The sequence below is a fragment of the Lagenorhynchus albirostris genome, chromosome 3, assembly GCF_949774975.1.
Source record: "Lagenorhynchus albirostris chromosome 3, mLagAlb1.1, whole genome shotgun sequence".
NCBI classification, from domain to species: Eukaryota; Metazoa; Chordata; class Mammalia; order Artiodactyla; family Delphinidae; genus Lagenorhynchus; species Lagenorhynchus albirostris.
Window position 1 is genome coordinate 132284399 of NC_083097.1, and position 72089 is coordinate 132356487.

General features: G+C 39.0%; 2 protein-coding genes across 2 annotated transcripts in view; both read right to left on the reverse strand.

The window, feature by feature from the left end:
* Positions 1–17331: 17331 nt before the first annotated feature.
* Positions 17332–41372, reverse strand: HAVCR1 (hepatitis A virus cellular receptor 1). Its single transcript, XM_060146502.1, has 8 exons — positions 41327–41372; positions 39149–39481; positions 35618–35986; positions 32594–32692; positions 29066–29121; positions 25935–26049; positions 25041–25077; positions 17332–17434 (listed from the first exon to the last, which is right to left on the reverse strand). Exons 1-8 carry the CDS (start codon positions 41370–41372, stop codon positions 17332–17334), a joined length of 1158 nt encoding a protein of 385 aa, XP_060002485.1.
* Positions 41373–61883: 20511 nt separating this feature from the next.
* The window catches only part of HAVCR2 (hepatitis A virus cellular receptor 2), a 24902-nt gene continuing 14696 nt past the window's right edge, over positions 61884–72089 (reverse strand). The window contains exons 4-7 of the mRNA XM_060146381.1: positions 71545–71585; positions 69732–69858; positions 65661–65697; positions 61884–64004 (exon numbers count right to left, since the gene is read on the reverse strand). Of these exons, the coding sequence (XP_060002364.1) occupies positions 63845–64004; positions 65661–65697; positions 69732–69858; positions 71545–71585 (365 nt within the window). The 3' untranslated portion in view covers positions 61884–63844. The remainder of the gene's footprint in view (positions 64005–65660; positions 65698–69731; positions 69859–71544; positions 71586–72089) is intronic.

The window sequence follows — 72089 nt, forward strand, 5'->3', positions numbered from 1 at the left end:
ACCAGTGGCATTTTGTACAGAACTAGAACAAAAAGTCTTAAAATTTGTATGGAGACACAAGAGACCCTGAATAGCCAAAGCAGTCTTGAGGGAAAAAAATGGAGCTGGAGGAATCAGACTTCCTGACTTCAGACTATACTACAAAGCTACAGTAATCAAGACAGTATGGTACTGGCACAAAAACAGAAATATAGATCAATGGAACAGGATAGAAAGCACAGAGATAAACCCATGCACCTATGGTCAACTAATCTATGACAAAGGAGGCAAGGATATACAGTGGAGAAAAGACAGTCTCTTCAATAAGTGGTGTTGGGAAAACTGGACAGCTACATGTAAAAGAATGAAATTAGAACACTCCCTAACACCATACACAAAAATAAACTCAAAATGGATTCGAGACCTAAATATAAGACTGGACACTATAAGACTCTTAGAGGAAAACATAGGAAGAACACCCTTTGACATAAATCACAGCAAGATCTTTTTTGATCCACCTCCTAGAGTAATGGAAATAAAAACAAAAATAAACAAATGGGACCTAATGAAACTGAAAACTTTTGCAAAGCAAAGGAAACTACAATCAAGACAAAAAGACAACCCTCAGAATGGTAGAAAATATTTGCAAACGAATCAATGGACAAAGGATTAATCTCCAAAATATATAAACAGCTCATGCAGCTCAATATTAAAAAAACAAACAATCCAATCCAAAAATGGGCAGAAGACCTAAATAGACATTTCTCCAAAGAAGACATACAGGTGGCCAAGAAGCACATGAAAAGCTGCTCAATATCACTAATTATTAGAGAAATACAAATCAAAACTACAATGAGGTATCACCTCACACCAGTTAGAATGGGCATCATCAGAAAATGTACAAACAACAAATGCTGGAGAGGGTGTTGAGAAAGGGGAACCTTCTTGCACTGTTGGTGGGAATGTAAATTGATACAGCCACTATGGAGAACAGTATGGAGGTTCCTTAAAAAATGAAAAATAGAACTACCATATGATTCAGCAATCCCACTACTGGGCATATACCCAGAGAAAACCATAATTCAAAAAGACACATGCACCCCAATGTTCATTGCAGCACTATTTACAATATCCAGGTCATGGAAGCAACCTAAATGCCCATCGACAGACCAACGGATAAAGAAGTTGTGGTACATATATACAATGGAATATTACTCAGCCGTAAAGAGGAACGAAATTGGGTCATTTTTTGAGATGTGGATGGATCTAGATACTGTCATACAGAGTGAAGTAAGTCAGAAAGAGAAAAACAAATATCGTATATTAATGCATATATGTGGAACCTAGAGAAATGGTAGAGATGAACCGGTTTGCAGGGCAGAAATAGAGACACAGATGTAAAGAACAAACATATGGACACCAATGGGGGGAAGTGGTAGGGGGGTTGGTGGTGGAATGAATTGGGAGATTGGGATTGACATGTATACACTAATATGTATAAAATAGATAACTAATAAGAACCTGCTGTATAAAAAATAAATAAAATAAAATTTGAAAACAAAGGGAGACAGGCTTTAACGTATCAATAATTACATTAAGTGAAAATGGTCTAAATACATATTTTTAAGAAGAAAGATGGGAAAAGTGGATTAAAAAGCATTACCAATTTATACGTTGTCTATGCTTCAAATATACAAATATAAGCAGGTTGAAAATAAAAGGATAGAAAAATACACTGTTATGGGCTGAATTATATTGCCCCAAGTTAATGCTGATGTTCTAATCTGCAGTATCTCATAATGTAACAGTACTTGGAGACAGGGCCTTTAAAAAGAAAACTAAGTTAAGAGGATCATTAGGATTGGCCCTAATCCAATATGGCTGGTGTCCCTAAAGAAGAGTGAATTAGAACACAAAAATACACAGATGGATGACCAAGTGAAGACACAGTGAGACTTTGCAGCCATCTATAATCAAAAGAGAGAGGCCTCATAAATAAACAAACATGCTACTACCAGGTCCCAGACTTCTAGCTTCCAGGATTGTTAGAAAATAAAGTTCTATTTTTTTAGCCCCCCAGTCTATATTTTGTTATAGCAGCCCTAGCCAATGAATATAGATACCAAGAAAATACCAATCTAAACATTAATCAAAGAAAGCATGAGTTGTTTTAATACCATCACATAAAGTAGATTTCAGACCAAAGAATATTACCAGACACAGAAAAGGACATTATAGGGCTTCCCTGGTTGAGAATCCGCCTGAGAGTCCGCCTGCTGATGCAGGGGACACAGGTTCATGCCCCGGTCCGGGAAGATCCCGCATGCCGCAGAGCGGCTGGGCCTGTGAGCCATGGCCGCTGAGCCTGCGCGTCTGGAGCCTGTGCTCCGCAACAGAAGAGGCCACAACAGTGAGAGGCCCGCATATTGAAAAAAAAAAAAAAAACCCAAAGAAAAGGACATTATATAAAGATAAAAGGGCCAGCCCAGAAAGACATAGTAATCCTAAATGCATATGCATCAAACAGCAGAGCTGCAAAATATGTGAAGCAAAAACTGACTGAACATAAAGTAGAATATTTCACAATTATAGTTGGAGACTTCAACACCACCTCTCAATAATCGAAAGAATAACTAGACAGAAAATCATCAAGGATACAGAAGAATTCAACAACACTATCAGCCAACAGGATATAATCAACATTTATAAAACCCATAAATAGCAGAATACACATTCTCATCAAGTTACCACAAAACACATTTCAAGACAGACTATATCCTAAGCCATAAAACAAACTTCAACACATTTAAAATAATGGAAATCATATAGAGTATGTTCTCTACTCACAGTGGAATCAAACCAGAAATCAATAATAAAAAGATAACGGGAAAATTTTCAACCACTTAGAAAATAAACAACAGACTTCTAAATAAACCATGGATCAAAGAAGAAGTATCAAAGAAATTAAAAAATATATTGAGCTGAATAAAAATTATGTCAGAATTTGTGGGACACAGCTAAAGCAACATGAAGAGGGAAATTTATAGAAATTTTACACATACATTAGAAAACAGGAAAAAACTCAAATTAGTAATCTAAGCTCTAAACTCAAGAAGGTAGAAAAAGGTGAGAAAAGGAAACCCAAAGGAAGCAAAAGAAACCCAAGCCAAAAGAAGGAAGACAATAATAAAGACAGGAATTGAAATCAATGAAATTTAAAACAGAAAAACAATCGAGGAGATCAAGGAAACAAAGAGCTGGTGTTTTGAAAGGTCAACAAAATTGAAAAACCTCTAGCAAGAACAACAACAAAAAATAACAGAAAAGAAACAAATTGCCAATAACATAAATGAAACAAGGGCTATCACTATAGGCCCTGTAGCCACGAAAATGATAATAAGAACAAACTAAGAATAACTTTACAGAGATAAACAAATAAACTTGACATTAGATGAAATGGACAAATTCCTCAAAAAACACAAACTATCACAACTCACACAATTTGGAATAGATAATTTGAATAACTCTACAACTATTATGGAAATTGAATTCATAATTTAAAAATGCCTCCAAGGGACTTCCCTGGTGGCTCAGTGGTTAAGAATCTGCCTGCCAATGCAGAGGACATGGGTTCGATCCCTGGTCTGGGAAGATCCCACATGCTGCAGAGCAACTAAGCCCGAGCGCCACAACTACTGAGACCACGTTCAACAACTACTGAAGCCCATGCCCCTACAGCCCATGCTCCGCGACAAGAGAAGCCACCACAATGAGAAGCCTGCATACCACTACGAAGAGCAGCCCCTGCTTGCCACAACTAGAGAGGGCCTGCGTGCAGCAACGAAGACCCAACACAGCCAAAAATAAATAAATAATTAATTAAATATTTATTTATTAAAAAAATGCGGGCTTCCCTGGTGGCGCAGTGGTTGAGAATCTGCCTGCTAATGCAGGGGACACGGGTTCGAGCCCTGGTGTGGGAAGATCCCACATGCCGTGGAGCAGCTAGGCCCATGAGCCACAACTACTGAGCCTGCGTGTCTGGAGCCTGTGCTCCACAACAAGAGATGCCGCGATAGTGAGAGGCCCCCGCACTGCAATGAAGAGTGGCCCCCGCTTGCCACAACTAGAGAAAGCCCTCACACAGAAACGAAGACACAACACAGCCAAAAGTAAAATAAAATAAATAAATAAATAAAAGAAATGCATTCCATTAAAAACAAATACCTACAAAAGATTTCCAGGCACAGATGATTTCACTGGAGAATTCTACCAAACACTTAGAAGAGAATTAACATCAATTCTACACGATCTCTTCCAAAAAATGAAAGAGGAGGGAACATTCCCAATTCATTTCGTGAAATTGGTATTACCCTGATACCAAAACCAGGTAATGACTACAAAAAGGAAACCACGCTCAAGAGTACAGATACACAAATCCTTCATAAAATATTAGAAAATACAATTCAGCAACATATAAAAGGAATTACACATTATTACCAAATGGGGTTAATTTCAAGGGTGCAAGGTTGATTCAACATTAAAAAATCAATGAATGTAATCTACCATATCAATAGGCTAAAGAAGAAAACTCATAAAAGCACATCAATTGATCCAGAAAAAGTACTGGATAAAATTCAACACCCATGTGCGAATAAAGCTCTCAGACATGTAGGAAGAGAGGAGAAATTTCTCAACTAATAAAAAGCATGTACAAAAGAAAAAAAATCCCTACAAATAGATCATACTAAAGGGAAAAGGCTGAATTTTCCCCACTAAGATTGGGAAGGAGGGAAGAATGCCTACTCTCTCCATACTTATGCTACATAGACCTAAAGTTCTATCCAGGTCAATAAGGCAAGACAAGGAAACAAATGATATACAGATCAGAAAGGAAGAATTAAAACTGTCCCTGAGAACCCTCTTGCACTGTTGGTAGGAATGTAAATTGATACAGCCACTATGGAGAACAGTAGGGAGGTTCCCTAAAAAACTAAAAATAGAACTACCATACAACCCAGCAATCCCACTACTGGGCATATACCCTGAGAAAATCATAATTCAAAAAGAGTCATGTACCACAATGTTCATTGCAGCTCTATTTACAATAGCCAGGACATAGAAACAACCTAAGTGTCCATCAACAGATGAATGGATAAAGAAGATGTGGCACATATATACAATGGAATATTACTCAGCCATAAAAAGAAATGAAATTGAGTTATGTGTAGTGAGGTGGATGGACAAAGAGTCTGTCATACCGAGTGAAGTAAGTCAGAAAGAGAAAAAGAAATACTGTATGCTAACACATATATATGGAATCTAAAAAAAAAAAAAAAAGGTCATGAAGAACCTAGGCTCAGGACGGGAATAAAGACGCAGATGTAGAGAATGGACTTGGGGACACGGGGAGGGGGAAGGGTAAACTGGGACGAAGTGAGAGAGTGGCATGGACATATATACACTACCAAATGTAAAACAGATAGCTAGTGGGAAGCAGCCGCATAGCACAGGGAAATCAGCTTGGTGCTTTGTGACCATTTAGAGGGGTGGGGTAGAGAGGGTGGGAGTTAGATGCAAGAGTGAGGGGACATGGGGATATATGTATACATATAGCTGATTCATTTTGTTATACTGTAGAAACTAACACAACAGTGTAAAACAATTATACTCCAATAAAGATGTTAAAAAAACAAACAAAAAAACCTGTCCCTATTTGTAGATAACATGATTGATCATCTATGTAGAAAATCCCAAGGAATCTTAAAAAAAAAAAACCTCCTAGAACTCCTAGAACTCATAAGTGAGTTCAGCAAAGATGCAAAATACAAGATAAATATACAAAAATTGTTTTTATTTCTATACACTATTTTATTTCTATTTACTAGCAAGGAACACAGGGACACCAAAATTTAAAATATACCATTTAAAATTGCTCAAAAAAGAGAAATAGGTGCAAATCTAACTAATATATATGTGTGTATATGTATGTGTATATATATATATGACTTGTATGCTGAAAACTACAAAATGCAGAGGAAAGTGATCAAAGAAGATTTTAATATATTGAGAGATACACTGTGTTAATGAGTTGGACAACATAGTAAAGATGTCAATTCTCCTTCCCCAAATTGCTATATAGGTTTAATACTATTCTTATCAAAATCTCAGTAATATGTTTGTAAAAATGAAGATTATTCTAAAATTTACATGGAAAGGAACTAGAATAGTTGAAAAGATTTTGGAAAAGTAGAATAAAGTGGGAGGAATTAGTCTACCCAATCTCAAGATTAATTACATACCTACAAGATTAATTACATAGCAAGATTGTGCAGTATGGACAGAGGGATACAAACACAGACCATTAGGACCAAATAGAGAACTCAGATATCTGATTAGGGGTTAATATCCAAAATATATAAAGAACATATAATAACTCAATAGCAGAAAAAACAAATTTTTAAATGGGCAGAGGATCTGAATAGACATTTTTTCAAAGACATCCAAATGGCCAACAACTACAGCAAAAGAAAATTAACATTACTAATCATCAGGATAATGCAAATCAAAACCACAATGTGATATCACCTCACACCTGTGAGAATGGCTGTTACCAAAAAGATAAGAAATAACAAGTGTTGGAGAGGAGGGGGAGAAAAGGAAAACCTCGAGCACTGTTGGTGGGAATATAAATTGGTATGGTCACTATGGAAAAATGTATGGAGGTTCCTCAAAAAAATTAAAAATAATAAAACTAACATATGATCTAGCAATTCTACTCTGGAAATTTATTTGAAGAAAAATGAAAACACCAATTTGAAAAGATATATGCACCCCCATGTTCACTGCAGCATTATTTTCAATAGCCAAATATGGAAAAACCTGAGTCCATCAATGGAGGAATGTATAAGAAAATGTGATATATATCTATATATAACTGTGATATATACTATACACACACACACACACACACACACACACACACACACACACACTGGAATACTATTCAGCCACAAAAAAGAATGAAATCTTGCCATTTGCAACAATATGGATGGACTTTGAAGGCATTATGCTAAGTGAAATATGTCAGAGAATGACAACGTATGATCTCACTTCTGTGTGGAATTAAACAACAACAAAAACAACAAGCCAAGCTCACAGATACAGAGAACAGATTGGTGGTTGCCAGATGTGGAGGATGGGGGACAGGAGAAATGGGTGAAAGTACAAAAGCTACAAACTTCCAGTTATAAAATAATTAAGTCATGGGGATGTAATGTACAGCATAGTGACTATAGTTAATAACACTGTACAGTTTATTTGAAAATTGCTAACAGAGTAGATCCTAAAAGTCCTCATCACAAGAAGAAAATTATTTTCTAACTGTATATGCTGATGGATGTTAACTGGACTTATTGTGCTGATCATTTTGCAATATATACAAATATTGAGTCATTATGTTGCACTCCTGAAATTAATATAATGTTATATGTCAAGTATACCTCAATAAAAAAAAATAAAGGACCTAGAAATAGACCCACACAAATATGCTCAGTAGAGTTTTTAACAATGGTGCAAGTGCAATTCAGTGGAGGAAAGATAGGCTTTTCAACAAATGGTGCTGGAGCAACTGGATATCCATAGGAAAAAAGATGAACTTCGCCCTAACGTCACACCTTATACAGAAATTAATCCTGGGGATGCAGCTGGAGGAATGGAAAGAAGGTGATGGATTACAGAGACAATGAGGGGATATAATCCACAGGCTGGACTAATTTTTTATAGGGGATGGATTAAGAGCTTTAGGCAGGAGTGAAGCAAGAGGGAAGAATCCAGGATGAACTTGGTTGTTGGACTAGAAGCTATTTGGGAGAGTGGGGCTAAAAGATGATATGTCCAGATGTGGACATAGAAAGCTCCAGCTGCCTATAAGATATCCTGGTGGAAAAGCCCAGTCAACAGTTCACAACTGGGCCTAAAGCTCAGGAAAGACATATGACTGTACTAGAGATCTGGGGGTCGCCAGTAAATAGGGAGAGGATAACAAGAAAAAGGCAAGCAGTGGATTGAGTCCTGGGAACATTAACACTTAGGGAGATAGAGAAAGAGGATCCAGCCACAGGTAGTAAGAACAAATGCAGAAGGATAGGAAGAAAATCAGGATAAATGGTACCACTTCCTGAGAGCAAAAGGGAAGAGAGGGTTGTAAGAAGCATGGCTTGGTCAGTGGGGTCAAATGCTACAAAGAAGTCAAATATGATAAGAATTGAGAAATAGCCACTGCACTAACATTGAACTTTTGCTTGATGGCTTCAATGGAGGAGTAGAGCCAGAAGCCAGTTGCATTAATTTAAGGAGTAAATGGGAGGCAGGGAAGTGGACATTTGGGACAGAAAAGTTTGGCTCAGATATAAAGGAAAGAGGAAGGGGAGTAGCTAGAGATTGTGAAGGCATTAAAGGGTCAAGGGAAAGTTGTTAGGGGGCATTGTTTGTTGTGCTCACAGGCAGAGGGGACGATTCCAATAGAAAGCAGAAGGCTGGAGATATAGATGAGACTGGAATGCACATATATCAAGATATCTTATAAAATTCTCATAGTCATGGCTTTTGTTCAAAGCCTGAACTAGGTACTTTTCCACTAAGATCAGAAACAAGGTAAGGATACCCCTCTTCTTTTCAACATCATACTGGACATTCAAGCTAATGCAAAAGGACAAGAAAAGGAAATAAAAGGTATACAAATTCAGAAGAAAAGCAAAACCCTTTGTTCACATGACATGATAGCCCATACAGAAAATTCCACAGAAGTGACCAAAAAAAATCATGAAACTAATAAGCGATTAAATCAAGATTGCAGGATACAAGGTTAATATCCAAAGTCTATTGTTTTCCCAAATAACAGCAATGAAAAATTAGAACTTGAAATTAAAAACATAATACCATTTATATTAGCGCATGTGAAAAAATACTTAGGCTTAAACCTAACAAAATATGTTAAGATCAAGATGAGGAAGTCTACAATATTCTGATGAAAGAAATCAAAATTGGGCTTCCCTGGTGGCGCAGTGGTTGGGAGTCCGCCTGCCGATGCAGGGGACATGGGTTCGTGCCCCGGTCCGAGAGGATCCCGCATGCCGTGGAGCGGCTGGGAGCATGGGCCATGGCCGCTGAACCTGCGCGTCCGGAGCCTGTGCTCCGCAATGGGAGACGCCACGGCAGTGAGAGGCCCGCGTGCCGCAAAAAAAAAAAAAAAAAAGAAATCAAAATTAAATAAATGGAGAGCTAGTCCATGTTCATGGATCAGGAAGCTCAATATTATTAAAATGTCAGTTCCTCCCAACTTCATCTGTAGACTCAATGCAATTTCAATAAAAATCCCAGAAAGTTATTTTATGAATAATAACAAACTGATTCCAAAGTATATATGGAAATGCAAAAGACTCAGAATAAGTCAACACACTATTGAAGAACCAAGTCAGAAGATTGATACTACCCAACTTCAAGATTTATTATAAAGCTACAGCAATCAAGACAGTATGCTACTGGCCAGAGAATAGAAAAATAAATCAATGGGCCAGAATAGAGAGCCAAGAACGAGAACCACACAAATAAAGTAAAATTATCTTTGACAAAGGAGCAAAGATAATTCAATGGAGAAATGATTGTTTTTTCGATAAATGGTGCTGGACTAACTGGATATCTACCTCAAAAAAATGAATCTAGATGCAGACCTTATAACCTTCACAAAAATTAACTCAAAATGGGTCATACTCCCAAATGTAAAACACCAAACTATAAAACTCCTAGATTATAACATAGGAGAAAATCTAGATGACCTTGGATAGGGCAATGGCCTTTTAGGTACAACACCAAAGACATGACCCATGAAAGAAAAAAATGAGAAGTTGCACTTCATTAAAATTAAAAACTCCTACTCTGTGAAAGACACTGTCAAGAGGATGAGAAGACAAGCCACAGATTGGGAGAAAATACTTGCAAAAAAACATATCTGATACAGGACTGTTATGTAAAATACACCAAGAACCGTTAATACTCAGCAATAAGAAAATGAACAACCTGATTTTAAAAATGGTCAAAAGACCTAAATAGACACCTCACCAAAGAAGATATACAGATGGTAAATAAACATATGAAAACATGCTCAACATCATATGTTATTGGGGAATGCTAATTAAAATGAGACACCACAACATACCTATTAGAATGGTTATAATCCAACACCAATTGCTGGTAAGGATGTGAAACAACAGGAACTCTCATTCATTGCTGACGGGAATAAAAAATGGTATAGCTATTTTGGAAGACAGTTTAGTAATTTCTTACAAAACTAAACAAACTCTCACCATACAATCCATCAATCATGCTCATGAATGTTTACAGCAGTTTTATTCACAGTTGCCAAAACTTGGAAGCCACCAAAATATCTTTCAATAGGTCAATGAACAAACAAACTGAGGTACATTGAAACTATAAAATATTATTCCACAGTAAAAAGAAATGAGCTATGAAGCCACAAAAAGAAACAGAGGAACCTTGAATGCATATTGGTAAGTGAAAGAAGTCGGCCTGAAAAGCCTATGTGTTGTATAATTCCAGCCACACGAAATCTCAGAAAAGGTAAAACTATGGAGTCAGAGGTCAGTGGTTGTCGCAGGTTTGGGGGGAGGAAGGAATGAATAGGTGGAGCATAGAGCAGTAAATAGGGCAATAAAACTATTCTGCATGATACTGTAATGGTGGACACGTGTAATGATACATTTGTCAAAACCTGTAGCATGCACCTCACAAAGTGTGAACCCCCATTTAAACTATGGACTCCAGTTGATAATGATGTGGCAATGCTGGTTCATCAATTGTACCAAATGTACCACGCTTGCGAGAGATGTGGATGGTGGGGGAGGCTGTGTATTGTGGGGAGAGGAAGGCGGCCATACGGGAACTCTCTGTACTTTCCACTCAATTTTGCTGTGACCCTGACACTGCTCTGAAAAATAAAGTCTATTGAGAAATATGCGAAACGTTCATCATCCAAGTATCTTGTTTAGGCTCCAGCAGGTGCAGGAACCGCCAGACAGAGCATACCCCATGTCAGCAGTTGAGAGCACAAAACAGAGAAGGTTACCTTAGAGCACTTCCTCAGAGGCCAAAGGGGACTTTCTTCTTTGCTTATTTTTACAACTGGTGGAAGAAAACATTTAGTTCCTTGGAGGCCCAGGGACAGTCAAACGAGGCAGCTGTGGGCCAACTTTCCGAGAAGCCTTACAAAAGCATGGCAGCATCCAGACTTCCTGTTCCCAGGGCTGCCATCAACATCATGCCATTGCCAAGGAAGCCAGATGGAGGGCAGATCAGCTGGCATCCGGCGTCGGGCCATTTCCCTACTTGGTCGTTCACCTGCCCCAGCCCACTGTTGATGTGTTCCTGTTTTGGTTGTATCTTTTAAGCTTTTCCAGAGCGCTTGTCACACACAACAAGAAAACATGCTGTCACATTCCCTCTCCAACTCTCTCTAGGTCAGTGGTGCTCAACCTAGGCTACACATTGAAATCATCTGGGGAGGCTGAAAAGGCTGACACTACCTGGGCCCCACCTGCTGAGATCCTAATTTGATTGGTGTGGAAGTGGGTTCCCACGTGATTCTAATTTGCAGTCAAGGTTGTAAATTACTAGTCTCAGCAGGTCCGTGGGGTTTACACAGACTCCTACACTCCACCCAGCCATAGGAAGGGGTTTTTTCTGGTTTCAGAGACATTCTTCCATGCCCCATCCCATCCCCAGCACACACAACAAGGCTCTAGGAAACATTCTTTCAGTTGATGTATTCACTAATCGTCATGGATATGTATTGAGCACCTACTACGTGTAAGCTAGATGCTGGGAAACTACATACACTTCCCTCAAAGAGCTCAGTATAAAAACATCATCAACCTAAAGACCTCTTATACAAAAGATTAAGTTCTAGGGTCACTATTTAAGGTGACAGTTTGTAGAGATTCAATTTGACAAGTCTCCGCCCTGGCTCAGGGCTCTGTCAGCCAGAAGGAGGAGGAGGCCTCTTTGTAATTCACCCAAGGTACCACACATGCTAGCTGGGGTGCTGGCCTCATGCAGAAGGACCTGAGTCAGGCACTAGCACCATGCCTGGTGCATGGGAGGTACTCTGTATTATTCATTGAGCGACTACAATGGGCTGCACAGAAGCGTTCTTAAGAGGGATTCTGTCTACAGGGATGAGGTTGAGAAAGTATGAAGAGGTAACAGTTGAGCTGAACCTTGAGGAACGGCATGCCTGGTGGGGAGACAGGAGACAAGCATCCCCCAAGATGGGTTGAACTACGGAGTGGAGAGTGGGTATCTGAGGCATTTATATCTGCCGGAGCACCGCACGGAGGGGCTGTATGAAGCAAGCAGACAAGGGAGAAGTTGTGAAGGGCTTATGATGGAGTAGGGACTTGTACCCACTGGGGAGCAGTGGGAGGATTTTCATCTCACATGTAGCACAATCAGACCTTGGTTTCTTCGATTACACTGGTAGCCATGTGGAAAAGAACGTAACCAAAGACTCAAACTCAGTTGCAAAGGCCCTTAGGAGCCTTGAGAATTCCCAAGGGAAATTTAAAGTTAGATCCCCAGGAATTCTCAGGATTCGACTCTTCCTCCCTCAGCCTCCATACACCCTGCTCACACTCTACACCAAGGCTACTAAAGGCTCCATCTGGGTTTTTGTTGGCTATTAGTACCTTTGCAGTGGGTGCAGCAATGGCTTTGTCTATACTTCTTCAGATGATCTGAGGTGATCAAGAGTCAAAGAAGAAACAGTCTTGAGAGAATTTGTATCCTGAGACTTCCCCCATCAAAGCTGTCCACAACCAACTGACAGAAGACCTTGACCAAAGGGAGAACAAATGATAAATTTTGACGAGTATTCCATTCCTCCTAGAGAGCGCTATGAATCTTGAAGAAACACTTCTGCAAAACCAGAGAGAAAATATGCTACCCTACATTTCTTAGGGTGTTCCTATATTTTAGGGACTCAAGAGCGAGCAATTTCTTTTACCCTCAAAAGCCCATCAGATACCCACACAGTCTAAATATAAAGTTGTCATGTTCATTTCATGAAATGTACTGCTCACATAAGTAGAAATGGAGGATTATTGCATGCTCTTCTTTCTACATATTCTTTCATGAATTCTGAATGTTTTTGTTGAAATGTAAATTTTTAGTAGCTTATCTTCTGTAATTTAAACCAACAAAAAATAAACTCCTAGGGCCCACCTCTCTTACTGAATCAGAATCTCTAGGAGCAGAGCCCAGGAATCTGTATTCTAAGGAGCTCCCAGTTGATCTAACTCATTGCCTCCCTGACTTCAGGCATCTACATAACCTTTGCCATAGTCACAGTGCCCTTTTGCTATTGTTCACTCAAGTTGTTTTAGGTCAACTTTAAAATTGTATTCATCCTAAATAATATCCATTAAATCACGGTTTTGATGCATCGTGTTCTAAAAATGTACATTAAAACACCTAACTATTTAAAAAACCCATTGTGGACTAGCTGAAGGCAGCCCCTGCTCCGCCCCACTAATTCAAACTAATTAGAAAGAGTGGGTTCAGCTGCGTCCGGGCCCATGTGATTCAAACTTTGGAGTCTCTTCTTCCAGGACCCCTCTTCCTAGGCATGGGTGCCCTCACACAGCCCTGTGGAAAGCCCCTCACTGCCAGGACGCACCCCTGTCCTTCCCCCAGGTACCCTCTCCTGTCGCTCCAACCAAACTGGCTTTTTATATCTGAACTTCGGACGGTATCACTACAGCACGTTAATAAATGTTAAAATAAAATTTGCAGGTTCAACCCCTAGTAGCAAAAGTGCTTTGTTTTCCAAGAATGGGATTCTTCTCAAACGGATATGTTCATACAGCCCTTTGCATCAGCACCTAAAAACGGCACCCGTTTCTCCAGCTTCATTTCTTTTCAATCTTCCTCACTCACTCTGCCTCAGCCACACTGGCTTTTTTTAGTCCTTGGAACACACCATACTTTCTCCCTCTTAACATACAAGCTTATTCCTACCTCAGGGCCTCTGCATTTGCTGGATTTCTTCACGTCACTGCCACCTACACATTCTTTCGGTTTCAACTCAAACGTCACTGCTTTCCCAGAGGCAGCTCCTGACCAACTCAGCAAAAGTTACACCAATTCCCCACAAGCGCTCCCCTCCAGGCATCCTCTATCACAGCAGTTTTCAACCAAGGGTATTATTGCCTCTCAGGAGACGTTGGTAATGTCTACAGACATTTGCAGTTGTCACCACCTGGGGGGCACAAGTGTTCTCTAGTGAGTAGAGGCCAGGGAGGCTGATACACAATCATATAATGCACAGTACAGCTCCCTACCACAAAGGGTTATCTGGCCCCAGATGCCATGTTTGAGAAGTTCAGCTCTACCGGTGTATATCTTTTTTTCCTTATCATTACCAGCACCTGAATTGATGGTGTGGGGTTTTCTTTCCTACTGAATTGGAGCTCCTTGGGAACTGGAGTTCAGCGCTGTTCTCTGTTCCACCCACAGCACCTAGAGGAATGTCAGGCACACCTGACTCTCAAATCTTGCCCCATTTGCCCTTGTCCTGAGAGTCCACAGCAAGTTGAAGATGGCTGGCCTTGACTAAATGATGAGAATAAGAAAACAAGTCAATTTCCAAAATGAAAACAAAAATGTGTTTTATTAATGAGTGTAGGTACAAATCAAGCTCATGATGAGGAGTCCCTCACACCTGCATGTACTCACAAAATTATCTTCACAGCCATCAATGAAAGATTGGTTCCTCTACTTTTAAAGATGTGCAGAATTTCCTAAGTTCGAATATATAGCTTTAATTATACCAGTGTCCTAAAGCCCCAAGATCGATTGTAGAAAATGGAATCTCGATGGTCTCAAAAGATCAAAAACAAAAGTAAATTCATTATATAAAATTGGTACTTTTACAGAAAAGAATTTAGTATTAACTAAGTACCTCCCCTTCCTTCCCTCTAACCCATGCTCCCTCTCAGTTATTGACAAATTTTTGTACAGTTTAAAATGATAGCCAAATTACCCAATATCAACTTTTCAAAAACAGAAACATTATTCAGAAAAATAATAAAAGGTACCATATAGCAAGAGACTTATGAATGCAACACCGTTGAAATTATTTACTGAGCACTGATGCTAGATCTATCACTACCAACTCCACACACACACAAAAGAAACCTTTGCATTTCTGTAGTGTTTTTCACTTTTATTTTTCTCACAAAGAATATGTCATTGGAATTACCACTATACACCAATGTATGTTTGGAAATAATTCTAAGAGGTGTAAAAAAAATTTAGCACAACATTGTAAATCATCTCTACTTCATTAAAAAATATATTAAAAACTTAGGCATAAAGAATGATTTATCCTAATGTCATTAATGTTACTGGTAAGAGTTAGGATTAGAACTCAGGTCCTATCTCTAATTCTGTGTACCATCCGCTTTCTCCCAGTTTCCCCATCTTGTTTCACAGAATGCTACTGGGTATGCCAGTAGTCATGGTGCTCAGGGATTTTAAACAAATTTTGGAAATGCTGGATTGAATAAAGTCGATCAAATTCCCACAACCTGTAATGTGTCATCACAAAACTCCAGGAAGGATATGGAGAATAGAGCACGCATCAAAAAATTCAAAGCCCCACAAGCCACAAAGCAGGTAACAAACGTGAGCCTGCAGGCAAGGCAAGGCAAGGGCTGGGGCGGGGCTGAGGGATGTGGCGCCATCTAGTGGGGCCCTGGCTGCATAGGGATGCAGCCCGATGTTGTTAGCTCTTTCCAGAGAAGTTATCCATCTTGACATTAATTTGAAATCACTGTGGTTATGCATGTTGTCTTGAATTTAAAAAAAAAAAAATCCCTGTAGTTGGAATATAATTTTTTAAACTAGATCAGCCTGGTCCCACTTGTGAAAACTAGTATACAATGTTTAGCAATCTTCTTTGCCCCATAACCTTTATTCAGAGGTCCTGTTAATTTCCCAGAACTCCGCAGAAGTGTCAAAAACACTGCCTTCAAAAACGAGCATCCAGCCCTCATGGACCACTTTGGTGAGAGTAGCTCTGAACACCTCCCAAATAACTCAAGCATGAGTTGTTTCAGGGTTTGCTCAAATTGAAATTAATTTCCAGTCTTGTTAACTGTTCATGTAGAAATGCTCCTAGTGATTAAAAATATCCTTACCGTTAGCCTTTCTCTAACTCTTCTGGAAAAACCAAAAATTTAATTGAGCTGTGAAAAAGATATAACACAGGAATTGATTCAATATGAAAAAGACCCTTTATCCTTCCAAAACAATTTTAAAAATCATAGTGGTTCGAGGACAATTTAGCATTTCGGTTGAAACTGGTAACACTCTCAAACAACACTATTATGTTTGCAAACTAGCTTTTCTAAGTCAGAAAGCCTCTTTTACTACTCCCTCCCCCTCTTTTTTCCTTTTATTTCCACCCTGCCTCATTCTAAAAATTACATCAGAGAGTCTGCCAGTTGTCTGCATAAGTGCCTAGAACTGTGGCACCAATGTAGCAGAAACAGCATAAATCATGTGGCAATTGATTTTCTTCCCCTGGTGTCTCCATGGTCCACTCACTATGCTAGCTTCTTCTAACTGCTAAAATACCCATCCTGGTCCCAGGGAAAGCAATTCTATTTCCAGAGCCCTGAGAAACCAGATCTACCTATAATGGCAAAATCACACTCACATTTTCCCATTGTGTAAATAAAAACCTGTACACTCCCATGATTTGAAACCCTTGGGGGCCCTAAGGAATATAACATTTGAAGTTACTTGATTAAAAAAAAAGACAATCATGAAATGCTTCCAAGTTAGGTCCTTTAAGTCCCAAATTGGATTTGCTGATTTTAAGTGGTATTCAGCTCTTCTTGACAGCTTTGGTAACTGAGGTAGTAGTGTTTATTCTGTCTCCCCAAGGAGAATTCTTGATAGAAAACAGGATTCATAGGGTCTAAAGAGAATGTACAATTCTAAGGAATAAATTTCATGTTTTGGAGAGAGCTCTGCAATGACCAGAAAGATTGAACCAGTTTTAGTATAAAAAATTAGGACAATGTTACAGAGGTTGACGGTACACAGATGAGCTACACTCACTCTACCCAATATCACCGACTGGTTGGAATGCCATGGGAAACTGACGGAAAAATTGTCCTGCTTCATGAAGGGACTCTGGCACAGTGATGTCTGGTCACTGTCTTCCACAGTCAAGGGCATAATGCCTTAGAAGGCCACCGGATCCATGACTTAATGAAGGTCATCAATAATGTAGATATTGTCTTCTGCTCGGACAGGCTTCAGAGCTGCATTTTTCAAAGCTCCAATGTGAGAGTCCCTCAACGGAATCACGCTACAGAAAGAATAACATGAGTAAGAGAAAAGCAGACCACTTCTCAAGTATGAGCAGTGCATTTGTTTATGTTCAAGTAAGAATGGGTATTTGCATTTCCCAGAACCCCATTCACACAGCCTATGAAATAAATAGAAGCTTTCAGAGTTGTGAATATGAAATTTCAGGAAAGTCTGTTTAATAAGCAGGTAGAAAACCTCAGCAGTAGTTTCAGAAACCTCAGACTGGTCTCCTTCTAGAGTCTCATGTAATAGAATACAAAAATTGAAAATCTAGGGACTTCCCTGATGGTCCAGTGGTAAAGAATCTGCCTTCCAATGCAGGGGACGCAGGTTCAATCCCTGGTCGGGGAACTAGGATTGCACCTGCCATGGGGCAACTAAGCCCGTGTGCCAGAACTACTGAGCTTGCAGGCCTCAGTGAGAGAGCCCTCACGCTGCAAACTACAAAGCCCACACACTCTGGAGCCCACGTGCCACAACTAGAGAGAGAAAACCCGTACACCACAACTAGAAAGAAGCCCATGCACTGCAACAAAAGATCCCACATGCCTCAAAGAAGATCCCATGTGCCACAACTAAGACCCGATGCAGCCAAATAAATAAATAAATATTTTTAAAAAAAACAAAGAAAGAAAATCTAAGAAGACAAACATCAGACATCAAATTGAAGTACTAAACCAGTATACATATTCTCAAAGACGGCTAGGACATGGTTTGGCTAGTGTTTTTCCAACTGTGGACTGTGACCCTTTAGAGAGGGTTATTAAATCTATTTAGTGCTCTATATCCTGTTTTTAAGATAAATATATATAAGTATACAAAATATCAGAGCATACTGGTATAGTAAAATAGTATTGTTTCATCAAAGTGTATACTAGATCATGGAGTCAAAAATCTTACCATGCCTTAATGGTCAAAATTAGAAAGCCATGGGTTAAATGACTTTTATAACACATATGCTCACACATCAATATGAATAGGTCATTTGTGGAGTTTTGATATTGCTACTCTTTTATAATTTGTAGTGTATACAGTTACTACTTTTTATTAGTTAAGCCTGCCCAGAAATGATATGAAATGTACTACATCTTCATTCAGCTCTGATCTTTAAATGGATTAGTCACACATGTGTGGAAACCGTTTAGGTGTCAGCAGCTCAAAATGAATCAATGTGATATAGGTGCACCAAAAATAACTTCATGGGGAAATGCTCAGTTTTGGTTTTGTTTTGCTTTGCTTTGCTGTATTATACAGTATTTCCTACAATGAATATTTTCTTTTCTAATTAGATGACAAAAAGTGAAACTTTAAAAAAACGTTAACAGCAAAAGGACAAAAATAAACTAAAAGGATGCTATCTTTCATGCTTTTCTGCCTGTAGGGAGTATTTTTTTTCTTCCATTCCTGGAAGCAGATAGTCAAAAATTTCTATAAGTATAGGTTTTGGACTCTAAGAGACATAAGACTGAGTCTTTTACCTGCTGTGGCGTGTGACCTTGGATGTTGCTTAACATCTCTAAACATGTTTTCCAATCTGTAGACTAAGAATAATAATAGTGCCTATGAAGGGTTTACAGGTTCACTGCTGTGAAGGGCATGACTGCAATAATAAAAGCCAATGTTTATGGAACACTTGCAATATGTTTGGCATAGTTAAAGGCATGTTCTGTGGATTGGCTCATATGACTAACTCAGACATAGGAAAGACTATGTAATAACATCCAATGAAAGAGAACTAGGAATAACATCTGGCAGCTTAAGAGGGATGGATTTGGAATCGAAGAAAGACCTGTTTAAAGCCCAAGCTGGACAATCACAGAAAGACAGACAAAATGAAAAGGCAGAGGACCATGTCCCAGATGAAAGAACAAGATAAAACCTCAGAACAAGATAAAACTAAATGAAGTGGAGATAGGCAACCTTCCAGAAAAAGAATTCAGAATGATAGTGAAGGTGATCCATGACCTCAGAAAAAGAATGGAGGCAAAGGTCAAGAAGATGCAACAAATGTTTACCAAAGGCCTAGAAGAATTAAAGAACAAACAAACAGAGATGAATAATACAATAATTGTAATGAAAAATACACTAGAAGGAATCAATAGCAGAATAACTGATGCAGAAGAACGGATAAGTGACCTGGAAGACAGAATGGTGGAAATCACTGCTGTGGAACAGAATAAAGAAAAAAGAATGAAAATAAATGAAGACAGCCTAAGAGATTCTCTGGGACAATATTAAATGCAACAGCATTCGGATTATAGGGGTCCCAGAAGGAGAAGAGAGAGAGAAAGGACCAGAGAAAATATTTCAAGAGATTATAGTTGAAAATATCCCTAACATGGGAAAGGAAATAGCCACCCAAGTCCAGGAAGTGCAGCGAGTCCCATACAGGATAAACACAAGGAGAAACACACCAAGATACATAGTAATGAAATTGGCAAAAAGTAAAGACAAAGAAAAATTATTGAAAGCCACAAGGGAAAAACGACAAATAACATACAAGGGAACTCCCATAAGGTTAACAGCTGATTTCTCAGCAGAAACTCTACAAGCCAGAAGGGAGTGGCATGATATACTTAAAGCGATGAAAGGGAAAAACCTACAACCAAGATTACTTTACCCAGCAAGGATCTCATTCAGATTTGATGGAGAAATCAAAACCTTTACAGACAAGCAAAAGCTAAGAGAATTCAGCAACACCAAACCAGCTCTACAACAAACGCTAAAGGTACTTCTCTAATTGGGGAATACAAGAGAATGAAAGGACCTACAAAAACAAACTCAAAACAATTAAAAAAATGGTCATAAGAACATACATATTGATAATCATCTTAAATGTGAATGGATTAAATGCTCCAACCAAAAGACACAGGTTCACTGAATGGATACAAAAACAAGACCCATATATATGCTGTCTACAAGAGATCTACTTCAGACCTAGGGACACAGACAGACTGAAAGTGAGGGGATGGAAAAAGATATTCCATGCAAATGGAAATCAGAAGAAAGCTGAAAAAAAAAAAAAAAGGAAAGCTGGAGTAGCAATACTCATATCAGATAAAATAGACTTTAAAATAAAGAATGTTACAAGAGACAAGGAAGGACACTACCTAATGATCAAGGGATCAATCCAAGAAGAAGATACAGCAATTATAAATATCTATGTACCCAACATAGGAGCACCTCAATATGTAAGGCAAATGCTGACAGCTATAAAAGAGGAAATTGACAGTAACACAATAATAGTGGGGGACTTTAACACCTCACTTACACCAATGGACAGAACATCCAGACAGAAAATTAATAAGGAAACACAAGCTTTAAATGACACAATAGACCAGATAGATTTAATTGATGTTTATAGGACATTCCATCCAAAAACACCATATTACACTTTCTCCTCAAGTGCACATGGAACATTCTCCAGGATAGATCACATCTTGGGTCACAAATCAAGCCTGGGTAAATTTAAAGAAATTGAAATTGTATCAAGCATCTTTTCCAACCACAACACTATGATATTAGAAATAAATTACAGGAAAAAAATGTAAAAAACACAAACACATGGAAGCTAAACAATATGCTACTAAATAACCAAGAGATCACTGAAGAAATCAAAGCAGAAATCAAAAAATACCTAGAGACAAATGACAACAAAAACACGATGATCCAAAATCTATGGGATGCAGCAAAAGCAGTTCTAAGAGGGAAGTTTATAGCAATACAACCCTACCTCAAGAAAAATCTCAAATAAACAATTTAAACTTACACCTAAAGGAACTTGAAAAAGAAGAACAAACAAAACCCAAAGTTAGTAGAAGGAAAGAAATCATAAACACTAGAGCAGAAAAAAATGAAATAGAAACAAAGGAAAAAATAGCAAAGATCAATAAAACTAAAAGCTGGTTCTCTGAGAAGATAAATAAACCTTTAGGCAAACTCATCAAGAAAAAGACTGAAAGGACTGAAATCAATAAAATTAGAAAAGAAAAAGGAGAAGTTACAACAGACACCGCAGAAATACAAATTAGCATAAGAAACTACTACAACAAACTCTATGCCAATAAAATGGATAACCTGGAAGAAATGGACAAATCTTTAGAAAGGTATAACCTTCCAAGACTTAACCTGGAAGAAATAGAAAATATGAACAGACCAATCACAAGTAATGAAATTGAAACTGTGATTAAAAACCTTCCAACAAATAGAAGTCCAGGACCACATGGCTTCACAGGTGAATTCCATCAAACATTTAGAGAAGAGCTAACATCCACCCTTCTCAAACTCCTCCAAAAAATTGCAGAGGAAGGAACACTCACAAACTCATTCTACGAGGCCACCATCACCCTGATACCAAAACCAGACAAAGACACTACAAAAAAAGAAAATTACAGACCAATATCACTGATGAATATAGATGCAAAAAATCCTCAATAAAATACTAGCAAACAGAATGCAACAACACATGAAAAGGATCATACACCATGACCACATGGGATTTATCCCAGGAATGCAAGGATTCTTCAATATATGCAAATCAATCAATGTGATACACCACATTAACAAATTGCAGAATAAGAACCATGTGATCATCTCAATAGACGCAGAAAGAGCTTCTGACAAAATTCCACACCTGTGTATGATAAAAACCCTCTAGAAAGTGGGCATAGAGAGAAGGTACCTCAACATAATAAAGGCCATATACCACAAACCCACAGCAACATCATTCTCAATGGTGAAAAACTGAAAGCATTTCCTCTAAGATCAGGAATAAGACAAGGATGTCCAGTCTCGCCACTATTATTCAACATAGTTTTGGAAGTCTTAGCCACAGCAATCAGAGAAGAAAAAGAAATAAGAGGAATACGAATTGGAAAAGAAGAAGTAAAACTGTCAGTGCTGGCAGATGACATGATACTATACATAGAAAATCCTAAAGATGCAAAGTAATCCTTATCAAATTACCAATGGCAATTTTTAAAGAACAAGAAAACTACTAGAGCTAACCAATGAATTTGGTAAAGTTGCAGGATACAAAATTAATGCAAAGAAATCTCTTGCATTCCTATACACTAACCACGAAAGATCAGAAAGAGAAATTAAGGAAACAATCCCATTCACCATTGCAACAAAAAGAATAAAATACCTAGGAATAAACCTGCGTAAGAAGGTAAAAGACCTGTACTCAGAAAACTGTAAGACATTGATGAAAGAAATCAAAGATGACACAAACAGATGGAGAGATATACCATGTTCTTGGATTGGAAGAATCAATATTGTGAAAATGACTATACTACCCAAAGCAATCTACAGATTCAATGTAATACTTATCAAATTACCAATGTCATTTTTTACAGAACTAGAACAAAAAATCTTGAAATTTGTATGGAGACACAAAAGACTCCAAATAGCCAAAGTAATCTTGAGAAAAAAAAAAACCAAAAAACAGATCTGGAATCAGACTCCCTGACTTCAGACTATACTACAAAGCTGTAGTAATCAAGACAATATGGTCCCGGCACAAAAACAGAAATTTAGATCAATGGAACAGGATAGAAAGCCCAGAGATAATAAACTCATGCACCTATGGTCAACTAATCTATGACAAAGGAGACAAGGATATACAATGGAGAAAAGACTGTCTCTTCAATAAGTGGTGCTTGGAAAACTGGACAGCTGCATGTAAAAAAATGAAATTAGAACACTCCCTAACACCATACACAAAAATAAACTCAAAATGGATTAGAGACCTAAATGTAAAACCGGACACTATAAAACTCTTAGAGGGAAACATAGGAAGAACATTCTTTGACATAAATCACAGCAAGATCTTTTCTCACCCACCTTCTAGAGTAATGGAAATAAAAACAAAAATAAACAAACGGCACCTAATGAAACTTAAAAGCTTTTGCACAGCAAAAGAAAGTATAAAGATGATGAAAAGACAACCCTCAGAATGAGATAAATATTTGCAGACGAATCAACGGACAAAGAATTAATCTCCAAAATATATAAACGGCTCATGTACCTCAATATCTAAAAAACAAACAACCCAATCCAAAAGTGGGCAGAAGACCTAGATAGACATTTCTCCAAAGAAGACATACAGATGGCCAAGAAGCACTTGAAAAGCTGCTCAACATCACTAATTATTAGAGAAATGCAAATCAAAACTACAGTGAGGTATCACCTCACACCAGTTAGAACGGCCATCATCAGAAAATCTATATTACCATATGACCCAGCAATCCCACTACTGGGCATATGCCCAGAGAAAACCATCATTCAAAAAGACACGTGCACCCCAATATTCATTGCAGTGCTATTTACAATAGTCAGGTCATGGAAGCAACCTAAATGTCCATCGACAGATGAATGGATAAAGAAGATGTGGTACATATAGAGAATGGAATATTACTCAGCCATAAAAAGGAACGAAACTGGGTCATTTGTAGAGACATGGATGGACCTAGAGACTGTCATACAGAGTGAAGTAAGTCAGAAAGAGAAAAACAAATATCGTATATTAATGCATATATGTGGAATCTAGAAAAATGGTATAGATGAACCAGTTTGCAAGGCAGAAATACAGACACAGATGTAGAGAACAAACATATGGACACGAAGGGGGGAAAGTGGGGGTGGGGAGGGATGAATTGGGAGATTGGGATTAACATATATTCACCAATATGTATAAAATAGATAACTGATAAGAACCTGCTGTATAGCACAGGGAACTCCACTTCGCTGTACAGTAGAAACGAACACAACATTGTAAAACAACTATATCTCAAAAAAAAAAGTCCAAGCTGGACCAAATGAAGCAGGCTATTTGGATTTGGAAGTAGGCAGATGTTTCCTACCATTACAGACAGGTGTTTGGGGAAATGACTACATGAATGCATATAAAGAGGATTTCACTTTCCCTGGGCAATGGGGTAAATTTGCAAAAAATTCAAGTGCTATGAGGCCCAACAACTAATGTAAAGGAACAGAGCAGGCTGGGCATGTAACAATGGGGATGGTGGGAAGGGGGGGGAGCTGGAAGCACGTGCCTTAGCCTGTGCCTTTGTATGTCTTCAGCCTGGAGTCATCTTCCTCCAGATCTTTGCAGAACTGCCTTCTGCTCCGTTGGGGCTCACTCACATAGCCTATTGCCTTGCTCTGTATTCCCCATGGCATTTCTCTGCAAGTTCTAAAAATACCCTGCTTATTCATTTATATGTTTCTGTCTGTTTTGTCCATCTCTTTGGAATTTAGTAGGCATTCAATAAACAAAGCCCTGAATGAAATCAAATAACAAACCAAACAACCCATTCAAATGTCCCATCAAACAAAATCTGCAATTTAGTTCTCTTGCTCTAGCGGTCAGGTTTGAGGTACTGTTTCTGGAGCAGTTCTGGCGCAATTCCAGGGAAATACAGAGATGCTAAAAATATCACTGGAAGGTTGGACGGCAATGGAGGTGTCCTATATACTAGATTTTTCAGGATCCAGAGTATAAAATGGAGAGTTCAGAAGGAAAAGAGAGGGAGAGAGAAATTATCCTTATTTTTACTAGAGTAAGAATATCAAAAAGCATTGACATAAACTTTCAACCTTACCGTAGTAGCTCCACCTTGCTACTCAGGCAAAAATATCCTAAATTGGGGAAGAAGTGAGAGAAAATTAAACATGTAAGACACAGAGTTCATGAGATTTTTTTTCCAAACAAGTATATTATTACTGTTATTACTTTGATATGAACAAAATCTGTACAGACCTCAGAAGCTGAAAAAATTAATTTACAAGAAAATATTTTTAAAAAGAAGGGGAAAAAACCCAATCTGGACCCTCGCCTGATAACTCCAGGTAACTTTTTTTGAATCTGTAGGAGCCAAATAAGCCCCTTAGTGTAAAGTATCTCATGTTTACTAATAGTTTAGTGTATTCACCCACATGTCCCAACTTACTTTAATGCAATTATATTTCACTGTAAAAAAAATGGGGATTGTGTTTCTTCCATAGGTGACAGGTTTTACACACACGCACAACTGGTGGAAGGAGACCAGGAGGCCCTGGATGGCTGCCTTGTGAACCCCTTTGTTCTACTCTTAGCCCTGAAATCGTGTATCCCTCTCAATGTCCCATTTGCTTCTTCTGTTAAGTGGGTGTTGTAACACCCTCAACAATTTCACCCCCTATAGGGCCAAAACTTGGTTCTTGAGGGAAGGGGGAAAGGAGGAGTGAACACATCTTATGTATTGCAATGGTTTGCTGCCTTCCAAACCCCAACTCTGCCCAATCAACACTTATTTCTCCATATTTAATTTCTCCTATGGAGAATTTAAATATCATGTTTCTCTCTATGGGACAATAATTTTAAGATAAAGAAAAAATAAAAAAAGAACAAGGTAAAAACCAAGGAAGTTATGTGAAATTCAAATCATGTGGTGTGTAGGGCTACAGGCAGTTTGGCTCAAGAAAACTCCCACAGGCACAGTCCTGAGGTGACTTACTTTTGCTAATCATGAAAACCAAAAACGTGAGCAATGACACCAAGGCAGTGACACAGACTCCAATGTAGACTCCCTTATTGGTGCTCATCCATGGATCTTGTGCCAGCGTCACAAGCTGAGGAAACATCAGCAGATCAAAAAAAAAAAAATCTTCTTAGAATTATGGGTAGAAAACATTTCTGAAAATAATGTACACAGACACACTTATCTTTATTGGCCTTTGGCTAGTTCCAGATCATGAGGGGAAGACCAAATGATTTAAAGTTATAACCATGTGGTGAAATTCTAAGACAATTTAGAATTCAAAATGTATTTGGGGATGGTGGAAATGTTTTTTCTCTTGCTTGCGGTGGTATTTACAGAGGTGTATACATTTGTCAAAACTCAAACTGTACACTTCAAATGAGTGTGCTTTATTATATGTAAATTATACCTATTTTAAAAAATTAATAAGCTATTTTCATAAATAATCCTCTTATGATGTTAAAAAAGAAAACAACAATTTTTGTTCCTGTATAAGTTGACGTGGTGGTGTTATCTCAAGCTATGTGAATGTGTTCAATTATTAAAATTGGCCCTTGATTACAAAACTTTTTTTTAACTAGAATTCAAGATTCCATCTATGTATTTATAAATGGACTCGAAAGTAGATGCTCATATACATGGCCCTGCTTAACAATTAAAATGTTGCACAACTGGAAAGAAATACAACTTTATTTAAATCTCCTAGTATGGTTCATAAGGAATCATCACCTCCCGGAATAAAACCGAAATACGCCATGCATCATGTTCAGCCCCTTTACATAACTTAACTCTAATCCTAAAGAGGCCCCATGGGGTAGGTATTTTAACAGGAAGGAAGTGAAGATCAGAGAAAAAGATTAAGTCTCAAGTCTCTTCCTGCATAAGAGTTTAATCTCTGGAGTCAAAATTCCAGCTCTTTTACTTAGTTGCTGTGTGACCCTAGACATGTTATTTATCCTCTCTGAACCTCTGTTTCTCTGTCTGTCAAATGCAGATTAAATAGGGTTCTTGGGAAAGATAATTTAGGTACTTCCTGATCAACACTATGAGGAACACAAAGGATGGTGACTTATAATATGAGCTGTCCTTGCTTAAAGGGGGAACAGCCAGTGTCTTGGGAGGGAAAAGCTGTGTAATTACCTTACTTGTGGGGGGTAAAGGGGTTACATGGAACATGGAGTTACAGGAAGCAGGCTTTGCTTCCTTTTTAAAAATATTATGTTACATGAAAACTGCAGTTTCATTTTAGAATGTGCAGCTAAGCATAAAGAAAGGAAAACAAAAATCAACCATAATCCCAACATCCAGAAACAGCCACTATTACCATTTTTCATTACATACTCTTCTAGAATTTTATCCTAGTGTTTTTCTTAACAGAAGCAGTTACTATATTCAATATATACTACAGTATATACACTACACACACACACACACACACACACACACACACACACACACACACACACACATTTTTTGGTCGTGCTGCACGGCATTTGGGATCTTAGCTCCCCAACCAGGGATCGAACCAGCACCCGCTTCATTGGAAGCGCAGAGTCTTATTAACCACTGGACCGCCAGGGAAGTCCCTACACTATTTTAAAAGTTAGTTTTTTTCATTTAACAATCAACACTGTCTTCTCATGTCAGTAAATGCACTGCAGTGACAACATGTTTAATGGCAATAAGCGGGCATGCTTAACTGACTAAGTAATTAATCCCTTATTATTGAACATTTAGGTTGTTTATAACATTTTCATGAGTATAAATAACAGCAATGAACATCTTTTCTTATACATCCTCACATATTTGTTCAATTCTCTCCCTAATATGGAGTTCAGGAAGTTGATTTACTAGGTCGAAATATATGCTGCTTGGTTTCAGGATACCTGGGAGACACCTTGACATCTTCAGAGTCAAGACACAAAAAGCCCACGATTTTGCCTGTTGTGAACTTGCTTCTACTTGCTGCTAAACATACCTGTCCTGCCGGTAACTGAGGTAAAGAACAATCTCATCGTTCAGAATGTTTGTTTCTTTTTTCTTAATCCAGCTATAACAATATAACAGTCATTTACGTTGTGGCAGTTCTGCTATTTAACAGGCATATACAAATTCAGCACATATCCATCAGATCAATCAGGGCCCATACCATAAGAGTTGTTAAAATCTTCAATATCATTCCTATGTAGTGGTGCTCTCGTTGTCACTAAGGTATGTAACATAAGGCCATTTGACCTCACACTAAATAACCCCACTTTGCCTGAGCTTGAATTTCTCTTACAATGGCCATGCTGCAACTTCTCACCAATTGTGATCAGGATGACGCTCATACCTGAAGCTCTTTAGGTTTGTTGCTTCTAAGAATTATTTGCACATGGTCAAAGGAAAGTTGGTTCACCCAAGGGAGCCAAAAGTAAAGGACCTATTGATAAATTCTTCTAACTTAGAAAGATGAGGTTTTGATGAACATTATAAGAATAAAGCCCCTTAGATTTTTCTCAATCTAACTGTGGAAAAAGTATGACAACATCCTACAGAATCACAAATTTTTTCAAGATGTTAGGACCTTAATAAGTCATCATATGGGGAGGTTTATGTATAGAAAGACTCAGAAGTGGCCTCAAAATTTCTATATAGGAGGACAGTTGGGTTGGAAAAGGATATTAAGGGGCCTATGTTTAAGCAAGCACACTTTCATTTATGTAATACTTTTAGTTGGGATGGCCCCCATTCCACCACATCAATTCAAAGCGCGTTACTTCTCTAACGATCACTGAAGCCGTCTTTGGTATGTAACGTTAACGCACGATCCTTGAATTAATTCACTCGTTTTTTCTAATTTTCTGGGCAGGAGAAAGTCTGTAGTGTGTGTGTGTGTGTGTGTGTAGAGAGAGAGTAAAATATCACTTTTCAGGTATTTCTGACAACTAGTGCATCTATATAAACTTTTTAAGTTAATTAAAGCATCCCTATTTAAGAGTGAAATTATTTTCTTCCTTTATTTGAAATGTGTGGACTAGTCTTACAATAACAATCTCTAAATGTAACTTCTTCCAGGGAGACATACAAGTGAATCTGGTTAATAAAGTAGGAAGGAATATGCTTACAGTTTGATTGTTATGCCAAAGGGCATCTGGAGACTGGGTCACAGTGCCATACCCATCTGCTCAACAAGAAGGAAAATGAATTAGAAAGACAAAAAGTATTGAATTTTCACTGCAAACACCAAATATATTCACATTGCCTTCTGGTAATGAATGAAAAGTTGAATAATCATATAGCTAAATGCTGTAGGCTTACAAGAGTTATACCAAGTTACTAACATTTATTAATTTAACCTGTAAGGTTGTGCTTCTTAAACAGTTTTGTCATGGATCCTTCCAAAATGAACCCTTTTTTTTTCTCTCTGTGGAAAAAAATGCACGTACACAGAAAGTTTACCTACAATTTTAGAGGAGTCATAGTGGCCCATTATCAGAAGTAGGTTAAAAATTGCCACTTAAAGTTATGTAATTAATATTTTCATGACAGCTAAGAAGCTGCCAGTGAGGATGCTCAGAGGCCATTGCACATCCAAAGAGCAGAACCACCCCATTCAAAATAGTTGTTACATTGGTTTTATATTCAAAATGTGTGTGAAATGTACTAAGATATCTGAAATAGGTGGCATCCAACTCCTACATTATATGCCACAGTGCCTAGACATTGTTGCAGAAGTGCTTTAGAAAATACGTTATATCAGCCCCAAGGCCAAAGTATCTTATACTATCTAAAACCCCAATATAAAAGGATATCATGCCTTAAAGTTTTGAATATCCAAATTTTAATAGTGTTTAAAATATCTCGTGTGTCTTACAGAACATACACTGTTGGTCCTCCTAAGCAACAATAGGTTAAATACAGGTTTCTTTTTACTGACCACTTTACATCCTTATACCAATTTTTTAAACCCCATTTTATAGATGAGGAAACAGATCTGAAATGGTTAAAGTTTCCAACTCTAGTAAAAGACAATAGCCTCAGCTCATAACACATTGCATTCCCATTCGGTGAAAATACTGCAGGTCTTACGAATTCCCTAACTACTGACAAAGCTATAAAAATGTCACTGTCTGGGCTTCCCTGGTGGCGCAGTGGTTGAGAGTCCGCCTGCCAATGCAGGGGACACGGGTTCGTGCCCCGGTCCGGGAGGATCCCACATGCCGCGGAGCGGCTAGGCCCGTCAGCCATGGCCGCTGAGCCTGCGTGTCCGGAGCCTGTGCTCCACAACAGGAGAGGCCACAACAGTGAGAGGCCCACGTACCGCAAAAAAAAAAAAAAAAAAAAGTCACTGTCCAGTGGCAATGAAACTGGACTAACTATATCCCCCCAAATTTTTACACTTTACATTACTGTGTCTACATTTTATTCATTCCGACACTACTTCTTAGAGAGCCAAAGACAATATCTACAGTCTAGGCTCTGTGTATGACTTGTGTTATAACCTTAAGTAAGTACTTCAGGTACAGAATGGGTGATGTTGCAAAAACAGCATAAAAAATAAATAAATGAAAACAACATGGACTTGGGTCAGATAAAACTTGACTTCAGTGCTGACAATGTCCCTTGGCAATGTGACCTTGATCAGGTCCTTTGCATATACATTTATGTATGTATCTATGTATATATATATATATTTATATTTCTAGCTGGGGTAACCTTGAACTACAAGCTGTTGAGAGCACTTGTCTGTCTCATAAAGTTGTCACATTAGAAGATGCACTAAACACCATATTAGACAAATATCAGCTATTACTATTATGTTATAATGAAAGGAGCAATAGGGGGAGGAACACAGTGCAATGGACTTTCCAAACATCACGTCCTTCCTTCCTCACAAACACGCAAAATGAGGAATGCAACAACTGCCCATGGGCACGCAGCCAGTAACTGGAAGTTGAATTGGAAGCTATCAATCCCCAAAGCAGAACTAAAGAGCCTCCCCAGTCTGGCAATGGCAGTAAGGAAGGTCTGCCCTGAAAGAATGAAATGAGGTAATATATGAGAGTTTGCTGGCACATCCATCCGTCAAAAGGTGGGTAGCAGGCCACATGATGCCCAAACTTCCTTCCAGATTAACATTCTTTGCTTTGTGAGGCTTTAACCCACGGAATTCTGACTGGGGCACTGTAAGGATTTGGCTGGAGAGCCTCACAGACACTGACAAGATGGCAGCAGTCACAGAAGTCATGGGGACACAGCTGCTCCAATGTCTGTTCCATTCTGGAAAGCTCTACCCTGATCAGGTTTTAGTGACATATTTTAGAGAACGATTCTCCACTCCTACTTTCTTCTTCCTCATCGCATAAAAGTGTGGGTTGCAGCTGCTCCTACTGCTGTTACTTTGTATTTTAATCTACTTTCACTTTGTTTCTGTGACCGGAAACAGTTCACGCTAAGGAGTCCACTTTCAAAACCAAATGTCACCATTAGCTAATCCCAAGTGAATTGGTCCCTGTCTGAGTTTCACTTTGGCTCCATTTTAAACAAGCCAGCTTGCAGGAATGACTGGCAAAAGGTAGGCCATACTGGGGGTCCACTACAGATTGGCAACTCCTGAGCACGATGAGTCATGTGCACGGGGAGTCTTGCAAAGCTTCACCTTGTTTGGATGTATCACAGGCACAAGGACACATAAGCTAGCTTTGCATTACAAAGGGGTTCTGCATGTGGCACTCCCCAAATTTACCACCATAGGTAACAGAGGTAGCTGGTAAAGATGACAGGACTCAGCATCACCTTTCTCCATCACAGGAAAGACAGGTCAATCTTACATCTCAGAAGAATATGTACCTACCCAAATTGGGGAGAGTGGGGAAGACTTTTGTTAATTATTAATTAAATTAATATTTAATTCCTTGAGGTCCCTTTAAGGTGACAGTACTGTCCAATGTCTGAGTCTTGGTAATGAGCCTCAAAGCAATGTTCTTGGTACCTTGGCTCCTTCTGCAGTGGGTGGAATAGCAGAATCTCAGCGGGGCATGCCTCTTTGGTGCCAGTGTCATGTGTCCTCAACCCATCTCAAAGTGTCCATGTGAAATGAAAACTTGACAAGGCAGAAGGGGAGCCTTCTGGGTCTTAGAGGAAGCATAAACACAGGTGACCAGTTTGATCCGGACCAGCGTAGTTTGGATTTAATTGTTTTAAGGCTCTGGCCCAAGGGAGTAAGCCCAATACTAAGTTTGAAGTCAAAGCTGGTTCATTTAATTTAGAAAAATACTGATATGCATGTGGATGTTCCCAAATCATACAAGCTGTCTATGCCGCTCAGCTGTATGTATTTCTGGACATTCTAAGTAATAGTCATAATTGCCACTAAATCTATCACTTACCTTTTAACTGTGTCCCAAGATCTTTATCTCATTTAATCCTTGCAAGAATTCTACAAGATCAGTAACATTCCATCCATTTTACAAAGGATAAAAACTGATTCAAAGAGGGTAAGACGTTTGTTCAAGTCGCATAGCTGACTGGAGTAGCCAGTGTTGGCACTCAAGGCAGATCTGTCTTATTCCAGAATATGTGTTCTTAACAATGTGCCGATGTTCATCAAAATTTGAAAGCTCCCAGGTGTTCAGGAAAGAAACGGAAGTTACCTGTTGAGCAAGAGTGCGATGGGGAGCCGGTTATATTTGTTTCTTGCTGTGTGGTAGGCTGGGTTTCCGCTCTCTGCGTAGGAGAAGATAAAGAAGCTACTGGAATGACAAGAATGGAAGAATAGTGTTCAATTTGTGGAGGAAAATTTCCACCCCCAAGAAAAATAAAAAACAAAACTACAATCAGGAGTTACCCTTTGACTTTCTTAGAAAATATTCAAGGATGGCCTTCAGGCAGTATACTGCCACATAGGTATTTCATTATCATGAATAAATCTGATCTAGAGAATGATCTGGAGAGCTTATCAATAGACAGAATTATTTCACTTTTTATACTCCTAGGATCCCCCTGAAGCCTACAACAGTGCATCTTATGTAGGACACCCAATTAAACTTTTATTCATACCAATGACGTTGTACTTTTGTGGACCAGGGCCTTGAGGTGGGCACTAATCCACTCTCCCCGCTTCACAAGAACCCCAATCTGGTTTTCCTCACCTTATTCAAGTTCCTAATTATCCATCCGCACATCTTTCCAGGGAGATGCACACACTGACCAGCATGGAAAACATACTGAGAATATCTAATTCCTTGAGGTCCCTTTAAGGTGACAGTACTGTCCAATGTCTGAGTTTTGGTAATGAGCCTCAAAGCAATGTTCCTGGTACCTTGGCTCCTTTTGAAGTTGTGTTTTGGTCACTCTTTTTATAAGACTGATTTCCTGTGTTATCTGATTCATCTTCCATTTCTCACCAAAAAGCTTCACCAAGAGTTCTCAGGGTTATGTTTCCTTTTCCTTTCTTGAAATCTCTTCTTTATTTTCTATCAGACATTTCACTTTACCTGCAGAGTTGACCACTTGCCTCTTAATAAGATCTTTACATCCCTTCCTCTTAGAGCACCACAGAAAATCAGAGCAAGTTAGTGGTGCTGGCTGGACAAGAGTTCCCAAACCTGGGCTTTCCTCATTGCCTCTCACTGGTCTTTCTATTTCCACTCCCCCACCATGGTCTTCACATTTCAACATCATCTCTTCTCTTGTTTTGAACTGTCTTTTGTTTTTGGTGGGGTATGTTTGTTTGTTTGTTTTTGCTTTCCTCTAATGCTCAAATCTGTAACAGGATGTGGTTCTCTTTAGGAACTATAGGAATTAAGAACAGGATGAATCAGAAAGTCAGATGATCAGCGTCTTCAGTCAACTTAAATCCATGCAAAAGACCTCTTGAGCTTAACTTCATCTGCTAGTTTGGGTCTTTGTGGCCATCTTTCTTTCTCCTCTGCTCCTACAACTTTATATCCAACCAGTGCATGAATATTTTAGGCAACTAGCATGGACGGGGCACAGAGCACAGAGAGGGAATGGATGTAAAGATAAATTCCCCTGCCCTGGATCTGCTCCAGTGTTCACCTCCTTTCTATACTGTAAAGTTCAACTCTAAACTCAAACTCTTTAGGAAACTATCAGGATGCCTATAAGACTCAACTAATACTATCCCCCAGGAGGTCACATAAACCAACACCTTCCTTCTGAAACTCTGCTTTAAACGAAGGCCGTAACTTACACATGTTCACCAAACAAGGAGCACTAAGCCATCCGCCTCTGCAGGCACAAACTATTAAGAAGCTAAATCAATATTGAGAAAGTCAACAGATGCTCTAGTGTGTTCGCTGCCTGGAACAAAACTATTTTTCTTACAAAGTTTTATGGCTCTAAAATCCCAGTTTTAACCTAAAGACGTCTCTTTAAAACTCAGTTCAAAGTCCAATCCTTCAGATTCCTCCTGGTTGAATATAGACATGGTTCAACGGGAATGAAGGGAAATCGATATGTTCCATCAGACTTTTTCGGCTAAAAGGTTGTGATATTTGTGTTATTCCCCAGGATCCAGAGCCACTTTCAAGTGCCAAAGGGTTGTGGAGGCTTTGAGAACCTCCACTAAAAAGTTACATTTTTAATCCAAAAAATAGAAAGTTTGAACCTAAACATGTCCTCAGAATGGCAAGCTATTTCCCCAGCTTTAAGTCAAATTATTCTCCACTTGTATTAACCTAAACTTTAATCTAACATAAAGTTGAACTATGAACTATGTAGCCAGAATTGAAAAAACAAATGTGTGCACTCTAAATCCCATAAGTCCTTAAATCTGATGTTTACTTTGTCATCAGTATAAATAGCATTACTCTGCTACATAAATAAATTAAAGGACGCCAGAAGCAAAACTGTGTAAGTCACTGACACCCTGAAAAGACAGAGTAATTTATGAAGGCTTTTCCAGTGAGAATGCCAGATCAGGACAAATTCATCCAAACATAAGCTCTATGTTCATAATAGAAGGCAGCAAAGGCCCAACATTCAAATTAAAGGGGACAATCTTGACTCAACCATTTTCTATTCGTATGACTGTCAACACTGAACTTAGACTCTGTGCCTCGGACCTCACAAATGTAAAATAGGATTGAATCACACCTACAAGGCATAGGATTGTCATAAGAATGAAGTGGCTTAATACTTGTAAAGCAGTTAGCATGGTTCTAGAGTAAACATGAACTTCACTGAAATCTTATCCTCAAGTGTTGGGTGAGACTTCAGAATGGATTAAATGATCTCTATTCAGAGCTCCTTGTAAGGACAGGATCTCATTCACCTGACCCTGTTCTGGCATTCCCTATTTTTCCTCATAAGTCTGTGTTCAACTGGGCCAAATCCCCACCATCCTCCTTAGATGTTCAAGATCAGTGGTCTGGCTTTTTTATTTCTTTTCTTTTTTTTTTTTTTTTTTTTTGCTATTAATGAATTCCTTTGAGAATCTGATAAAAAGCTATAGGGTCTCCTCACTCTGAAGATGCTTATACATACAAAAGGTGAATATAACATGGGATGGAGGTTCACAGATTCTGTGAAGCCAGGTTTGGAAGCCTGTTCAAATCCTTACCCCAGATTGCACTTCTGCCTTAACACAACACCCTGGATGGTCTATATCCTCCCTTTTAAAGCCTTCTGGGCTCAGAAGCACATCTGTTTACCTGGCTGGAGGTTCTCTGTGGGTGCTGGCACTGGAAGAGCAGAGGTAGAGGCCCTCGTTGTTGTTGGAGCAGTGGTGACCATCATTGTTGGTAGAGCAGTAGTGGTCGTCATTGGTGGTGGAGTAGTAGTACTGGTAGTTGGTGGTGGAGTAGTAGTAGTGGTAGTTGGTGGAGTAGTAATGGTGATCGTTGTTGTTGGAGTAGTATTAGTGGTGGTAGTTTGTGGTGGAGCAGTAGTGGTCGTCATTGGTGGTGGAGTAGTAGTGGTGGTAGTTGGTGGTGGAGTAGTAGTGGTGGTAGTTGGTGGAGTGGTAGTAGTGGTGGTCATTGGTGGAGTAATAGTGGTCATTACTGTTGTGGTAGGTGGAGCTAGAAATCAACATGAAAGCAAGGATTCATCAAGCAGCAGGAAACAAGAGTCATGTGCTGGGCCTGTGCACCAACACAACCACTGGGACTGTGCCCAGGCAGAAGTGAGCACTTATCTCCCATGAACTCAGAGTTCTCCTCACTGGTCAACTAGAATATGTGACTGAGGAGGGAGTGAAGACATGTTCACAACAAGGAAACAGCTGCATTGAAAGGAGTATATATGGGGAGGTTTGGAGATAAAAAAATGACACCTGGGATTTGTGTCGAAGCCCTTTGAAAAGACTAGTCCCGCATATCAGATTTATGTATCTTCATAAACGTCCGTGGGGTAGGGAAAAAAGTCTAGAGCCCGAAGCCGTGTTTGTCCTCAGTAGCGTGTGACTAGGAACTAAATAGTAGTTCCCAAGAACCAGAATATTTACCAAACAAATAGCATTCCGTTCAGTCAGTCCTAAGGGTACCCTCCCAACAGACCTGCATCCTAAATGTGGATTAATTCACACCATTAACAAACGCTAGATAACACAGATGCCTTGTGCATTTGGTTTGAAGGTGGACTAGACCTTTTAAGGTTCCTTCCTTCCTAAGGGATAATAACAAAAGGTAATGACTTTGTCTCTTTCCAGAGTCAGAAATGGTATAGGACTCCAAACCACTTACTGAAGTCCTCAGAGCTACCCAGAGAAAGAACTGCAACTAGGATTAACCCAAAACACAGTGCCTGGCACAAAAGCAGAAATTGTAGGATTGAATCAAGAATGTGTACTTTTTTCTCACCAGGCATCTTTTTTGCCCACAAGAAGTATTCTTAAATTTCAACTCTACTAACTATAAATTAGAAGCTCAAATCTCTTGAATAGGAGACAATTGGTGTGAAAACTCTTTTGAGGGATTGATGTCAATTTAGTTTGGAAACTAATTTTTGCCTTAAAGAAGAAAAACGTTTTTTTCAACAAATATTTATGAGTGTCTATTATGTACAAGGCATTAGTAAATGTTTTAGGCTTTGGGGGTCCTGTGATCTCAGTGGTAATTGCTCAACTCTGTCAGTGTGAAAACAGCCATAGACAGTATATAAACTAATGGGTGTGGCTGTGTTCCAATAAAACTTTATTTATAAAACTGTTGGTGAGCCTGTTTTATAATCTGATCTGGTCCTAGGGCTACAGTTTGCTGACCCTGCTCTAACAGTGTAGTTAGAGGTTTTTAAGAAGAGTGCAATCCAATCCCCTCCCTTCAGTTTGAAATCAAATCTAGAGAAAAAAGGAAGCAAGCAAAAAAGTCTGATCAAAGGCTATAAAAAGGAAGAAACCTAACTGGCTTGTTTAACTAATGTGTCTTCCTCAGTGGTAAGTATTTTCTGAGGAAGAATCTAGGAAACTAAGGGTAGAGGAGCTGCTGAGGAAGAGCCCTAACAGAAGGTTGAAAAGTAAGCTGATTCTGTGAAAAGTGCAAGAAAACTTAAGCAAAAAATTGGATTGGATGCAGAGAGTCACTTTGGCTCAGTTATGGACCCATTTCCCACTGGACAGAGCAGTGGCTTTGTAAATATTCATCTATTAAAGAATTTCTAAGCACTCTAAAAGTCCCCTACTGGGACCTCCCTGGTGCTGCAGTGGTTAAGAATCCGCCTGCCAATGCAGGGGACAAGGGTTCGAGCCCTGGTCTGGGAAGATCCCACATGCCACCGAGCAACTAAGCCAGTGCACTACAACTACTGAGCCTGAGCTCTAGAGCCTGAAAGCCACAACTACTGAGCCCACAAGCCACAACTACTGAAGCCTGCGTGCCTAGAGCCCATGCTCCGCAACAAGAGAAGCCACCGCAATGAGAAGCCCACACACTGCAATGAAGAGCAGTCCCCGCTCTCTGCAACTAGAGAAAGCCCGTGCGCAGCAACGAAGACCCGACACAGGCAAAAATTAAAACAAAACAAAAAGAAACAAAAAAGTCCCCTACTAATTTCTTTCTCTATCCTTTTTAAAAAGTATTCAGCCAGACCAATCAGATAATTTCACAACTCCAAGAATAATCTCTTCTCCACACGTTGCCTCGTCACATGTCTACAGCTCCATCCTCTTTTGGTGTCTTTAAATTGCCTCCTACATATAGGTTCCCCAGAGTCAGCTATTTGCTGCATCAGAATTGACCTTATTTTACCTGCCTTTATAAAGGACACAAGCCAAGTACAAAAGTTGGGAGATTGCAATATCAAGTTCATTTAAGTCAAAAAAGAGTCATAGCTTATGAAGGCCACAGGTATCGGATTCTGTTGTCAATAGAAGACTTTAGTGGGAGAAGGTTCATTAGGAAAGAGCATCAGAAACCAGGAAATCCTGAAGAACCTGCTCCTTTCATCAAATGGCAAGAAAAATTAGGATGTCTACATCAAGATGGAAAAATGTAAACTTCCCAGATTTTTGGATTTTATGAAATTCTTAAAAGCAACAGGTGAACGTTATTGAGATGCAAATGTTTTCATACTGCAATAAAGCCATTTTATTTTTTCAACAGTCAATTTAGTGATATGGTGTGAAATATGCTTCAAAAAATCCAAGACAGGACAGAGGGAGGGGGTGAAACTATATAGGCTTATACAATGTATATGCAACAAGACTGAATTGATGATTGTTAAAGCTAAATGATACATCTACTTGACAGGACCTTATATTACCTATTTTATATGTATGAATTCTCTATAAGTCTTAAAATGTTAAGACAGGACACTTGAGAATTCTTCTAAGACATAACCTCAGAGAAAAGGGCAGTTCTTCAAGTGGAATAAATTTACCTCCATAAAAATGTTCACTATATTTCACTGTGGAACAGTGAATGCTTTTTCATGAACCAACTAGCATTTTTGAAGCACTGCTTTAGGAGATAGTTTGCTGACTGGGAAGATCTCTAGACTATGGTCTTGAATCAAGGTTAGTCTTTTTTTTTTAAATTATTTTTTATTTTATTTATTTTTGACTGTGTTGGGTCTTAACACTTCATTCTACACTAATAGAAGTTATTCTATTCCAAAAGTTATTAGAAAACAAAATTATAGGAACCTCCTCTTTCCCTAATAAAGGAAGACAGTTAATATCAAACAGAAAACTCTTATCTCTGGGAACCCACAGGAAGTAATCAAAGGAAGGAGGAAGACAAGCTCACCTGGCTTTATACTCAAGTCTAGGGTGATTTTTATATCATTGAACCACCCTCTCTTCTCAACACGGCAACAATACAAGCCACTGTCAGCCTGGGCTGCATTCTCTATGGTCAAAGACACATCCCCTTCACCAATGTTTCCGTTTAGCTTATAACGTTTGTCCTTCTGAAAGGTGACACTGTATCCATTAGTCCAGATAATGTCACTTCCACAGCGAGTTAAAGGACATGCCCCTTGGCCCCAGCACATGCTCGTGACTTCTCCACCATAGGTGCAGGGTAGCCTGACAGACTGACCCTCCACTCCAGTCACTCGTGGGTAAGACGTTACACCATCTGTAAATAAAGAGAAACCTGAGCATGAGGTCTCAATATTTTAACTTTAATTTCATTCTCATTTTTTTTCTTTATATAGCTTCTTTGGTTTGTAATCATCTGACTATATCTTGAGTTTTAAAATTTAGTATAAGCATTTTTCTATGTTAACATATTCTTTAGCAGCGTTACTATTTACTAGATATATTTGTAGATAAAACATCATATAAACGTTTTTCTGTATTCAGGATTATTTCCTAATAGGAAAAGATTTCCAAGAAAGAAAGTACCAGGATAAAGGGCAGAAATATATTCAGTCTCTTGGTGAATATGACCAAATTTCTTTCCAAAAGGTTTGAAACAAATGATACTCCAGTAATGCATGAGTGTGTGTGTTTGACAGGTATCTGCTTATTTAATAGGTAATACATACATGTGGCTTTTCCTCTCCCCTAGATTCAATCACTGTCTCAGTTGAAATCTGTTTTAAAAAGTCTATTGCATTTAAAGTTTTGATTTTCAATTTTTATTGCAATTTTAAAAATTGCTATTGCAAATAAAGTCACCTCACAACCCCTCTCTTATTTAAAAAAAAAAAAAGCAGAGCTAATGTTTTACTTAAAGCAGCATTGACTAGAAGGCAGAAGCCTAGTAAACTCTTTAGAAATCAGTTCTTAGAAAAAAGGGTTTATAATAGTTTCAGGAGGAACTGAGGCTTATCATGCTTTACGATCAATCCAAAAAATTTAAGCAGGGATCCTTTCTCGTGAGTTGATGACAGCCCTGCAATGCAGGTGGTAAGGTCCATTTACCCAGGTGAAACCAAAAAATCGGAGAATATTCGATCAAATACTAAATTTTGCCTCTTAAAAACAAATAGGCAGGAAAACTCTCTTCTGTGGCAGTGGCTTAAAAAACCCTGCATTGCCAAATGCAATCTGGGTGGTCCTTGAAAGAAATCTGAGATTCAACAGTTAATCATAGTTAGGACTGAGCTGTGAGTTTGGGAAATGCTCTGGGAATAAAACACTCATTGTTACATAAATTAAGAGTCTATATTTTTCACTGGAATTCTGATAATATTTAATTTTGCTTAATGTCATTTTTGGACTATAAAGGTAATACATGCTAATTATAAAAATTTAACTTTTAGGAGTATAATTTTAAATGTACTTTCCTCACATTCCCACCTCTAGAGATTGTTTTTAAAACTTAGGATATGTCTATTTCTAAAATTTTTCCCTATCTCACAGAGTGTTTTGAATTAACATGTTTTTCTTTTTAAATTTTTTTTTTGGCCACACCGGGAGGCATGTGGGATCTTAGTTCCCCAACCAGGGATCAAACCCTCGCCCCCTGCTTTGCAGTCACAGAATCTTAATCACTGGACTGCCAGGAAAGTTAAAATATTTTCTTTTTAAAAGAAATAGTTGCACATGGTTAAAAAAAATCAAACGGCACAAAATGGTACAATAAAGCACTTGTCTCCTTGCCACCCTACCCCCTTTTCTTCTTCCCGTCCCCTTCCACACCGTGATAACAACTGTTACTCTTTGCTACATACACTTGAGTAATTCATGCATACACAACCATCTACCTACTCCTTTTTTTGGTTTCAACACAAATGGCAGCACATGTCATCCTGTACTGCATGGTGCCTTGTTCACCTACCCATAGATTTTGTAATTCTTAGCATTTATGCAATTTCTTTGGTTTAAGGTGTCAGCCTGGTTCTTTGGTCACTAGTTGACCCCATTACCTTCCAACAAACCCCAAGAACACCTACCCTCCCCCACCACACCCACACCCCCACACACACTCCCCCTTCCTCAGCGCTTCCAAAGTACAGCCCACCTATTCACTTACCTGTCAGAAGGAGTATGAGGCCCAGGATGGCTACCCACGGATGCATGATGGTATCGGCCTGAAGGAAACACAGAGCACGCTGGTTGGTGTGCCCCCAAACCAGATGGTATCAGAACGAGTCTTAATTCTCAGACTGCAACTTCTCCTTTCACCCTGATGGGGGGAATCACATAAGACTACCTGCTGGAAACAAGACCATGCAAAGGCTTCAGGTCTGTTGGCTCCTGGTGACTGAGGGCTCTGCCCCTTCCAACAGAAAGGCAAAGGTGTCCTCTGAAGCAGTCCCCTCTTCCCCAGCTCCTTTCCTATACTTAGAGTCCAAACTGACTCCAGGTGCTGACAGAGGAGATAAGGGAGCAAACAGGAAGGAAACCAGAGGCCGGCTTAGCCAAGGACACCAGAGCAAAGACCAGACTTCCGGTGGCAAAGGTGCACTTACCCTTTGCCTCGAAGATGAGAGGCAGCTGGCCTTCTGGCGAGGGCAGGGGACTTCCTTCCTGCTCTGTGGCTACAATGGCTAGTCTCCAGCCTCAGTCAAATTGTCAAGTGCCCACAGATATAAAAACGCACAACATGAGAGTTGTGAGTTTCAGTTTTCTTTGGGGACTTACTGAGGACCGTCTTTGGCCCAGGAGACTGCCTTTCAGAGGTTCTGAGGAACCTCTCCCAAGAGACAGAGGTGGAGAGATAAGCATATATATGATTTTGGAGAAGTATAATCAGGCACACATCTCGGTAGAAGGTCGCCGCTGGTCACAAGGAACAGATATCTCAGTTCTAGTGCTTTTCTAAGTACGGGAAGATGAAAGACATTTGGATTCATAAAATTTTCTCCTGAAAACATCTAACTATCTGAAGGCCTGTTCAACCAGTTTTCCCAGAGCACAGAGTGCCATTCCTGATCACTGCCCTGAACTCCTTTCAGGGTGTATTGAACATCAGGGACTACAGTGGCTAGTGACTTAACTCTTATGGAATCAGATGGAGAGTGACACTGTATAGCTGGCAGTGTCCCCTCATGGTTATAAATTCAATCATTATTTGGGAGGCAATTCAGGACCATTTTATCCCACGGTGCTAAGAATACTGTGTCCTCAGTCAGGCCAGGATTCTGTTGATCCTCAGTTTGCTATTATTGGACTAGGCACGGCTAATAGTAGCTAAAAGTCTCTGGACCACCTGTCTTACTAGTCTGCTATGGTCCAGGCAAAGATTCCCTCTTGTTGTTTCTTCCCATATCGAGAGTTACACTATTACAATCTTGAGTTCATAAAGAAATATATATATGTGTGTGTCAATCATTTCAAGTTGCCTAGTCATCATTTTTATCAGAGGCTCAGTCACACGTTTGGTAATGCAAGAAACAACAACCTTGTAAAATACGCAGAACACAAATAATATAGCTAGTGGCATTAATAGGGTCATAAGTAAATATTTAAGCCAAGCGCTTCCATGAGGTGCGGTCCAGTATATTCCCAGCTCATCTGACTCAGTCTCTCCTTACCAATCGCTATCTTAAAAGTAATGAAACAATGGTATTGTTCATAAGGCACCGGGCCTAATTTCCTAGTGTTATTAGGTTGATTAGCCTTAGTTTAACTGTTCCCAATATAAGGGAGCTTTTAAACTTAAATGACTTAAATAGTCCGGTGATAGTCATATAAATCCACCCCATAACTGAAGGAGGGTCCCTCCTAATAAATGGGAAGTTATATTTTTTGACTGAAATTTAGCTTGTTCTTATTGAGCTTGAGTAACTTTAAAAGAAAATTCATATGTATAGCCATGGTCAGAGCAAGTACCGTTGATTGGCCAAGTGAGAGGGTCCCATCTAGTAATACCAATATAGCTCAAACAGAACTATAACTTCTTTCTTCTAAAATAAATTTCCTAAGGGTCATCCAATTAGAGCCTTGGAGAGGAGAAATTCACCAAGGTAACCCAGAAATATTGGATGTAGGTAATTGACCAGAAACCCAACAACTGGATTAATTTCTAAACTCTGTGTAGGATTTATGCCCATGATAGAAAAACATGGATTTATGCAAAAGTCCAAGAAATTAGTATAAAGAATTATAGTATATAATTATATTCATATTTCTATAATTTTAATTGTATGATATTATTATCTAATGTAATTATTATATTGAAAACATGATAAATAATCATATGGGTCAGGTCTGGCATCTAGGAAGAGCCATCTACTTCTGATGTTGTCTTCTTCTTGTCTTGGTGTGAGTGCAGTTTCTCCTCTGTTTGAGCATTGTTTTAAGGTGAGTTTGAGGTCAGCAGTTCTCTCTATAGGCCAGTCCAGTGCAGGGGCCCTTTCTAAGTGGAAAATATGAATCCAAGAGTCAATTTCCTTCAGTCTTTCTGTGCATGAGCTAGTGAAGAGTACCTGATAAGGGTCCTTCCATCTAGGTTGGAGATAATCCTTTAAATGATGCCTTTTCCAATATGCATAATCTTCTGGTTATAGTTCATGGGGCATCTGATCTTCATCCAAAGATAGATTACTGTGATAAGCTTCAGAAACAAACTTAGAGTGTCCTTTTAATAATTCAGTTAAACTTTACAATAATGTAACGTTAACAACAGGGGCCTATCTGGTAAGTGAGTCTTAGGAAGTAAACACAGACCTCAATTAACAACACTAGAATTTAATATCCACTGAAACATAATTTTTCTCTCTAAAATTACCCTGATTTCTATCAAATACAGCCAAATTAAGAGTAATTTGTTGGCAAAAATAAGTCTGGTTTCAATAAACTTGGCCTGATTATTTACATAAGTGTAACTGATCATACGGGCTCTTTTTTAAAATTGGCTTTGCTGGAACTTTTTATAAAGAATCTCAGATTGAATTTTTCAAAGGCTTCTCAAGGCCAGAAAAGCCATCCCATGGGCTTGCCATCAGATCCCACCTACAATATCTACAGATTTGGGTGAATTCCTCTCTTCTCAAGGTCCCAAAATATCTTCAGATTCCTGCATCTATCAGGAGGTGGCCTCCCTTATTCACTTGATAAGGCTGCTAGTAACATAAGGGTTTACAGTTTTGGAGGAATCAGGTAGAAAGAAAAGATAAATGTTTCAGTTCTGCTTACGAAGGTATCATTTACCAAATTACTGTAAGTCATAATTAGCTTAAAGGGAAAGGTTTCCTTATATCTGGAAAACAGATTAAAAGGCAGTAATATTTCAGGAAAAAAAAGGCAGTAATATTTCGGAAAAAAAATTATAACCATATTGATCAGTTCACTGAGTCCTATGTAATTTTCGATCTTTTGTTAACAGTTTTATGAAGAGTTTTACAAGCCTGTGCTTGTCAAAAGTCCTTTCTATGAATTTTCTTTAAGATGAAACATTTTTGCAAAGACATCAGAATCAAACAATAACTGTCTCTGAATGACAAAGATTTTAAAAGGCATGGTTAAAGATCTGATTGCAAAAACTACGATGAGATATCACCTCACACCAGTCAAAATGGCTATCATCAAAAAATCCTTGAGAGGGTGTGGAGAGACGGGAACCCTCCTACACTGTTGGTGTGAATGTAAATTGGTACAGCCACCATGCAGAACAGTATGGAGGTTCCTTAAAAAACTAAGGAAACATATGACCCTACAATCCCACTCTTGGGCATATATCCAGAGAAAAACATGGTCCGAAAGGATACATGCACCCCCAATGTTCATTGCAGCACTGTTTACAATAGTAAAGACATGGAAGCAACCTAAATGTCCATTGACAGAGGAATGGATAAAGAAGATGTGGTACATACATACAATGGAATATTACTCAGCCATTAAAAAGAACGAAATAGTGCCATTTGCAGCAACATGGATGGACCTAGAGATTGTCATACTGAGTGAGGTAAGTTAGACAGAGAAAGAGAAATATCATATGATATTGCTTATATGCAACTCTAAAAAGAAATGATACAAATGAAAGTATTTACAAAACAGAAACAAACTCAGACATAGAGAACAAACTTATGGTTACCTGGGAGAAGGGTGGAGGGAAGGGATAGTTAGGGAGTTAGGGATTGACATGTACACACTGCTATATTTAAAAAGGATAACCAACAAGGACCTACTGTATAGCACAAGGAACTCTGCTCAATGTTATGTGGCAGCCTGGAGGGGAGTTTGGGGGAGAATGGATACACGTATATGTATGGCTGAGTTGCTTTGCTGTGCATCTGAAACTACCACAACATTGTTAATTGGCTACACTCCGATATAAAATAAAAAGTTAAAAAAAAAGATCTGATAGTGATGCAATTGGCAAAGAAATTTGTTTCATAACATTTTAAGATAATAATCAATTATGACTGATAACATTTTACTAAGACAAACCAGGTTTTTAGGAATTCCAATAATTTCTAGAATATCTATATTAATAACATTTCCCCCTAAAATATAGCCTAAGAATGTTTATCACAATTCATTTGAAATGCTTTCCATGTAATTTAACATACCAAATAAGCCTAATTAGTTTAATATTTCTCTGTTAAGGAGAGAAAACAATTCCCTTGAGGTATTCCAGGGCCTTTTGGAAGACCTCAAAGTTAGCTAGAGGTCAAATATAAACTTCAATTAGAATGTGATCTTTGGGAAGTTTGCCAAAAATATCAAAAGACTTTAAAACACTTGGCATCATAGGTCACTGTGAAACAATACTCATTCACTTAATCAAGAGACAATAAAAGATTTCAAAGGCAAATACAGAAAGTGATTACAAATTACTTAAAACATAAAGAAAATTTACAATCTGTTATAAAAAGCAGATCAATATTCTAAGAAAACACTCCCCTCTTAATACAGAAAAAAACAAAATCAGGTTTTGTACCATTTTACCTTTAATACTGAAATTCATTTGCTCAGTTAAATTTATTCTAATCTTAGTTCTGACCATACAAAAAAATTCCCCTCTAAAGTTTCTTATTTTTTCTCTCAAACCTTCTAAAATTTTCTATACCCATATTAATTTGTCTCTTCTTTCCCATTTAGAAATAATTAGCATTAGGACAAAATTATTTTCTTTTTCCTTAGCAAAATACATTTCTATTTCTTACACCTTCTTTTTTCTTGCATACAAAGATGTTTTCCATATTAACTTAGTAGTCTAATTACATATATTAATTAGAATTCTCAACTTTTAAAAACCTTAATTTCTAGTGAAAACTAAGAAGTAAGCAATTATAAACTGTCTTTTACATTAGCATTCTATAGATTGGCAAACTTTAAATACTACTTATAATTTCTAAGAAACGTGATTTCTTAAAGAAAATGTCTCCAAATGTATGTGGCACCAAATATGTTTATTAATAGTCCTAAATATCTTTAATTTCTCTGCAAAATGATGCCTATGTTCAGTAATTAATGTTCCAGTTACCTTATTTTATTTGGGAAGGACAGCAATATTTAATAAATTTTCATCATTTAACTTATTTTAGCAAAATTCTAAAGTTTCAAGTTACCAAATATCTAGAGAGACTATTTTCAAGTAGACATTCCTAAAACATAATTATTTCTAAAGAGTTTACCTAAAAGTTCTTATCTCACTTACATTTAATAGACTTATAAAAAATTTCATCATACCAAGTTATTTTTCTTGCTGACAGATATAAGAACTTATTCTAGTAAATCTAGGTATAATAAAAGTATTATATTTATGTTGATGGCTCTAAAGACATGTCTATATTAATTAAACCAACAAGCTCTAACTTTTATACCAAATATTAATTTAATACTGAATATTTCCCAGTTCACATGAACCTAAAATTCATCTGGGCTAGTTTATTATATATTTCTGAGAATCTATATAAGCACTTAATTTCCTTTAAGTCAATTAAATAGAGCTCATTTCCAAATTAGTTTTGGTAATACTCTCCAGAGGTAGAGACCTATCATATCTATAAGGCACACACAGACATGTAGCTTCATCTTAAAAACTTAGTTACAAATCAGTTATTACAATATAAAACTCACTAGTTTTTAAATAACAGTTGGAATAAGTTGTTTACTTGCTGGTATTTTAAAAAGCCTTTCCCCCTTTTTTCTCAGTTTCAGGAATTGAAGATGGTCTAGATAAGATAATGGATCCTGAGAGCCCTGCTAGAACATTTACATCTCAAGTCACAGGGAGAGAAATGCAAGGTTCTCCTAGAAGGACTTGTTCCCTTAGAGTCAGAATTCTTTAAAGATGTAGGCTGACATTCTGAAGCCCCTATTTTAGGAAAGCCCTTAGGCCAGCTTCCCACCTAATCACCCAGTCCAGACTGCTCCAGTCTCTTTCAACCAAAGTCCTCCAATATCTTTCAACTGGGTGGGGGTGGGGACAGTTAGGGGCAGGTACTTATTATACACCACCAAATAAAACTCAGGATCATCCACCGATTATCAGGAGATCTGAGAACCAGAAAGGCCTACTCAAATTCATCTGGAGACGCTGAGGAGGCAGACAGACAGAAGGGCAATGGGTCCTGCTGGTACCAAGGGCTCTGGGTCCTAAGTGCAGGCAAAGGACAGAAGTCTGCTCTGCCTCCCTTCATGGTCCTCAAAACTGTCAACTGAAACAAAAATGTACAATGTGCCCGTGAGTTTCTGTTTTATTTGGGGACTTAATGAGGACCAGGAGACAAGCCTCTCAGAGAGCTCTGAGGAACTGCTCCAAAGAGGTGGCCTTGGGGGGAGGGGAGGTCGGCATGTTTGTGATTTTGGAGCCGTGCAGTCGGTAGAAGGTTGCTAGTCACAAGGAACAGCTATTTCAGTTAATGATTTTAGTGCTTTTCTAAGGTCGGAAAGATGAAAAAAATTTTGGATTCATAAAATTTTCTCTTAAAGATATCTATCTGAAGGCCTGTTCTGCCAGTCTCCACAAAGCATAGAGTGCCTCATTCCTGATCTCTGCTCCAAACTCCTTTCAGGGTGTGTTGAAGGTCAGCGATTGTAGTGGCTACTGACTCAATTCTTGTAGAGCCAGGTGGGGAGCGACATTCTTTAGATGACACAAGAATTAAGCAAAAATGCAAATCATTATACCTCACCATTCATGCTACAGGATGCAATGTCGCAGACCACATCTTACTGAGTGATATCAGGAGAATGTTTCAGGAAGCAGAGTCTGGACTAGACTTGGGTTCAGATCCCAGCTCTGCCACTTACAAAGCTGGGTATCCCTGTGAGTTATGGAGTTCCTCCAAGCCTTGATTTCTTCCTTTGGAAAATAGCACTAAAAATACTTGCTCTATCTCCCTCAGAGACTTTTCTTTATGAGCAAAAGGGCTGTGGGAGAACTTAAACTAAACTTAAATATGCACTGATACTAGCTAAGGTTTTTGGAGAATATACTGTGTAGCAGCCTCTGTGTCAAGCACCCACATGAATTTAATCTTCACAGAACCCCTTAGGCAGGTGCTGTTATTAACCCCATTCATGGAAGAGGAAGCTGAGGCTTCCAGAGGTTAAATGAGCCTAGATTCCAGATGAGGGCTTCTGACTTTTGATCTTAATCATTAAACCATACAAACAAGTATAAGCCTGGCTAGTGTTTCATTAACTCTCCTTCTGGTCTAAAGATTCACTAATTTCCTCTCAGGGAGGCATTGGTGCTCCGTTTCTAGGCTTCTCGCAGCTCATGACAGGCTTCCTGGAGAAGCTGACGATGGCCTTGGCATCCTGTGGTCATGGGTCCTGTACTGCCCAGAAATGTGAACCCTGCTCTCTAGCAGCCTCTGAACTCGGAAGAGGCCTAAAGCCTGATGCTGTAAACTGGAGGCCCAAAGACTATATCTGGCCTGCAGAAGTACTTTGTACACAGTGTTTAAAATTTTATTTCTTAATTAATAGCCAAAATTAAAAATCCAGAGAGCTCACGTGAGAACTCAGCTTTTTGTATTTTGTGAAATAAAATGAGATGTCAGGGCTTCCCTGGTGGCGCAGTGGTTGAGAGTCCGCCTGCCGATGCAGGGGACACGGGTTCGTGCCCCGGTCCGGGAAGATCCCACATGCCGCGGAGCGGCTAGGCCCGTGAGCCATGGCCGCTGAGCCTGCGCGTCCGGAGCCCGTGCTCCGCAACGGAGAGGCCACAACAGTGAGAGGCCCGCGTATCGCAAAAAAAAAAAAAAAAAAAAGATGGCAACACGCGGCCTGTACCACACTTTAACCTTAGCGCATGCCCTCTCCAGCTTGCCCCTGCACCAGCCCTGCCTGGGGGTGCTTCAATCTCTGAAGAAGGCCTTGGTTGGAGGAGGCCCCTGCCTTAGACCTTCCTCCACCTACTTGAATACAAGCCCCCTCCTGTTGCTGGGCCTTCACACAGGCTGTCCCCTGAACTATTTGCTGAAAATCACCTCTTTCATAAAACCAAGAGGTATGACCATATGTCTTTAATAGGCCTCCTAGCTTCACGATGCCATGCGCTTGAATTCAACTAGGTAACAAGAGGCATTCTCCCAAGGAATAAGCATATTTCTGGATACCTGCTTTCATCATGTTCTCTGCCTTTATACACTTGGAGGGGACACTACTGACCCCACTTCAATCACCACCGAAGGTCGGGGGGAAAAATTCTGAAATGCCTCATGCAAAAATAGGCCATGCCTTATTTATTTGGGAGACAAAACATTTTATGGCTACTTTTGTTACACTCTCAGACTTGGCCAAAGCCCAGTAGATCAGTGATAAAAATTTTCTAATTTAATTCAATTCTACCACACTTGTTATTAATATATTGAGGCTAACAGGGCATGATTCAACACACCAAGGATGAAAAAAATCCAGAATTGTGCAATCAGGCAGAGACACAGGTAAGTAAGCAACTAATAAAATTGAGCAGAATGATGTAAACGATAAATATATAATCAGACTCTGTCACTCCTCAACTTACAACCCTCCTATGTTTCTTTCAGGAAAAAAAAAATCTAACTCCTTACCCAGATTTACAAAGCCCCAGTGATCTGGCCCTTGCCAACATCTCAGATTTCTTCTACCGCTCTCTCCCTGCCCACAGGCCTCCAGCCACATGGGTTTCCTTCAAATGTATCCTTACTTTAGGACCAGTGTTCTGCCTAGATCCCCATTCCTTCACCCCATCATTTTCAGATTTCTTCCCTTCATTCTGATCTCTGCTTAAGTGTCACTTTCTCAGACATTCCCCAGGTCCCTCTATCTAAAGTAGCTAACCAGTGACTGTTTCAGTTCTCTACATTTATTACCTTGTTTCCTGTGATATATATTGTGTACATGTGTGTATGTATGTGTGTGTGTGTGTGTGTGTGTGTGTGTGTGTATGTGTGCGCATGAGTTCCATCTCTCTTCCCTCTTGTACAGTGACATCCAATAGAACTGTCTGTGATGCTGGAGTTATTCTATATGGGTGTCATGCAAGCACTTGTAATGTGGCCAGTACAACTAAGGAATTAATTTGTTTCCATTTAACTTGATTTACCTTTAAGTTTAAATAGCCAAACATGGCTACTGTGTTGGACAGCACTCAACACTAGACCATAAACCCCTTCAAGGCAGGCCTCCCCCTTTCATTCTCTGCTCTATCCCTGAAAACTTTTTAGGGACCCAATAGGTATCGACTGAATAAATTATGGAAGCACAAAGGCACGGGGAGAGACTGTTCACTGACTGAGGGGGTGAGAGGGAGGAATGGGAGGAAATCTCTTTAAAAAGTGACATGTGAGCTTCACAGTTGGAGAATGGGGAAGGGGCAGAGGGTGTTTTAAGTGGAGGAAATGATGAGTGAGCGCCAAGATAGGGACACAGAACCAAGGCTCTGAGATGTGAATTAACTGTACAATTCCATAGGATTGGATTTTCTGACAAGCCCATCTCCCACGAGAGCCCCCACTATGTCCTAAAGGCTCCCAAACAGCACAATGGATTTTTTTGTTTTTTAATTTGAGCTACTCAACCTCCATCAATCGCTACTCTTTAGAGTCAATTTTGTGACCCTTAGAAGGATACGTCCCAGTTGAGGCACAGGCTCAGGCAGCAAACATGAATTTCCAGCTGCTTACTCCACGGGAAAACGAGCCCCAATGCAGGCACAGTGGGGTGATGGGGTCAGGCTCACCTCTGAGAAGGAATGCTGGGGCTGCTAGGGTGGGAAGCATGAGGACCTGTCAGGAGGCTATTGTAGTATTTCAGGAGAGAGGAGGGGAGAGCAGCTCAGGCTCTGGATGTTTCAAAACAGCAGGATTTGCTGCAGGGTGTGGAATAGCAGCCTAAAGATGACTGCAAGCGATTTTGGCCTGAGCAACTGGAAAGACTGGAGGTGCCACCAGCTGAGACAGGGGAAGCTGTGTGTAACACAGTTTGGAAGGAAACACTGTGGATTTTGGACATGTTGAGTTTGAGATTTCTCAGACACCCAAGTGGAGACTGTTAAGAGTCCAGGAGAGGGGTCTGGGCTCAAGGTACATAGTTGAGAGTCATCGGCATAGAAATGGGATTTTAAAGCCGTGAACCAGAGTTGATGCTCAGGGAATGCCCTCGGCTTAGGGACTAGGTCCTGGGGCCTTCTGCAAAAGGTGGAGGTGGAAGAGGCGCCAACACACACACAGAAGAAAACCAAGGAAGCAGGAGGAAAAGTAAAAAGTAAATGGGATCCTTGTGCAGCCAAATAAAGCAAGTGCATTAACAAAGAGGCAATGATCACGAATCAAACGCTGCGAAGGCAAAAGGGATGAGATGTGCCTATAGGACAGAGCAACATGGAAATCATTAATGACCTTGCTCAAAGCAGTTTCGGTGAAGAGTAGCTGAATGATTGTTCACTTTCCCTATGTACGTTACATCTCAGGAAAAAGGTTTAACGGAATGTGAAAGTCAAAAGAGAATTAAAAATTGAAGACAGGGAACTCTTTGAAGGCGTTTTGCATCCAAAATATAATAATAATAAGGAAGGGGAAGTTTGGAAGTAGGGTCAAGAGAAAGTTTTCTTAAGATGATAAAAATAACAGCATGTTTGTGTTATCTGGAGATGACTCAGGGGAAGAAGAAGTATTGATTTGGGAGAGGTAAAATGTGTGGAGCAATAGAGGGACAGAATTCATAGTCCAATTAGGGAATGCTGCTTTGACATGACCAGGAATAGAACATCGGACTGGGGACTCAAGCATGACCATGTGGAAGCACTGAGCTGCCACTGGATGTAGGGGTCATGAAAGCAAGACCAGCCCAAGCAGCCCACGCTCTCCAGCTACCTGCAGCTGCCAGCTGTGGGGGAGAACCCACATCTGAGGATAGCTATTTTTTAAACCTTCTCCAGTATCTAAATAATCCAATCAATTATCTTCCCCACCTTCAAGCATTTAACAGTTCCCCAAGGCCAAATTCCAAACTCTAAAAGCTGCCCACCTTCCCAAACTGGCCACACCCTTCTATGCCAAGCCTCACAAAACTCCAACCAAGTCAAACTTTTGTACTTGCTAATCTTTGCAAGGTCAAGTTTCTAACACATACAAGAATACTACCAAATCTGCAAAAGTCAGAAGCCAATACTAGGCTCCTCCTTCACACTTTACACATATTTTAAATGTACAGATCACAGACGTCGATGAACAAAACTGCTAATATAGCTATGCTCCAGACACACATACTTCCATTTCCATGATATTGTATAACACACATCTAACAGATGAGAGGCTCAGCAAATGGATGTATTGACTCCAAGTCTAAGTCACACAGCTTTCTTTTTTTTTTTTTTTTTGGCCCTGCCACGTGGCATGCAGGATCTTAGTTCCCTGACAAGGGATCGACTCCATGCCCCCTGCAGTGGAAGCTTGGAGTGCTACCCACTAGACCACCAGGGAATTCCCCACACAGCTTTCAAGAGAGCCTCAATAAGTATGTCTTCCTCCAAAGGTACCACTCCATTCTGCTGAGGTTTCTTTTTCCCCTCTGCTCCCATCAATGATGTTGCCCAGGAAAAGCTTCAACAATTCCGAAGTGTAAGTCCATGATTCCATTTAAATGAGAACCTATCTCCCAAGAAACCCAAATCTATTTTATATGAGTTACCCCAATTTCTATTGGCTCAGTCATCATGGTCCTAAGACCCCATATAATACCGAGAAAGTTCAAGCAGCAAAGTTCCAGTTTTCTCTTCAGCATAAGTTTCCAGAGGATTTACTTACCAGTGAGTTAGGAGGTAGTTTTCCAGCTCCTCTGGTGGTCTGTCACTGATTCCTTCTCTTTTCTCTTTACGGATAAAGATGGAATTCTATTCCTTATCTCTTTGCCACATCTTTACATAAGAATGTTGGGAAGTATCTTTAAAAGTCAAGCTTCTCCAGTCTGTCAGTCTTTTTGCTGGATTTGATCTGCTTACTAAATAGATTACCAGGAGATCTTAGTGAGCTGCAATACTATTTGTTCTCTGCTAGGCTGCTTTTATTTTTTATTGAAGTATATTTGATGTACAATATTATATAAGTTACAGGTGTACAATGCAGTGATTCACAATTTTTAAAGGTTATAATCCATTTAGAGTCCTTATAAAATATTGGCTACATTCCCTGTGTTGTACAATATATCCTTGTAGCTTATTTTATACCTAATAGTTTATACCTCTTAATCTCCTGCCCCTATATTTCTCCTCCCCCTTTCTCTCTCTCCACTGGTAACTACTAGTTTGTTCTCTATATTTGTGAGTCTGTTTCCTTTTTGGTTATATTGACTAGTCTGTTTTGTTTTTTAGATTCCACATATAAGTGATATCATACAGTATTTGTCTTTCACTGTCTGACCTATTTCACTTAGGATAATACCCTCCAAGTCCATCCATGTTGTTGCAAATGGCAAAATTTTATTATTTTTTATGTCTGAGTAGTATTCCATTGTGTGTGTGTGTGTGTATATATATATATATATATATATATATACACACACACACACACACACACACACACACACACCATATCTTCTTTATTCATTCATCTGCTGATGGACACTTAGGTTGCTTCCATATCTTGGCAACTGTAAATAATGTTGCTATGAATATGGTGGTGCATGTTGTCTTTTTGAATCATTGTTTTTTTTTTTTTCAGATTTATACTAAGGAGTGGAATTGCTGGGTCATATGGTAGTTCTATTTTTAGTTTTTTAGAAACCTCCATACTGTTTTCCACAGAGGCTGCACCAATTTACATTCCCACCAACAGTGTATGAGGGTTCTCTTTTCTCCACATCCTAACCAACATTTTTGTTGTTGTTGTTCTTTTTGCCAATAGCCATTCTGATAGGTGTGAGGTGACACCTCATTGTGGTTTTGACTTGCATTTCCCTGATAATAAGCAATGTTGAACATCTTTTCATGTGCCTATTGGGCAACTGCATGTACTCTTTGGAAAAATGTCTATTCAGGTCTTCTGCCCATTTTTAAATATGGCTGTTTTTTTGATGTTGAGTTGTATGAGTTGTTTATATATTTTGGATATTAACTCCTTATTGGTCATATCATTTGCAAATATTTTCTCCCATTCACTATGTTGTCTTTTTGTTTTGTAATGGTTTCTTTTGCTGTGCAAAAGCTTTTAAGTTTAATTAGTTCCCATTTGTTTATTTTTGCTTTTATTTCTGTTGCCTTAGGAGCAGATGCAAGAAAATATTGCTATGTTTTATGTCAAAGAGTGTTCTGCCCATGTGTTCCTCTGGGACTTTTATGGTTTCCAGTCTTACATTGAGGTCTTTAACCCACTTTGAGTTTATTTTTGTATGTGGTGTTAAAGAATGTTCTAATTTCATTCTTTGACATGTAGCTGTCCAGTTTTCTCAGCACCACTTATTGAAGACTGTCTTTTCTCCATTGTATATTCTTACCTCCTTTGTCATAGATTAATTGACCATAAGTGTGTGGATTTATTTCTGGGCTCTCTCTTCTCTTCCATTGATCTATGTGTCTATTTTTGAGCCAATACCATAGTGTTTTGATTACTGTAGCTTTGTAGTATAGTCTGAAATCAGGGAGTGTGATTCCTCCACCTCTGTTCTTCTTTCTCAAGACTGTTTTGGCAATTTGGGGTCTTTCATATTTCCATATAAATTTTTAAATTGTTTCTAGCTCTTTGAAAGCTGCCATTGGTATTTTGGTAGGGATGGTATTGAATCTGTAGATTGCATTGGGTAGTATGATCATTTTAACAATATTAATTCTTCCAATCCAAGAACACAGTATAACTTTCCATCTGTGTCATCTTCAGTAGTTTTCCAAGTTCAGGTCTTTCACCTCCTTAGGCAGTTTTATTTCTAGGTATTTTTATTATTTTTGATGTAGGTTGTTCTCAAAATATTCAATACAGGTCTTAATTTGGGGTCGGACTCTAGGCCTGAAAAGTCATATGGACTTTGAGACTGTTTATACATGAAGGGACCTTTGACTACCTGGAGCCAAACCCCTTGATTTATATGTGAATAAACTGAGGACCAAAGAGAGGAATAGAGAAGAGGACCCTTAGAAGTCACTCGGGGCAGATGCAGAAGTGAAAGCCAGGTTCTTCTCCCTCAACAAACATTATTTCACCAAATATTTATCGAGCACACCATACTAAGCAATGGAACAGTCTAAGTACATAAAGAAAACCCAGAGTCTCTACCCTTGAAAGTTTAGGAAAACAAGTCACCACCTTCAGTAAGAATGAAGTCATCATAGAAAACAAATTTAGGGTTACCAAAGGGGAAAGTGAGGGGATAAATTAGGAGTATCGGATTAACAGATACACACTACTATATATTAAATAGATAAGCAACAAGGATTTACTGTACAGCACAGGAAACTATATTCATTATCTTGTAATAACCTATAATGGAAAATAATCTGAAATATACACACACACATATATAATATATATATACTGAATCACTTTGCTGTACACCTGAAACTAACACAATATTGTAAATCAACTATACTTCAATTTAAAAAAAAGAATGGAGTTGAGCTACACTGTGCCCCAATACAATTTATATACCATGATATAAATTGTATATCAGATATTAATACCATGTCCATTGATGCTTGGGGTTTTGAAGTTGTGAGTGACAAGGATGTCAGAAAATGGAATGTGAGCTGAGCTCCTGCTCACACAGCTAGAGGGCACTGCCTTGTGTAAAGCAGAACGTCTCCCCAAGAACTTATGAGATGATGGGTCCTTTTCCTTCCTTCCCAAAACCAAAACAATGCTTTCTACTTAAAAACACTGACAACAGATTTGTTTTGGGATGAAAACTTTCAGTTTTAGCCAGTGTGCCTTGCTGCAATAACACATGATTGTGAGCCATTTCCTCTACATCCATTTTAGGGAAGATGGGTGGATTAAAAAACCATAATAGCATTGGGCTTTTATCAGATAGGGTTAGGGGAATTTTCTAAAGGTCTCAGCAGTCTCCCAAACCAAGACCACCGCATGACTTGGGCACCAGTTGAACTCCTGTGCTAGTAGCAATTATTGAAAATGTATGCTGAGCTCTGTCAAAACCTTTGTCAAGGCACCCTGTTGGTGGTGAGCATTGGGACTTACCACAATGTTGACAGAACCCTCTGCTTGTTAACTATCTATGTTGATAAAGAATGTCGACATTTTATTGGGACACTCACATGGAACTATTTCCAATAAATAGTAAGTGAGAAAAACAATTCTATTTCATGGGAAATCTATTTCATGGGAACGCGTTTTTGTAAAACACTGTGACAGAATGACAGTGTATGTACATGCATATGTACCTGTATGGAAAAGTCACAGGAAAGATGTATATGGATACCTATCAGACTATTCCGTGTCCTCTGTGGTAGGGAAGCATGCTGAGGCAAGGGGGACTTTCAGTTGAAGGCTATATATTTATGTATCATTTGAGCGTTTTACAACAAGAATGTACCAATGTACTGCTTGTATAATACACGTAAAGGGTTTTGACTAAAGAAAACAAAAAACACGCCCCAAAACTGCAGGTTCTTACAAAAGTGGAAGTCTTTTACATTTGTGTAACATGTTTTTCACAGCCTAATTACAACCATCCTTTTCTTTATCCCAGACAGACAGAAAAGAAAGCAATTTAAGTTGCCTAAAGCAACATTCAGACATCACCAAGCCTCCAGAAAGATGAACGATTATAAAATAATGCTTTAATAAATATACAAGGGCTTACACTGCAAATCACATGTTTTTCTACAAAGTAGAAAATACATTGGGTCACTATATGTTTTTTGGAGGTCCGCTGTTGGAATCCATGTCACCTGTATCACTTAATTCATTCACCCAATTAATATTTATTGAGTGTCTGCTATGTGCCAGGCTATCCTTATTCAATGAGAGTCAGCTGGAATTTTATAGAGCTAAATTAAAGAAGTGGTGAAGACAAGAGTTAGTATTTTCAGGAAAAAGAAAAAGAAATCACCAAAAACTGCTCTTCTGCATCACTCAGAATCTAGTATGCAGGTCTGCCAAAGCTTATTGCCTTTTATTATAATCATTTGCTTGGCCATCATGCTGTCCTGATGGACTCTGACTTCCTTGAAGGAAAAACAAATCTTTGTAGTATCTGTGGTGCCTGTATTGTGGCTTGAGTCTGCAGTACAGCAGGCATACATTCATTCATTCAATCCATCTACAAATATTTATTTGGCACCCACTACAGGTCAAGCATTGCACTAGGTCCTTAAGATATAAGATAAGTGACAGTTACTTTCCAGTTGAGGGTTGGGGGAGACAAATCACAAAAATGTAAACAATTAGAATTTCAGATTCAAACAAACTACGTAGGGAATAAACTAGAATAGAGATGGGCAGGTTGGCACTTTTGATAGGGTGTTCAGGGAAAGCTCTTAGATGATATTTAAGATGATATTTCTCAAAGATGAGAAAGGCAGCTCTGCAAACAGTCTGAAAGAAGCATTCTAAACAGAGGGACACAAGTTCACTAAAAAAGGTGCTGGAACCGGAAAGAACTTGGTCTGTTCTAGAAGCAGAAAGGAAACCAGTGTGGATGAAACAAAAAAAAAAGGAGGGGTTGGTGAGGTCAGAAGAAATTCAGGCCCTGGTGGAGCTGTTGAAAGGTTTTAAATAACAGAGTAATTGAACCTGGTTGATGAGTTTTAAAAAAGAAAAAGAAAATACTTAGGCTGCTGTGTGAGGAGAACAAACTATTAGGAAAGCAAAAGTGGAACTGGATGGATGGAATGGAGGGAGGGGAGTAGGGAGGGAGGAAATAAATGAGTGAATAAATATTAAATGTGACTACAAAGGAATAAGGCCTACAAGAGTCACTTGGCCTAGTTATTTTAGCTTAAACTGATTCTTAAGTCAAATTTCAAAAACCAAAACCAAATTACTTTGAGTGAAAGGAACACTGTTGAAATAAATTGCTTTCTAAAATGACTGCCTTGAGAAAGATATGCATTTAGTAATACACTGACTGGTATATTTGTTCAAAAATATACTACTGTTCTGAGGGAGACACAAGAGGGAAGAGATATGGGAACATGTGTATATGTATAACTGATTCACTTTGTTATAAAGCAGAAACTAACACACCATTGTAAAGCAATTATACTCCAATAAAGATGTTAAAATATATATATATATATATATATATACTACTGTTCTATTGTCATGATACTTCAAATACAATCACATCCTTTGACACAGCATTTCCAAATCCAGAATCATATACATTGGAAGTAAACAAATGCACATAGGTTTTTGAATAAAGGATGTTCCTTGCAGCCTTATTTGAAATGAGGGGGGGAAAAACCCAACTAAACATCTATGCATGCGAAAGTGATTTAATAGGTTATGCACATTTGTTCTACTTAGTACTACATAGCTATCTAAGTAAAGGCTGTTGTCCCATTCTGACAGGGAGCGATGGCCTTCTATAAGCAGTGGAAGAAATTAGGTTACCGTGTGTGTGTGTGTGTGTGTGTGTGTGTGTGTGTGTGTGTGTGTGTGTCTGTATATGAGAGAAAAAATAGAGAATGGCCAAGAACTTTGCTAATTCTAGAGCCAATAGCGACATGTGGTTGTTGAGCACTTAAAATGTGACTAGTCAGAATGGAGATGTGCTCTAAATGGAAAACACTCACTGGATTGTGAAGACTTAAAATGCAAAACAACAACAACACTGTATTTCTACTGGACAGTGCTGGCCTAGAAGGATTGTTCCTGGGGAGTAGGACCGGGGAGAAATTTTGATAGAGAGGACACGGAATAGGGACTTTCCCCTTTAATTTAACCTCTACTCTATTTTTCAAAAAGCACTTAATTTATAATTTTAAAAGCCAGTAGTAGGAATCCAAGCAAAATTTGTAGTTTAGTTAATAGTCATGTGCCAATGTTAAGATCTTAGTTTTGACAAATGGTACCACGGTTATATAAGCTGTTAACTGAAAAAACTGCTGAATACAGGAACTCTTTGTACTATCATTGCAATTTTTCGGCAAATCTCAAATTATTTCAAAATAAAAACCTAAAAAAAAAAAAAAAGGGAAACAAGCACTCTAACAAGATGTATTTTCTGCTTAGAGATTCTTACTCAGAGTCTCAACGTACTGTAAAGCAATTGGCTCCAGGTTAGCTTGCCCACCCAGAGTTCCTTGTAAACACATTTGCTTGAAATAAGGCAGCTAGGATAACTAAATGTCATATTCCTTAGTTCTCACCTGAAATTCCATCTATTCAGAAAACTCCTTGCTTCCCTGGTGGTTAGAAGCTGTCTGGCTGCTGCTTAGCTACCAGGAATTTTTGTTGGAGTAGGAGGCTTGCTGGAGAGAACAGGAAAGGCAGCACCCCTCTGAGGACTTCACTGAGGCCTGGGCAGCTGGCAGCTTTCAAAGCCCCTCACCATTGGCTCCTTGCTTCAGCCCTCAGATTAAGGTCAAGAGATTTTTGCTAAGATCTTGTGGTGAACTTTGGGATAAAGAAATGAATAAAAAATCTACATTATTAGTATAGCAACCTTCACCTATATTTTTACAGTTGTTACTTTTTACTTAAGGGTTTCCAGAATAAAAACTAAATTCTGCGTGCAAGTGAACAGGAATGGCAAGTAAAACTGGGTAATAAAATTTAAAACAGATTCGATATAGATATATGGATATAAGGATATTTCAGAACTGACCAAAAGAAGATAACACTGCATTGGAGTGTGAAATATTTCTATTTTACACAAACTAGGTGTAAAATGCATGAAAAAGTACAATTTCAAAATGTAGAAATTACAAAGGACATGTCAACTTATCATGAAGCAGGTTGTTAAGTATAGACTATAAAGCTATAATAAAATATTTTCCAAAGGTGACCCACCCACAAAACAATTATATTAAAATAATGTGGGTATTTAAACAGATGTCCCAGTGCCACCACCACACCTGAATAGCTTAAATAACGTTTTTTTTCTTTAAACATCACTGCTTTCTCTGGAAAAAGAGTCACACCATAAGCAGAAGGAGTTTGACTAAGAATTTACAAAAGAAAACTACTACTAATAAAAGAGTGACTTGGAATGACCTTTATAATTAGTCAATACAACTGAAAAAAAAGATATTAGAGGATCTAGAATCCTGAAACTCATATTGCTCCACTGCATAGGTTTTCCACTGAAAATAGGCCAAAATCTGAGCCCTCCTGAAGCTTGAGAACCCTCCAACCAAGTGTTCCAGCTGCCCCTCTCCTTTTTCCCACTTCCCAACTGAGCCCCAGAAAAGGATGACAAAAATCTTAAAAATTATAGCACGAAGGGCATCTCTACTTACCTCTAGAAAGACTTTCTCAGTAGAAATCTGGACAGAAAATTAATTTGTATTCAGTTTTTTTAAATTCAAACTTAAATGAGAATTAAATTTATATGGGACTAGGCATGAAGGGATGCCCCCAAATAAATTAATGACAGGTTAAACTACTTGGAATTTCTGCCTGGGGAATTCTAACACTAGAAGTGATAGGCAGTTAAAACATGGTAAGACCTTAATTTTTCAGTCTGAAGAGGTCAGGGAGCCTCTTCTTGTACTGTGGGTCTCTATGGCAGAGCTCTGGGAGAAAAATCCTAAGCACTTCTAAGAGCAAACCACACATTCAATCTTTTCACATTGTTTTTAATTAAGTGACCACTTGCCATTGCCCAGACCCTCTGGGGTAGCTTGATAGTTTGTTACCCTTTCTGCCATCTTCTGTATTACAAATAATTGATGTAGAGTGGATCCTACCCTGAAAACCAGGGTTCCAATCTCTGCTGGAACACTCCAGACACGTCTAGAGTGCTGGCGCACTCTGCTGCCCGCCTTGACCTTGACCTTAACTTATCCAAGTCTTAATTTCTTTCTGTGAGGAGGAGGGTGGACAGGAAAACATTGCTACAGTATTTAAATCTATTTTTTATTACAAAAAATGGATAAAATAATTCAAATTATAGAAGCACATAAAAGCAAAAAGTGAAACTATCTTTTGACTATTTGCCCTTGTGGAATAACCGTATTAATTTGGGAATATTCTTCTGGATTATTTAAAGGCGAAAAAAATTAGCGTTAACTATATATACTATTCTAGAACTCTTTTGACTTAGCAGTATAGATTTCTCCTTTGACAAGTAACACAAGGTCTGTGAGAGTCGGGATCTTGTCTGCTTCCTTAACTGCTATATTTCTAGGAACTAAAACAGTGTCTGGCACAAAGCAGTCGACAAAAAACGTTCACTGAAAGAATGACTGACTGAATGAAATCATCCTTCCTGTCAGATCAATCAGAAGTTCTGTGGGGTCAGGGATGTGTCTATTTGGTCTCTCTCTGCGATCCCAGCACCAGAGAACCTGGCACAGAGTAAGCACTTAACATTTGTTGAATTAGCAAAACAGCTCGATGATGAAACCACCTAATTTTTTTTACTTGTGCCAGTGTGTTGACATACCACAATAACCAGTTATTCCCCAACTGATGGAAAACAGCGCTCGCAAACACCATTGCAATGATCGCCCTTGTATCTATATCCTTGTGTAAAGATTTTTGCAGAATAAGAATCCCTTTTGTGGGGGAATCATTAATCTGGTTCATAGGTTTTCTGTGGTCCCTTCCCTCTAGAATTTCATAAATTTAAAACACTTAATTTTTCAGCTTGTTTAAAAGCTACTGCCTGGAACTTTGCAAACTGATCTCCCTGTAGAAAGCCAGTGCTTCCCAATACTGCCCAGATGCAGCCCAAACGCTGCAACAGACAGGCTGCCTGCATCCTTGGTGACCAACATCTCCTGCATGCAACGCAGTAGCAGCTCAGTCATCACCTGGGGAAGGCAGTTTTCAGGCAGCGACAGGCCCCTATTGTTGATTCATTCAGCAGAAAGGGGAAAAAAGACAATAACACACTTCCAAGGGCCTGAGAAGGGAGAGGATGCTGAGAAGAGCAGATGCTGGACAAGAGCAGAAAAGGGAGCTTAGGAGTATTTTCGAGCTCCCCAACAAGTGAAGCTCTATCTGAGCTCTCCAATGGAAAAGTCTTCCCAGGAATCTACCTTTCTGCTTCTTTAATTTTTTAACTCTGAAGATATTTAGTAAATTTCTATCCGTATTATGTGTCAGAGCTGTGCCAAGACTGGGGAGGAAGCAAATAGGCAAGATAGACCTACTCTCTACCATCTTGGAACTAAAGCTTAAGGGCCATTGTCTTTCCATCAGGGGATCTGACAGGGACAAATACAGATGGCTGGAGCCCTTTACCTACTTTCCACCAGGAAACAGAATTTGTGTCCCAGTCACTGCTTCTTCTTTTGTGAGAAACACAGCTCCAGTTCTCTCCATGAATGGAGAAGTTGGTCAGAGATCTTTCCCTCTGAGTGCACCCCAAGCAAAACCTGTCAACACACACTAAGCATACTTCCTCTTTCTCCAGGAGCACCTGCCACACCACAGACCTTGCTGGGCAGTCTTCTTAACTTAGGCCAAGGAGAGCTGTGCACTGGCACTTACTGTCACAGAGTCAACATTCAAAGAAGCATCAACCTTGAGACTCAAAGGGAACCTTCAAGACCATCTACTCCTACTTCAATAGTTTCCGAACCTGCTACGGTTCACAGAGCTCTTTGAGAATCGGCGGCCCCTTTAGACTTCCTGTACCGAAAAAGACACGCACGTATCTCAGCACATAATTTCCCCTGTATTTTCAGAAGCTTCATGGACACACCATATAACTGAATATCTGGAATTCCAGAGACCCCATATTAAGAATTCCTACTCTCTATAAAAGCCCATTTGAGCTCTAATGCCCTGATTAGCAGCCTCCGGGTTGGGTGGCGGGAACACAGAGGTAATGTTGTGCCTGTCTAAGTACAATGCTGGTCCCAGTTCAATCCTCGGGTGAGCTCCTTATCTTTAGAACATGGAAAAACTCTGCTCGGTGGCCAAGGACAGAACCTCTAAAACCAGTCAGGTGAGCCATCTCATAGTTTTCAAAGAAGATAACACCAAACCCCAAAAGGAAGTGGTGAATCTGGTGGCGTTGAAAGACAGCAGCCCAGGCGTTGTCAGGACTGCTGCCCACTGCTGACAGAGCAGTAATACTTGTATGGATCCTCCATTTCATATACGTTCTCCTCAATGGTATAGATGTTTTCCTCTGGATGTGTCCTCTCTCCTGCTGTATTTGCTAACCCCGAGGGAGGGAGGTTGGCCAAAGTGATGAGGCTGTGGAAATAAAGTGATGCAGTTGAGTTAAGCATCCCAGGCAACATGGAATAGAGTTAAAAGAATGGGCTTTGCTGAAGAGATAGCCACCAAGGCAGTATATGATCCTTGATCAGGTCCTGACTAGGCAGGGGAAACATAAAATAGTAATGAAAATAGTCTGGGGAATAACTGCACAAATTAATCTGAATTTTCATAGGTATACAAATGGCATTGTGTTATCTAAGAGAATGTCCTTATTCTGAGGAAGTGCAGACTGAAGTGTTTAGGTGAAATGTCAAGATGTCTGAAACACCTTTACAAATGGTTCAGAAAAAAAAAATATGTATGTAAATAGAGAAACAGATAAAGCAAATGTGACAAAATATTAAATGACACGCTTAGGTGAAGGGTTCTACTGTTCCTTGCACTATTATTTCAATTATTATGTCAGCTTGAACAATTTCAAAAAGTAAAAGAAATGAATGTGTTATGGATCCAATGAGACTTGAGTTCGAATTCTGCCTCTGTTGCTTTCCACCCATGTGATCTTGGGTAAGTTGGATTTGCTTTTTTCATTTATTCATTCAAGAACTATTTAACGTGTTTATACTGTTCAATGCATCAAGAGATGCAACAGTGAACAAAACACAAAAATCCCCTACAGGCTGTATATTAGTAAACTTAGTGTCTCAGGGTCCTCATCTATAAAATGGGAATAAGTACTCTATCTCACAGGGCTGCTGTAAGGAACGTTTATTCATTCAATCCTCAAATATCAAATGCATACTAAGAATTAGGTGTGTGCTAGGAGATACAGTTGTTAATGTGGCAGACAAGTTCCTAATTTTCTATGGAGTTCACATTTATAGGTGGAGATGAACATTAACCAAGTAATTTCATAAAGAATGAATTATTGCATGTAAATATTACCTATTGATATTACCACATTTCAAGTTTCAGCTCTAATAAAGAATACTGACACAAAATATAAAGCCATTGATAATTAAATATTTTATTTGATCTTATTTGACTTTTTTACTGCAGACTATTTTGTCTTCATAACTATACGATCTAGATTTAGTCTAAAATTATTAGTGGTTTAGAGAGTATGCAGTGGACAGAATCACTTTTTTCTTGAAAGTTTTTAGAACAATACCTATGGTTAGGCCTCATCCCCAAAGATTCTGATTTATTTGCTCTGGGGTTGACAATAGTATGCTTAAGTGCCCTGGATGATTCTAATAGGCAATCAGAGTTAAGAAGAGCTGGGCTGGGTTGTAAAAGCCCTGAGAGTAGATTCTGAGTTTCTTGTTCACGTCTATAAACCAGTGGCCACCCAGAACCCGGGTGTAGTAAGTACTCAATCAGCTGAAGGGTCAGTTCACTGAAAAAGCCCTTTAATCAGAAATATATAAGCATTTCCTATCAATGGGAGACAAATTCTCTACCTTAACTTTAGGACTAAAGAAGCTAGAGGGATTAGGGATCAAGAATAAAACCGAGCAGCATGTTAAATTTGCATTTCATAAATCTAGGCCTAAAGCAAAAAGGAAGTAGTAAAAATTTAGATCCCAAAGTCTCAGGGCAGGACTTCTAAGAGCAAAGATCAAAGCCCAGATTAGAGTAGGAATATCCAAGATTCCCACCTTCCACTACTGCACGCATTATTCTTACCTTAAATTTTGTATCTTCTCTTTGCTATCAGAATACCCTAGGTAAAAAGGCGAAGAAAAGTCAATTTAAAATGCTTTCATAAAGTAAATGAGATAAATAAAATGAGCTAACTGGAGGCAAAGATTGTTTAGGGAAGTCTGGTCTACCTATTAGATTGAATTAAATCAAACCACTGATATGCGTCTTGATTTTTTACATAAACTATGCTAAAAGTAATGAAGATGCATTTTTCATATCTAACAAATGTAGGGAGCGCCCACTACGTGTCTGGTAGTATGCTAAGCACCAGGGACACAAAGGTGAACTATGAGCCCTGACATCATGAAACTTGTCTTCTAGTGAGAGAGGCATTTAGGAAAAAAAAAGTAAATGGGAAAAATAAAATAATTTCCAATTGTGATGTAATAGAAAGAAAAGTATTGCAGCAAAATGGATGGGCCTAGAGATTATCATACTAAGTGAAGTAAATCAGACAAAGACAAATATTATATGATGTCACACATGTGACATCTAAAAAATAATACAAATGGATTTATTTATAAAACAGGAACAGACACAGAAAACAAACTTATGGTTACCAAAGGGAAGGGGGGGTAGGGATAAATTAGGAGTTTGGGAATAACAGATACACACCACTATATATAAAATAGATAAACAACAAGGATTTACTGTATAGCAAGGGAGTTATACTCAATTTTTTTTTTTTTTTCGGTACGCGGGCCTCTCACTGCCGTGGCCTCTCCCGTTGCGGAGCATAGGCTCCGGACGCGCAGGCTCAGCGGCCATGGCTCACGGGCCCAGCCGCTCTACGGCATGTGAGATCTTCCCGGACTGGGGCACGAACCCGTGTCCCCTGCATCAGCAGGCGGACCGTCAACCACTGCGCCACCAGGGAAGCCCTCAATATCTTATAATAACCTATAATGGAAAAGAATCTGAAAAAATATATATATATATTTTATACATATATGTATATAACTGAAATCACTTTGCTGTATACCTGAAACTAACACAATTTGTAAATCAACTGTATTTCAATTTAAAAAAAAAACAACAATGCACTGGAATAGATAATCAAGAAGGTAATCAGGAAAGAATTCTCAGAAGAAATGATCTTTAAGCTCAGTTCTGAAAGAAGAGAATGAGTCAGCCAAATGAAAAGCCGGGGTGAGCATTCTGGATCGAGTAAAGCCCTGGTAAAGACAGTAGTGAGTGGCTGAAACTGGAAGCATGGCTGGAATAAGAGAGTGGCACAAGGTAAGGTCTGAGAGGGAGGCTGGGCTAGATACTATAGGACCTTGTAAGTCATAATCAGGAGTTTGGATTTTATTCTAAGCCATAGGAAATAACTGAAGGCCAGAAATATGATCTGACTGGGTTTTAAGACAATCACTCTGGCTGCTGTGTGGAGAATGAATTAAAAGGAGGTATGAAAAAATGAGGAGGTAAGTAGAGAACTGCCTCAGAGTAAGGTGGTGAAAGAGAGATGCAGAATTACGAATGGATTTTAGATATGATTTGGAGAAAGTGCGGGAAAGTGAAGTTGGATTGTGTATTAGGAGTGATGAAAGAGGGGATTCAAGGATGCCTTCTGGCTCTCTGGCTTAAGCAACCAGATGTATGATAATGAAACACTATGATGAAGAAGATCAGGGAGGGGGAGGTTGGGTTCTAAAAAGGTGGAATATAGACTCTAGAGCTCCTTTCTTGACACAGTGTGGGACACATCTAAGTGGAGATAACAACTGGACAGCTGGCCAATCAGTATCAACACCTTTGAGTGCTGGAGAGAGAAATTAAGGATGACATTTAAGTCTATGGGAATATAGGTCGTCATCAGCCAGAGGGCATGGAGAGAGGAAAAGGGCCGGCCCTGGGGAATCACAACATCTAAAGATCATGCTGAAGAAGAGAAAATAACAAAAATGACTGAAAGGTGTGGCTAGTGAAGACACTGGTGTTTCAGAAGCCAAGAGAAGGAAGACTTTTTAGAATGAGTGAGAGTCAACTTAGTTATTGCTGAAAGACGTACTACAATGAAGACAGAGGTATCCACAGGATTTAGCAAAATGGAGGTCACTGGTGAGCTTGACTGAAACTATTTCCATGGCACTTCAGGTGTAGAAGCTAAATTGGGAGGGGGCGTGGTTAAAGAGTGCGGAGGGGTGAGAGGTAGGAACAACGCATCCGAGAAATACGGCTGTAAAGGAGAGCAGAGAAATGGGAGTCACTGGAGAGAAATGTGTGAACTAGGCCATATTTTTATACTAATAAAAATAGCATAAACAGGAATGGAGAGAGAGATGATTCTGGAGAAAGTGATCAAAGGAAGAACGAAGTCTTGGCTGAGGCAAAGTGGTTGAAACAGGCTTTTAATACTTCATCAGTGCAGTGAGAGGCAAGGGAGATTTGAGCAGCAATGAAGTATGTGATGCTCATCTCAGACAGTGCACTAGAAACATCCAGGATTGCTGGGCATTACTGAGTACCAATTTATGGCTTTGATGTCATGACTTAAAAACCTATCACCTTGGTTGTATGATTTTCTCCAGCAACTTCTAGGGAAAAGACTGCAGATGGAATACAACTTTCCCATCTATTTTTCCATGTAGTCATGGTTTGGGAGTAATCATATGTGTGCACAAAACATGACTTCTCCCACTCCTCATCACCCTGCTTGCATACCCTCTACACAAACCAGAACAGTCCCTAATATCCAGGCCTCGGCAAAACTCAAAAAGTGGGTGTGGTCATTGCTCCTTATCAACCTGTAGACTCCATATTCATGTGGTCAATTTCCAAACTCCACTGCTATCTCTCCATAAACCCAGGTAAGTGGAGGTGAGTAGCTTCTTCCTCTCAGCAATCCATTTACCATTAATGGCAGAGTAACAAAATGGTGAGCAAGACAGCCCCAGTTTCAAATCCTCTATCAATTAACTGTGTAGCTTTGGGCAAGTTACTTAACCTTTTAGCACACTGGTTCTCCAACTGGTACATGAGAATAATATTAGTACCTTTCTCAACAGGGTAGTTATGAGGATTTAATGCACAGAAAGCACTTGGCAGCTTCAAGCCACACAGGATGAGCAACTCATCCCAGTTTTCCCTGGACTGTTCCAGTTTTAGCACTGAAAACCCACACATTAGGAACCTCCTTCAATCCTGGGAAAATTTGGAATGGTTTGTAACCCTACACATAGTTGATGTTTATGTATTAGTAAGAAAGGCTGATAAAATAATAGTGGTATAAGGCCTTGGTCTCTGCACCAAAGAGAAGAGAATATATCACAGTTATAAAAGTACGTGAGGCTTTCGGGGTGATGGAAGTGTTTGGGCATTGATTGTGGTGATGGTTTCCTGGGTGAAACCATCTATTGAAATTCATCAAGTTTAACACACTTTAAATATACAGTTAATTGCATATAAATCATACTTAATTTTTTTTAATAAAGATAAGTAACTTAGAAATAAAATATGTGTGCTGAGTGCCACAATGGAGGAAAATACAAACGCTGCAACTCTGGGCATGACCCAGCGTTAAAGGAACCTGCTACCCCTCTTTAAAGAACCATGCCTGAGAAATACATAAGATAGAAAAATGCACAGAAGAAAGTGATTGTCGTTGTTGTGATTCCTAATAAAACTGGGCATGTTCATGAATTAAAAAGGTTTATTTTCTTAACAAAAGATAAAAAAACAGGTACTAGAGTCAACCTGCTTGAATTTGAAGTCCAGCTTTGCCACTTATTGATTCTGAAACCTTGAGAAAACCTTGAAAGCTTACTGTCTCTAAACGTTACTCTCCTCTGCTATAAGAATAGGAATAACAGTGCTAGCCACCTTATATAAGATGGTGACAATAATAAATATAAAACATGCCTGTTACATGGCAAGCACTGAATAAAAATGAGCTATTATTATTGTTGAGGTTTGGAAGGACTAAAGAGTATTTATTTTAATCACCTGTAGGTATAAATATAAACTAATAGTTCTATCTTAGGCATGTGTTGGTTCCTATATTAACAGTTCCTTATCAGATGGAGAGAGAAGCACCATCAAATGACTTACATTTGAGAATTAAAGCACCAGAGATAAGAACGAGAGCCAGCGCAGCAGAAACCCCTGCTCCGATGTAGAGGCCTATTCTGGTGGTGGCGCCCATGTCTTGTAACTCATTAGCCAGTGTGGATATTTCCTATGGAAACACAAACAGAATTGCAGCAAATGACCAGAAATCCATTGTCTGCCCAGCCAGGCTCATGACTTATGCATGGGACCATCCCTTTCACAGTATCTCAGGAATGCAGGGACCTTGAAATGACTCATGATCTGTCCCCTTCTAGACAAGCCTCAAACCACCCAAAGAAAGGGATTAGCTGAATCTTTGGAGTTAGCAAGGGAATAAGAGGTGCCTGTCTGTGCTGTGGGTGGAGAAGCAACCTTAGTAAATGGACTCCCCTTTCCTCACATAAAAAGTGGGGCCCTGTTCATTGATGATTCCCTGGTGTTCCCAGGGAGTTTCAGAGTGGTCTAAATTTGGTGTCTTGCCATGAAACCCCAACTTTCACAGAAAGACAGTGATTTAAAAGCTAGGAATTTGCAGCCAGACTGTCTTGGGTTCAAATCCCAGTTCTGTCACCAAAGAGCTGTGTCATCAGGAAGAGCTGTGTAGAGTTATCAGGAAAATTAAGTGACGAAAACCAGAAAATGCTTGGCACAGAGCCTGGTACAGGATAAGTCTCAATCAGTGGTAGCTATTATTGCTATTGCTCTAATTAATTAGATATTTTGTTAACTCAGTCACAGTGAACATACTGCTTCTAAAATTTCACCTCATGTTCCTCCTTTAAAAAGAGTAATGGTAAACACTTTTAAAACAACGTCAAGGAATTAAGTCTTCCATTTATTCAACAGACATTTACTGCAGGAGTGCACCATGCAAGGTCACTTGCAGTAAGCACTGTGGGCACACAGAGGTACTGAAAAGGCAGACCTGGATTGCAAAGAAGACAGGACAAACAAAAAATGCTTGACACTGAGTCAGAGATTGAGTTAAATGAATGCAAACTCCTGGATATGTCCTCAAAGAATTTTCCAGTCACTGCTATCAGGTTGTTCTCTAATGCAGTGGTCCCCAACCTTTTTGGCGTTTCAAGGAAGACAATTTTTCCACAGACCGGGGTTGGGGGGGATGGAGGGGGGATGCTTCAGGCGGTAACACGAGCGATGGGGAGCGATGGGGAGCGGCAGATGAAGCTTCGCTTGCTCGCCCACTGCTCACCTCCTGCTGTGCAGCCCAGCTCCTAACAGGCCGCAGACCAGTACCAGTCCATGGCCCGGGGATTGGGGACCCCTGTTTTAGTGGTTTTCCCTTTTACTCTGAGAAGGTGGGAGACACTAAAATGGTGGTCGATTAAAATAGTGCTTTATTTTTAGTTAGATACCTAAGTTCTTGGCTTAGAATATTCTTGCCTGGTGTCTTATCATAAATAAATAAATTTAAACAAACAATCTTTGTCATTAGGGTTGCAATGGAAGCAAGGAGAAACATACTCTGGGGTGATGGAGGGTGTCCGAACCCTCCACAGTGGTATACAGCTGTGAAATTTGAGAATAAGGACAAAATGCTAATGCTTCTTCCTTTTGGTTTTCCAGCACCTACTATGTGACAGGCACTTTACATGCATCACCCCACTCCATCCTTACAACAGGACTTGCAGTTACAACAGTTATCAGCAACATGTTACAGCCAAGGAACCTGAAGCCAAGGGAGATTAAGGCATTTTCCCCCAAGGAATGAGTGGGCAGGAAGGAAGTCTAAAGCCATACTTTTTTTCCTCTGAGTTGAGCATAAAGTCAGCTCACACACACAGTTACTCACTGTTTGATTTTTATCATGGAGGGTCTCCAGTGTCTGTGTCTCTGCCACAAAGAAGAAAAATAGCCAGTAGAACAGTTAAGAATGCTTTCTTTTATATGAGTTTTTTTAAATCTTAAAAGCTACCTATAATCCTATTTGAAATTAATTCTACTCCATTATCTTCACAATAATTAACTGAGAGACAAACAAAACTTACTGAACACTTACAAATCAACTTCAGGATGACCACATTTTTTCCGTCCAGATGATGTACCTAACTACTTATGTTCTATGAATTGGAGACTTCTTCCAGGAAAACCTATTTTGAATATGTGGTTTGTTGTGTCCTCAGGGCCCTAAAGGGGTCTTCAAAATTCCAACAACACTGATGACACAGAGGCAGGCATTATAATTAGACTTTTTTTAGATCAAATAACTGTTCTCTAATATTTATTTTGTTCATTTTTTTAATTGAAGTATAGTTGATTTACAATGTTGTGTTAGTTTCAGGTGTACAGCAAAGTGATTCAGAATATATATCTTTTTCAGATTCTGTTCCCTTATAG

Coding starts and splice junctions, on each gene's coding strand:
- HAVCR1 (XM_060146502.1), bottom strand. CDS start 41,372: ATGCATCCGTGGGTAGCCATCCTGGGCCTCATACTCCTTCTGACAG. Junction 25,078..25,934: donor GGTTTTCATGATTAGCAAAA/GTAAGTCACCTC, acceptor TCCCCAATTTAG/GATATTTTTGCCTGAGTAGC. Junction 17,435..25,040: donor AGCAAGGTGGAGCTACTACG/GTAAGGTTGAAA, acceptor TTCTTTCTGTAG/CGTGATTCCGTTGAGGGACT.